This window comes from Oncorhynchus kisutch, linkage group LG14 (assembly GCF_002021735.2).
Source record: "Oncorhynchus kisutch isolate 150728-3 linkage group LG14, Okis_V2, whole genome shotgun sequence".
Lineage (NCBI taxonomy): Eukaryota > Metazoa > Chordata > Actinopteri > Salmoniformes > Salmonidae > Oncorhynchus > Oncorhynchus kisutch.
This window is the reverse complement of record NC_034187.2, coordinates 21,367,559-21,439,647: the sequence shown is the minus strand read 5'-3', so window position 1 is coordinate 21,439,647 and position 72,089 is coordinate 21,367,559. Positions and strand designations below refer to the sequence as shown.

General features: G+C 42.8%; 3 protein-coding genes and 1 pseudogene across 6 annotated transcripts in view; 2 read left to right on the top strand and 2 right to left on the bottom strand.

The window, feature by feature from the left end:
• LOC109904184 (sprouty-related, EVH1 domain-containing protein 1-like) overlaps positions 1-543 on the top strand; it is a 95,808-nt gene extending 95,265 nt beyond the window's left edge. For both annotated transcript variants that reach the window (XM_020501381.2, XM_031788018.1), the window contains exon 7: positions 1-543. This exon is cut by the window's left edge and continues 4,096 nt beyond it. The gene's annotated coding sequence lies outside the window, so the exon portion shown is untranslated.
• Positions 544-6,473: 5,930 nt separating this feature from the next.
• On the top strand, positions 6,474-13,551 carry LOC109904186 (protein FAM98B). The gene is made up of 8 exons (XM_020501382.2): positions 6,474-6,699; positions 8,697-8,845; positions 8,969-9,097; positions 9,872-10,038; positions 11,640-11,720; positions 11,835-11,951; positions 12,096-12,263; positions 12,948-13,551. The coding sequence occupies exons 1-8, from the start codon at positions 6,662-6,664 to the stop codon at positions 13,155-13,157; spliced, it is 1,059 nt and encodes a 352-aa protein (XP_020356971.1). The 5' UTR covers positions 6,474-6,661; the 3' UTR covers positions 13,158-13,551.
• A 5,864-nt stretch (positions 13,552-19,415) lies between these two features.
• Positions 19,416-40,294, bottom strand: LOC109904567 (tyrosine-protein phosphatase non-receptor type 21-like; annotated as a pseudogene).
• A 2,504-nt stretch (positions 40,295-42,798) lies between these two features.
• spata7 (spermatogenesis associated 7) lies at positions 42,799-50,459 on the bottom strand. Of its 3 annotated transcripts, none has more exons than XM_020501383.2 (12): positions 50,242-50,459; positions 47,241-47,312; positions 47,019-47,108; positions 46,864-46,911; positions 46,631-46,767; positions 46,002-46,456; positions 45,712-45,760; positions 44,949-45,076; positions 44,797-44,847; positions 44,537-44,614; positions 44,056-44,113; positions 42,799-43,897 (listed from the first exon to the last, which is right to left on the bottom strand). In XM_020501383.2, the coding sequence occupies exons 1-12, from the start codon at positions 50,279-50,281 to the stop codon at positions 43,310-43,312; spliced, it is 1,794 nt and encodes a 597-aa protein (XP_020356972.1). In that variant the 5' UTR covers positions 50,282-50,459; the 3' UTR covers positions 42,799-43,309. The 3 variants fall into 3 exon arrangements, with proteins under 3 accessions (XP_020356972.1, XP_031643877.1, XP_020356973.1); XM_031788017.1 differs by having other exon boundaries at positions 47,241-49,584; positions 50,242-50,442; XM_020501384.2 differs by lacking the exon at positions 50,242-50,459 and having other exon boundaries at positions 47,035-47,108; positions 47,241-48,259.
• Between the last annotated feature and the right edge of the window lie 21,630 nt (positions 50,460-72,089).

The following is a 72,089-nucleotide window of genomic DNA, read 5'->3' as shown; positions in this document are numbered from 1 at the left end:
AAGGGTTTCTTTTCACAGCAGTTGAGTGGTTACTTTTCAATTCTCCAATGCTTTGGTGCACTGATGATGTATGTAGTTTTTTTTTCTTACAGTGCTTGATGATGTAACATTTCTGTGATTAGTTCTAAATTGTGGAAAACATTTGTGTTTTGTAAATTGCAGTATAAATGGTACTCTTAATTCTTCTGTGAACACTGCCTGTTTCCTTTCTCATGCCTCTTTTCTATCAGTTTCTTAGTGCCATTGGCTTCACATCCTGACAACCTTGAAAAAGTGCCTCACGTCCATCATAGTTTCCATCTAAAACTTAACAGCTCTTGTTCTGGTTATATTGGTTTATATGTCTAGGTATTTCTATCATGGTTTGAAAATTCTAAGTATATGATGTAAAATGTATAGTTCAATAACTCATGTCATAGTTGTATTTTCTTTATACAGATGTAACTTGTTACTTTTCATAAATATATCATGTAAATATGCATACACTTGTAATTTGTCATATCAAATAACATTATCATAATAAAATGGTGAGTTTTAATCTTGTGGGATTGTTTTGAAGACTTCATCGTTCTCTTTCCTCCTCAGGTTTCCTTATGATCCGAGGGGAGTCCATAGTGTTATATTAATATGGTGGAGACTTTACATATGCACTGTGCAACCAAATTGTACATAAGTAACTTCAATGAAAAATTCTGGTTTTCATTTTAACAGTTTGTTGCAAAAGTGAGATATTTTGGTCCTTTAGTAAGTACATCTAGCTCTTTTTGCCCCTAGCAGTTCAACTCGTGATAGTGCTCCTGTCATATCAAGGGAGGGTTTGGTATGAAATACACTCCCTTCAAGATGTGCTGGGTGGTACCACCCCAAGGCTCACTATAAAAGCAGGTGACCTCGTGCCTGGTAATGGTCTTGGTAAGTGGAGTGTGCCATTATAATTTGCATGATGCTTCCTTGACCAGACTACTGACATTACACAAAATTCAAAAGGCACACTTTCTGTTTATTACACATCTGGGTCATTCCATGAAACTAGGATTTGAGTCCAATATTTTAAGTATTGTGTCACCGTCTAATTTAAAGAGCTTTTTTTATATATAAATTGATAGGTCCCTGTAATGAAGTGTAAGAAACATAACATGAATTTCATCTTTATCAGAAGATGCCTTGTTTTCAACTGACACTAAGCATTTTGTCATGTCCCCCGTGGCCTTCACTGAATTTGTACTTAGGATATATATAACCTATACATTTTGCCATTGATATAAACATATATTTGTGTTCTTTTGCTGAGAATGTATTTTTTTCCAAATAAATGCATGATTTTGATTTAAAATCACAATATTTAGTTGCGTACCTCAGTCTACCCTCAACCCTGTTGAACCAACCAACCTCCCCCATAAAAATAGGGAACTTATACTATACTTGTGACAATATCGACTGGAAGTGCCATCATACAAGTCTTCTGAACAATATGGTGAAAAGAATGGCAAGATTTCACATTATTGTATATCTATATTTAATTGATTTGTATTGTTAGATTGGGGTCATCGACCTCAACTCTGTTACATTAAATAAAGATGGGAAACTATTACTTATCAAAACTCTCTTCTTACTGCAAACATACAATTGAAGTCAGAAGTTTACATACACTTAGGTTGGAGTCACTAAAACTTGTTTTTCAACCACTCCACACATTTCTTGTTAACAAACTATAGTTTTGGCAAGTCGGTTAGGACATCTACTTTGTGCATCAACAATTGTTTACAGACAGATTATTTCACTTATTCTAATTCACTGTATCACAATTCCAGTGGGTCAGAAGTTTACATACACTAAGTTGACTGTTCCTTTAAACAGCTTGGACAATTCCAGAAAATGACGTCATGGCTTCTGATAGGAAAATTTACATCATTTGAGTCAATTGGAGGTGTACCTGTGGATGTATTTCAAGGCCAACCTTCAAACTCAGTGCCTCTTTGCTTGACATCATGGGAAAATCAAAAGAAATCAGCCAAGACCCCAGGAAAGTAATTGTAGACCTCCACACGTCTGGTTCATCCTTGGGAGCAATTTACAAACGCCTGAAGGTACCACGTTCTTCTGTACAAACAATAGTACACAAGTATAAACACCATGGGACCACGCAGCCATCATACCGCTCAGGAAGGAGACGCGTTCTATATATATACATACAGTGGGGAGAACAAGTATTTGATACACTGACGATTTTTCAGGTTTTCCTACTTACAAAGCATGTAGAAGTCTGTAATTTTTATCATAGGTACACTTCAACTGTGAGAGACGGAATCTAAAACAAAAATCCAGAAAATCACATTATGATTTTTAAGTAATTCATTTGCATTTTATTGCATGACATATGTATTTGATCACCTACCAACCAGTAAGAATTCTGGCTCTCACAGACCTGTTAGTTTTTCTTTAAGAAGCCTCCTGTTCTCCACTCATTACCTGTATTAACTGCACCTGTTTGAACTCGTTACCTGTCCACACACTCAAACAGACTCCAACCTCTCCACAATGGCCAAGACCAGAGAGCTGTGTAAGGACATCAGGGATAAAATTGTAGACCTGCACAAGGCTGGGATGGGCTACAGGACAATAGGCAAGCAGCTTGGTGAGAAGGCAACAACTGTTGGCCCAATTATTAGAAAATGGAAGAAGTTCAAGATGACTGTCATTCACCCTCAATCTGGGGCTCCATGCAAGATCTCACCTCGTGGGGCATCAATGATCATGAGGAAGGTGAGGGATCAGCCCAGAACTAAACATGGCAGGACCTGGTCAATGACCTGAAGAGCGCTGGGACCACAGTCTCAAAGAAAACCATTAGTAACACTACCCCGTCATGGATTAAAATCCTGCAGCGCACACAAGGTGTGCCAAGCCAGCGCATGTCCAGGCCCGTCTGAAGTTTGCCAGTGACCATCTGGATGATCCAGAGGAGGAATGGGAGAAGGTCATGTGGTCTGATGAGACAAAAATAGAGCTTTTTGGTCTAAACTACACTCGTCGTGTTTGGAGGAAGAAGAAGGATGAGTACAACCCCAAGAACACCATCCCAACCGTGAAGCAAGGAGGTGGAAACATCATTCTTTGGGGATGCTTTTCTGCAAAGGGGACAGGACGACTGCACCATATTGAGGGGAGGATCGATGGGGCCATGTATCGCGAGATCTTGGCCAACAACCTCCTTCCCCCAGTAAGAGCATTGAAGATGGGTCGTGGCTGGGTCTTCCAGCATGACAACAACCCGAAACACAAGGCCAGGGCAACTAAGGAGTGGCTCCGTAAGAAGCATCTCAAGGTCCTGGAGTGGCCTAGCCAGTCTCCAGACCTGAACCCAATAGAAAATCTTTGGAGGGAGCTGAAAGTCCGTATTGCCCAGCGACTGCCCCGAAACCTGAAGGATCTGGAGAAGGTATGTATGGAGGAGTGTGCCAAAATCCCTGCTGCAGTGTGTGAAAACCTGGTCAAGAACTGTAGGAAACGTATGATCTCTGGAATTGCAAACAAAGGTTTCTGTACCAAATATTATGTTCTGCTTTTCTGATGTATCAAATACTTATGTCATGCAATAAAATGCAAATTAATTACTTAATCGTACAATGTGATTTTCTGGATTTTTGTCTCTCACAGTTGAAGTGTACCTATGATTAAAAATGACAGACTTCTACATGCTTTGTAAGTAGGAAAACCAGCAAAATCAGCAGTGTATCAAATACTTGTTCTTCCACTGTGTATATACACTGCTCAAAATAATAAAGGGAACACTTAAACAACACACTGTAACTCCAAGTCAATCAAACTTCTGTGAAATCCAACTGTCCACTTAGGAAGCAACACTGATTGACAAATTTAAAATGCTGTTGTGCAAATGGGATAGACAACAGGTGTAAATTATAGGCAATTAGCAAGACACCCCCAATAAAGGAGTGGATCTGCAGGTGGGGACCACAGACCACTTCTCAATTCCTATGCTTCCTGGCTGATATTTTGGTCACTTTTGAATGCTGGCGGGGCTTTCACTCTAGTGGTAGCATGAGACGGAGTCTACAACCCACACAAGTGACTCCGGTAGTGCAGCTCAGCCAGGATGGCACATCAATGCGAGCTGTCGCAAGAAGGTTTGCTGTGTCTGTCAGCGTAGTGTCCAGAGCATGGAGGTGCTACCAGGAGACAGGCCAGTACATCAGGAGACGTGGAGGAGGCCGTAGGAGGGCAACAACCCAGCAGCAGGGCCGCTACCTCCGCCTTTGTGCAAGGAGGAGCACTGCCAGAGCCCTGCAAAATTACCTCCAGCAGGCCACAAATGTGCATGTGTCTGCTCAAATGGTCAGAAACAGACTCCGTGAGGGTGGTATGAGGGCCTGACGTCCACAGGTTGGGGTTGTGCTTACAGCCCAACACCATGCAGGACGTTTGGCATTTGCCAGAGAACACCAAGATTGGCAAATTCACCACTGGAGCCCTGTGCTCTTCACAGATGAAAGCAGGTTCACACTGAGCACGTGACAGAGTCTGGAGACGCCGTGGAGAACGTTCTGCTGCCTGCAACATCCTCCAGCATGACCGGTTTGGCGGTGGGTCAGTCATGGTGTGGGGTGGCATTTCTTTGGGGGGCCGCACAGCCCTCCATGTACTCGCCAGAGGTAGCCTGACTGCAATTAGGTACTGAGATGAGATCCTCAGACCCCTTGTGAGACCATAGGCTGGTGCGGTTGTCCCTTGGTTCCTCCTAATGCAAGACAATGCTAGACCTCATGTGGCTTGAGTGTGTCAGCAGTTCCTGCAAGAGAAAGGCATTGATGCTATGGACTGGCCCGCCCGTTCCCCAGACCTGAATCCAATTGAGCACATCTGGGACATCATGTCTCGCTCCATGCACCACAGACTGTCCAGGAGTTGGCGGATGCTTTAGTCCAGGTCTGGGAGGAGATCCCTCAGGAGACCATCCGCCACCTCATCAGGAGCATGCCCAGGCGTTGTAGGGAGGTCATACAGGCACGTGGAGGACACACACACTACTGAGCCTCATTTTGACTTGTTTTAAGGACATTACATCAAAGTTGGATCAGCCTGTAGTGTGGTTTTCCACTTTAATTTTGAGTGTGACTCCAAATCCAGACCTCCATGGGTTGATAAATTTGATTTCCATTGATAATTTTTGTGATTTTTTTGTCAGCACATTCAACTATGTAAAGAAAAAAGTATTTAATAAGAATATTTCATTAATTCAGATCTAGGATGTGTTATTTTAGTGTTCCCTTTATTTTTTGGAGCAGTGTATATATACACACATACACACACACACAGTACCAGTCAAAAGTTGACACACCTACTCATTCAAGGGTTTTTCTTTATTTTTACTATTTTCTAGATTGTAGAATAATAGTGAAGACAAACTATGAAATAACACATGGAATCATGTAGTAACTAAAAAATATATTTTAGATTCTTTAAAGTATCCACCCTTAGCCTTGACAGCTTTGCACACTCTTGGCATTCTTTTCTGATATGAACACCATTTGTCTTCAACCCTGTAATGGACGCTATGGAAGTAGTCTGAATATGATTATAAAAGACATTTGTAATAAAATCCACATGTTTGTATTAATCATATGCCACTCAAATTAATTCAATAATTACAAGTATAAAATCTCACTTTTGCTATACCAAAGCCTGAAAGGGACACTGTCAGTGGCCTCTTAATTTATCAAAAGTATTGTTTCACTTCAGAATTTGAACTAAAATCAATATTCTCATGATTGCTCTAAACATTTCAGACTGTTTATTTCATAACCTTTACAAAATGTATGACAAAATTGTCATGGAACAGGGTTGAGAGTGAGATCAATGATTGTGTGCTAACTGTCTGAGCCATATTTTCTCATGATGCTTTGGTGAGAAAGTATTGGCATCAGGTACAACTACTTTAACCCTCTCACAAAATGAATACTTCCGAACAATTGCCCCCACCCACAACTTCTCACCTGAATGTATTTTTTATTTATTTGAAGGGGTTGGAGCTTCCCTTTAACCAGGGATATTTTTCAGGTATTAGGCTATCCCTAGCTCGTGGTAACTTGTACTCATGTTATTTTTCATTGAGCAAATATCAAAACTGGTAAGCGGGATGGTTTTATTATAGTACCAATTCCTTCCCTTCGAGTGAAATGCATTGGATAAGGTTTTCCCATGTGAAAGTCACATATACTATAATAGTATTTTGTTGAATTACCTGACAGATAGTTATGGTTATATGGTAAATTGATAGCATTATCTATAGATCATGGGCCATGGCATAACACAAATTAAACATTTTCATTCACATAAATGAATGGTAAATTATATTTCAGAATGGGATGACACCTTTTCAAAGTGCGCTTTTTGATTATATTATTATACTTTTTTAGTCCACGGAAGATGTGACGAAAACACTAGGCGGAATGTAACTAACCAAGATGCATGTTCCATTACGGATTTAATTTTCGCTACACCTAACTCGCGGCATGTTTTTCAAAACGGCGTAGCTAGGTTAGTTCGTAGATAATTATATGTTTTTATCACATTGTCACACTCAAGCTTCTATCGGTTACATCTTTAAAGTAAAAGGAATCTTCTGATATTGTTGTCTACCACAATGGAAAGTGATATTTTAGACGCGCTGGAACAAGTTGGGTAAGCAAGTATGGGTGTTAACAATATAACAGTGTTGTGGAGTAGTGAACTACATGTATTTCAACTAGTAATTTAACTACATTTGAGGTAGGCTGGTGGTAGTTTAACTAGATTCAAATCTAGGTATCTAGCTAACTTTAGTGTTTTAATACATTTGCCATATAGAGTATCGGTGTAGCTAGCTAACTACTGGAACTACACTTTTTGTGCAAAAATAAATTCAGGGTTAAAGTAGGAAATCATTTCCTTTCTCTTTCGGCATCAGACCGGACCAATTCTCCCTTGAAACCGTTTTTGTGTTTTAAATGGGCTAAATAGAGTCCCACGGTGGAGGTATAGTAATATCCATAAAACCTAGCGGTCAAACAGGTAGGTCATGGTTCCAATTGTCTTTGCACAATACATTTTTCCCATAAGGGAACAACTTTAAGGGATGTGTAGGCTTATCCTGGCGTGACGTTTTGATACCATGTGAATCTCTCGGGCAAGGTGACTTTAATCAATATATTCGGCTTTATTAACTCTCAGATTCGAAAATGCTCATTAGCATCACGTAATCTCTAGCAGACTCCTTTGCTAACAGGAATTGTGTCAATTTAAAACCTGCACACGATAGTTCACAGAATTGTCCATTTAAAGAAATGTTGCCAATTTATTCATTACTACATTTAGCTAACATTAGATTGTTAATCCAGAGATTCTTACCTTTGCCTCGATTTGGCAGTCTTGTCCAGATCATCATGGCATTTGTGGTCCTATATGATAGCGACATTAGCAGCTAATTAGTATTTCATTTTGGGGGAGGTGTTAACTTTTATCAATATACCTGTATTATCTTGTCCTAGAGAGATTTATATGGTTATCAGAACGTCAGGCCAGGGTAAGCCTACACAAAACACAGCCCTTATTTTAAGTGTTTCTAAAATCCCCTATGGGAAAAATGAATGGTGAAAAAACTATTGGAACCATTTTTCTGTTTGAACTCTAGGTTTTATGGGTTTATGACTCATACTGTGCTCTCTTACACTTTCTGATAACATATGACCCCAAAGTGTTTTTGATTTACATATGATCATTTTTCACTAAGTAGTTTGGATGTCGTCAACTACTTTTTCATAGTAGCTTTAGTTAAGTAAACGATTTACTAGAGCTTTAGTGTAGCTTAACTTCGTCCAGTGTGAAGTAATTGATAGCTTGGTAAACCTATATTTTCATAGTAGCTTCCCCAACACTGCAATATACACTGAACAAAACTATAAACGCAACATGTAAAGTGTTGGTGTCATGAGCTGAAATATAAGATCCCAGAAATGTCCCATATGCACAAAAAGCTTATTTCTTTTTAAATATTCTGCACAAATGTGTTTACTTCCCTGTTAATGAGCATTTCTCATTTGCCAAGATAATTCATCCACTTGACAGGTGTGGCATATCAAGAATCTGATTTAACAGCATGATCATTATACAGTTCACCTTGTGCTGGGGACAGAGAATTGAATGTTAATTTCAATACCATAAGCTGCCTCCAACATTGTTTTAGAGAATTTGGCAGTAGGCCCAACCGGCCTCATAACCGCGGACCACGTGTATGGCGTTGTGTGTACGAGCTGATGTCAACCCAGTGTCCGATTTTGATTGCACAAAAATACTGTGAGGGGATCCTGAGGCCTGTTTTTCTTTGAGGTATCTGTGACCAACAGATGCATGTCTGTACTCCCAGTCACGTGAACCATAGATTAGGACCTAATAAAAAGTATTTCAATTGACCGATTTCCTCATGAACTGTAACTCTGGAAAATCAATGAAATTGTTGCAAGTTGAGGTTTATATGTTTGTTCAGTATGCTTAACTAGTGTAGTCATTCTAGACAGTGGGAGAAAAATATAAGGGTCCTTTGCTTATTCCCTCGCAAAAGCATCCATACAACATCCAAGTGCTATTATAGCTATGATTCAATGCTAGCGTACAGCTAGATCATATTGTTTGTTGGTGCGCAGGTATGAAGGACCTCTGCAGACTGAGGAGGGGCTTGTCAGAGCATGTGAAGGTGGACTTTTATCAACGGAGTATGTCAACCTATGCATGTGGTTAGCATCCCGTCTGAAACCGTTATGTGATCTGGAAGAGAGCATTTCTTCAGGTTCAGGTTAGCCAAAAGACATCACCTCTACTGTCCCATTTAATCTAAATTTGTTTTATTAAATTTATTAAATTGTATTACATTTATTACTATTGCCATTGCTAAGTTAATTCTGAAACGTGTGTTTAGGTGACACTGATGGCCTTCAGTTTGAGATGAGTGGCATGCTGAAGGAGTTGCAGTGCCCTTATCAAGGCCTTGTTTCCGGGATTATACAGGAAGGGCTGCAGAATAAGAAAGACTATCTAAAGCTAGTATGTAAGTATTGAATTGGCCATCTGTCCAGAATACTGGGCTGAGTACCATCATGTTATTATTATATTTTTTTCACCTTTATTAAGGTTAAGAACAAATTCTTAGGCCGTCATTGTAACAGTAACTGTCTTGTTCAGGGGCAGAACGACAGATTTTTACCTTGTCAGCTCAGGGATTCGATCTAGCAACCTTTCGGTTACTGGCCCCACGCTCTAACCACTAGGCTACCTGCCGCCCATGATACCCTTTCTGGTATGTTGCGTCTCTGCCATGGTTCAGACTTACACCTTTCCTAATATAAATCAAATTTTATTGGTCGCATATTTAGCAGATGTTGTTGCGGGTGTAGCGAAATGCTTGTTCTTAACTCCAACACTGCAGTAATATCTAACAATGCAGACAAATCTAAAAGTAAAACAATGGAATTAAATGTATAAATATTAGGATGAACAATGTCAGTGGCATTGACTAGAGTACAGTATGTAAACATGATTAAAGTGACCAGTGATTCCATGTCTGTACATACAGTAGGGCAGCAGCCTCTAAAGTGCAGGGTTGAGTAACCGGGTGGTAGCAGGCTAGTGGAGTGACGAAGTTCAGGGCAGAGATAGAAGCTGTTTTTTTCAGTCTCTCGGTCCCAGCTTTGATCCACCTGTACTGACCTCACCTTCTGCATAATAGCAGGGTGAACAGGCTGTGACTCGGGTGGTTTTGGTCTTGAGTTTTCATTTTGCATGTTTGTTTTTTTAACCTGTGGCTCCTATCTTTATTCTGCAGTGTTTTTATGCTCTGAGCTACAAGCTGCACAGATAGTAAAGAGACGACCTGCTAAGGACAAAGAACACAAAGACCGAAACGATCTCCAGGCAATCTGTGAAACACTGAAGCTCCCAGAGCTAAGAGAGCAGGGAGTAGCAGAGCTGTTCTCTGGGATAGGGGAAAAGGTGTGTTCACTTCCTCTCAGAGCTCAGAAGGTTTGGTATAAAACAGCTGCAAAAACAGCCTTCGTTAACTCAATAGAATATCCCGAATGCATAGCCATCGATTTAATCACTGTCTGTGTATTCAACAGATGCATTGTATCTTGTAGTGCCTTCAGAATGTATTCACACCCCTTGACTTTTTCCAAACGTTTTTACAGCCTGAATTTAAAATGGATTAAATTGAGATTTTGTCTGTCACTGGCCTACACACAATACCCCAATGTCAAAGTGGAATTATGTACTTTGACATCTTTACAAATGAAAAGCTGAAATGTCTTAAGTCAATAAGTAGTAGGAAACGTGCTTAAAAAGTTGCATGGACTCAATATTTGTGCAATAAGTGTTTAACATGACTACCTCATCTCTGTACCCCACACATACAATTATGTGTGGGGTACAGGTCCCTCAATCGAGCAGTGAATTTCAAACACAGATTCTATTACAAAGACCAGGGAAGTTTTCCAGGGCCTTGCAAAGAAGGGCACCTATAAGCTGATGGGTAAATAAAAAGCAGACACTGAATATCCCTTTGAGCATTGTGAAGTTATTCATTACACTTTGGATAGTGTATTAATACACCCAGTCACTACAATGATACAGGCGTCCTTCCTAACTCAGTTGCCAGAGAGGAAGGAAACCGTACTGGGATTTCACCATGGTGACTTTAAAATAGTTAGAATTGAATGTCTGTGATAGGAGAGAACTGAGGATGGATCAAAAACATTGTAGCTACACCACAATACTAACCTAGTTGACAGGGTGAATAAGGACGCTTGTACAAAATAAAAATACTCAAACATGCATTCTGTTTGCATCAAGCCACTAAAGTAGTATTGAAGAAAATGTGGCAAAGCAATGACATTTTAGTCCAAAATACTGTTATATTTGGGTAAAATATAGCACATTACTGAGTACCACTCCATATTTTCAAGCACAGTGGTGTCTGCATCATGTTATGGGTATGCTTATAATAGTTTTTCAGGATAAAGAATAAAGGGAATGGAACTAAGCAAAATCCTAAAGGAAAAACATTGTTCAGTCTGCTATCCACCAGACACTTGGAGATTAATTAACTTTTCAGCAGGACAATAATATAAAACACAAGGCAAAATCTACAATGGAGTTGCTTACCAAGAAGACTGAGTGTTCCTGAGTGTCCAAGTTACAGTTTATATGGCACGACCTGAAAATGCTTGTCTAGCAGTTATCAACAACCAATTTGACAGCTCGAAGAATTTTGAAAATAATAATTGGCAAATGTTGCACAATCCAAGTGTGGAAAGCTCTTAGAGACTTACCCAGAAAGACTCAAAGCTGTAATGGCTGCCAATGGTGCTTGTACGAAGTATTGACTTGGGTGTGAATACTTATGAAATTGTTTCTGTATTTGAATAAATGTGCAACGTTTTCTAAAAACATGTTTTCACTTTGTCATTATGGGGTATTGTGTGTAGATGGATGAGACATCTATTTAATCCATTTTAAATTCAGGCTGTAACAACAAAATGTGGAATAAGTCAAGGAGTATGAATACTTTCTGAAAGCACTGTATGTATTTCCAGATAAACGCAGTGCTTCAAGAGCTTCCAAAGGATCACATTGGAAAGCCTGTTCTGAAGAACTCTCTCGACAGTGAACAGTGGGTAAGCAGACTGCATTCAGAATGTCACCCATTTTTGTGGAGGCAAAGGGTATAATTCCTGCAAAGGCATGAGGGGATGCCAAGTGTGCATTGAATATGGGCCTTGTCTCCACAGGAGCGGCTGGAGCAGATCAACACTGTCCTGTCCTCAGAGTATGAGTGCCGACGGAGGATGCTGATGAAACGTCTCGACGTCACTGTGCAGTCTTTCGGCTGGTCAGAGAGAGCCAAGGCAGGTGGAGTGCTCTGGTGTATCTTGATAGTCTCAATGTTAGTGACCCCCTTAAATCGGCAGGCTACTCCCTTTCTGCTCTTTCTATGCAGAACGTCATTGTCCGTGTCCTATGCTCAACAAACTGTCTTGTCTGTCTGTTAGGAGAGAGTTGATAGCATGGCCAGGGCCTACCAGCCTAAGAGACACACCCTGGCCCAGAGTTCATCTGTAGGCATGGCTCACCTGTTGGCAGCCAGGGAGGACATATGCAACGTGGTGAAGACCAGCAGTGGCTCCAGCAGAGAGAATACTGCCTGTGCTGTCAATAAGGTACTGTAGCCTTCCAGACTGTGGAATGTGACCCAAGGTACATTGTGTCCAAATGTCTAATGAGTGTACATAAGTCTTGAGCATTTAGGCCAAGTACCCAGCAGTGGAATTGCACTAATGTTGAGTTTCCATCTTAGATTTACCCAAAAGGCTCAGACTTTTCTGTTTCCATTTATGTGGGCTGGCACCTGTGTCTCACTGGACCATGGCTCTGACTTGGGGCCAAAGCCAAGCTACTGGTATTTTTCAGCTGTCATTTACATAACAATAGCTACATGTGAACCTTAACACCTCACAAAGCAACTCTTGTTTTTTTTACCTTTAACTAGGCAAGTTAGTGAAGAACAAATTCTTATTTACAATGACGGCATACCCCGGCCGACGCTGCGACAATTGTGTTACAGCCTGGAATCGAACCAGGGTCTGTAGTGACTCCTCTAGCACTGAGATGCAGTGCCTTAGACCGCTGTGCCACTCGGGAGCCCATGGTGCAGAGGTTGTTGAGTATGCTTGCCCCAAGTATTTAGTGTCACACTCCTGATGGAAACACAATTATACTAGAGCTAGCATTAACATAAAACACAGGCGACACACTGGGGTGGGGTACTTCTTAGGTGGAAGTGCAGCATAAATGACTAAAATGTTCTCCATCCATTGACCTACCATTGTATTTCTCTTCTATAGATCCTGATGGGTAGGGTGCCAGATAGAGGTGGCCGGCCCTCTGAGATAGACGCCCCTCTCCCTGAGATGCCAGCCTGGCAGAAGAGACAAGACGGTGGAGGGGGTTGGGGCGGTCGGGGAGGTGGTGGTTGGGGAGGGGGTAAGAGTGGCTGGCGAGGTGGTGGAGCTGGTTGGGGTCATGGAGGAAAGAGAGGACGTTATCAATACTAACTTACCAGGTTTTTTTTTTAACTGAAAAGCCAGACAGTGTTCAATAGATGAACTGAAACCTACTCATGGTTATATGCGTCGCTAAGTGCAACACTAAGGCATTGCTTATTTGGAATGATAGGTACAGAATGTTACTGTATGAACTCCAATTTTTGTCACTGATTTGTGTTCATTTTCAGAGTTCTTATGAACTGTGTTGCTGTGGAGAGTTGTAGAAGCAATACTGACAGTAAGTCAAACTCACTGACCATTTTTACATAGTTTTACGTATTTTCTGATTGTATGTTGGTAGTTTTATCAAATTAACTTTTCGGAAATTGGAATTATGGTAATGAACCTTTTTGATTTGAAGACTTAATCCGATTGACTTGAATAATAAAATGCTTTCTTCAGATTTAAATGTCTAGGTTCCCTGTGTGTGTGTGTACTTGTCTTTGTCTTGTGTAATTCCTTATGCATAGATATTTAATTAGTTTTACATGAGTTGAGTTCATTCACCCTCATGGATTGGCCTCTTGTATCAGAAGTTTGGCGTGATTTATGTCATAATGACCGTGACCTTAAAAACCAGTGGCTTGAACGTTGGCGGTATAGTGCTTCAAGTACAACTGCAAGTGCTCTCGCCATCCACAGCGAGACACTGGATGGGGCAAACATTCAGTGAAAGACGGTAGCAGCATCGATCGGGCAGAGATACTTAATTCACCTGAGCCGCATGTGGATAGCCTATGCATAGTCAACAGAAAATGCTAACATCCGGTTTTCAGGGATACAGTATTTTCAACCCAACTTCCATTTCCCCTGAAAAACAGAAGTGGGAACTCTGCTGAGTCATCTTTCTATGTCTGCTACTTTATGTGGATGACGGGCGTCCTGATAGCAGACCTCACCTATAGTAAGAATCTTTACTTGGTGGAAAACACAGAGCTCCAGAAAATCCAAGTGACCGAGGAAATGCCAAGGCTGTGTAAAGAGAACACAGTCCTGAATAACGAGTGAAAAGCCTGGAATGGGGAACACGATAAGGGACAGGATCTGGGAGATGTGTAAAGCCCTGAATGAGTGCATCAGCAAAGGCACACAGCTGGAGAGTGGAGACTCGACGCCTGGAGCTTGAATGGCAGAGTGACCACAGCCAGGAATCAGATTGAAATTGAAGGGTGATCTGTCCATTTTAAAGACCAAATCACTTTTTTTTCACAAGGGTGAGTTGGATCGAGGAGATGCAAAACTCAGTGGGAAAATGTAATTCTCACATCCTGGTGTTGTAGGAGACGCTAAAGAAGTTGGATGACGGAATTACCGAAGCCAAAGACGCTGGCAAAACCCAGCTCCATTGCACACGGGAAAAGGGCTCCATCTCTCACTGAGGAAACTGCGCAGTGTAAAGAACTTGAGCAGTGTGCCAAGCGATGCACCATTGAAGAGGAGACCGAAAGGAGGTGGCGGCTCCACTCGATCCGACCCAAGGCAGGGTTGCTCGCCTTGAGCGTGATGGTGCCACTGTGTAATGGCCTCCTGTGTGCCCAGCTGCCAAGATGGCCCTGGGGTGCCTTGCGAGGCCTTTGGATCAGTGGTGGAAAAAGTACCCAATTGTCATACTTGAGTCATACTTAAAGATACTTTCATAGAAAATGACCAAGTAAAATACTTGAGTAAAAGTATTTGATTTAAATGTAATTGTTAAAATATACTTAAGTATCAAATCATTTCACATTCCTTATTAAGCTAACCAGATGGCACCATTTAATTTTTTTATTTTTTAGATTTTATTTCTCCTTCTTTAACCAGGTAGGCTAGTTGAGAACAAGTTCTCATTTACAACTGCGACCTGGCCAAGATAAAGCAAAGCAGTGCGACAAAAACAACACAGAGTTACACATAAATAAACGTGCAGTCAATAACACAATAGAAAAATCTATGTACAGTGTGTGCAAATGTAGAAGAGTAGGGAGGTAAAGCAATAAATAGGCCATAGAGGCTAAATAATTACAATTTAGCATTAACACTGGAGTGATAGATATGCAGATGATGTGCAAGTAGAGATGTTTGGGTGCAAGAGGGTAAATAATATGCGGATGAGGTAGTTGGGTGTGCTATTTACAGATTGGCTTTGTACAGGTACAGTGATCGGAAAGCTGCTCTGACAGCGGATGCTTAGAGTTAGAGAGGGACATAAGACTCCAGCTTCAGTGATTTTTGCAATTCGTTCCAGTCATTGGCAGCAGAGAACTGGAAGGAAAGGCGGCCAAAGGAAGCTTTGGCTTTGGGAATGACCAGTGAAATATACCTGCTGGAGCGTGTGCTACGGATGAGTGTTGCTATGGTGACCAGTGAGCTGAGAGAAGGTGGGGCTTTCCCTACAAAGACTTATAGATGACCTGGAGCCAGTGGGTGTGGTGACAAATGTAGTGAGGGCCAGCCAACGAGAGCATACAGGTCGCAGTGGTGGGTAGTATATGGGGCTTTGGTGACAAAACAGATGGCACTGTGATAGAAAATTGGATGCAGTCTGAGTAGAGTGTTTGAGGCTATCTTGTAAATGACATCGCCAAAGTCAAGAATCGGTAGGATAGTCAGTTTTACGAGGGAGGCTTTGTTGCAAAATAGGAAACCGATTCTAGATGTTATTCTGGATTGAAGATGCTTAATGTGAGTCGAAGGAGAGTTTACAGTCTAACCAGACACCTAGGTATTTGTAGTTGTCCACATATTCTAAGTCAGAACCATCCAGAGTAGTGATGGTAGTCAGGCGGGAGGGTGTGGGCAGCAATCGGTAGAAGAGCATGCACTTAGTTTTACTAGTATTTAAAAGCAGTTGGAGGCCACGGAAGGAGAGTTGTATGGCGTTGAAGCTCGTTTTGAGGTTTGTTAGCACAGTGTCCAAAGAAGGGCCAGAAGTATACAGAATGGTGTCGTCTGCATAGAGGTGGAATCAGAGACTCACCAGCAGCAAGAGCGACATTGATGTATACAGAAAAGAGTGGTTTGTGAACCAGGCGAGGCAATCATTTGAGAAACCAAGGCTGTCGAGTCTGCCGATGAGGATGTGGTGTTTGACAGAGTCGAAAGCCTTGGCCAGGTCAATGAATACGGCTGCACAGTAATGTTTCTTATCGATGGCGGTTAAGATATAATTTAGGACCTTGAGCGTGGCTGAGGTGCACCCATGACCAGCTCTGAAACCAGATTGCATAGTGGAGAAGGTATGGTGGGATTCGAAATGGTCGGTAATCTGTTTGTTGACTTGGCTTTCGAAGACCTTAGAAAGGCAGGGTAGGATAGATATAGGTCTGTAGAAGTTTGGGTCGAGTGTCCCCCCCTTTCAAGAGGGGGATGAGCGCAGCTGCTTTCCAATCTTTGGGAATCTCAGACGACACGAGAGGTTGAACAGGCTAGTGATAGGGGTGGCAACAATTTCGGCAGATAATTTTAGAAAGAAAGGGTCCAAATTGTCTAGCCCGGCTGATTTGTAGGGATCCAGATTTTGCAGCTCTTTCAGAACATCAGCTGGCTGGATTTGGGAGAAGGAGAAATGGGAAAGGCTTGGGCGAGTTGCTGTGGGGAGTAGAGGTCGATCGATTAATCGGAATGGCCGATTTCAAGTTTTCATAATCGGAAATCTGTATTTTTTAAAAATATTTTGATATACCTTTATTTAACTAGGCCAGTCAGTTAAGAACGCATTCTTATTTTCAATGACGGCCTAGGAACGGTGGGTTAACTGCCTCGTTCAGGGGCAAGAACGACATTTTCACCTTGTCAGCTCGGGGGATCTAATCTTGCAACCTTACAGTTAAGTAGTCCAATGCAATAAAGACTTACCTCTCTCTCGTTGCACTCCACAAGGAGCCTGCCTGTTACGCGAATGCATTAAATGTATCTTATAAAAAACAATCAATCATAATCACTAGTTAACTACACATGGTTGATATTACTAGACATTATCTAGCGTGTCCTGCGTTGCATATAATCTGACTGAGCATACAAGTATCTGACTGAGCAGTGGTAGGCAGAAGCGCGTAAACATGAATTCAAACAGCACTTTCGTGCGTTTTGCCAGCATCTCTTCGTTGTGCGTCAAGCATTGAGCTGTTTATGACTTCAAGCCTATCAACTCCCGAGATGAGGCTGGTGTAACCAGCTAGCTAGTTAGCGAATGCTAATAGTGTTTCAAACTTCACTCGCTGAGCCTGTGGTTGTTTCCCTTGCTCTGCATGGGTAACGCTGCTTCGATGATGGCTGTTGTCGTTGTGTTGCTGGTTCGAGCCCAGGGAGGAGCGAGGAGAGGGACGGAAGCTATACTGTTACACTGGCAATACTAAAGTGCCTAAGAACATCCAATAGTCAAAAGGTTAATGAAATACAAATGGTATAGAGGGAAATAGTCCTATAATTCCAATAATAACTACAACCTAAAACTTCTTACCTGGGAATTTTGAAGACTCATGTTAAAAGGAACCACCAGCTTTCATATGTTCTCATATTCTGCGCAAGGAACTGAAACGTTAGCTTTCTAACATTGCACTTTTACTTTCTTCTCCAACACTTTGTTTTTGCATTATTTAAACATGTTTCATTATTTACTTGAGGCTAAATTGATTTTATTGATGTATTATATTAAGTAAAATAAGTGTTCCTTCAGTATTGTTGTAATTGTCATTATTACAAAAAAATTGGCCGGTTAATCGGTATCGGCTTTATAATCGGTCGACCTCTAGTGAGGGGTGCAGTGCTATTGACCGGGGTAGGGGTAGCCAGGTGGAAAGCATGGCCAGCCGTAGAAAAATGCTTATTCAAATTCTCAATTATAGTGGATTTATCGCTGGTGACAGTGTTTCCTATCTTCAGTGCAGTGGGCAGCTGGGAGGTGTTCTTATTCTCCATTGACTTTACAGTGATGGTGTGCGATCAATTCATATATGGTGTCCAGGGCACAGCTGGGGGGTGTATAACAAGCGGCAACGGTGAGAGACTTGTTTCTGGAAAGGTGGATTTTTAAAAGTAGAAGCTCGAATTGTTTGGGCACAGACCTGGATAACCAGGGGCACACTCCAACACTCCATTTACAAACAAAGCATATGTGTTTAGTGAGTCTGCCAGATCAGAGGCAGTCGGGATAACCAGGGATGTTCTCTTGATAAGTGCCTGAATGGACCATGTTCCTGTTCTGCTAAGAATTCGAAATGAAAGTACTTTTGGGTAGCAAGGAAAATGAGTAAAGTAAATATTCTTTAGGAATGAAGTAAAAGTAGTCAAAAATATAATTATTAAAGTACAGATACTTAAGTAAAAATACATTCAAGTGCTAAAGTACTTTACGCCACAGTTTAGGATTCAGGAAGATAATTTTTTCAAAGCCTATTTTACTATTGCTTACTCTATACCTCTTCCTTTCTGAATATCTCCATCCCATCTTCTCCATCCCCTCTTGTGTATGTTTTTTTAAATTTTTTTACGAAACTCCTGATTTATTTACTTAGGCTATTCATAGCACTTGAAATAACAGAAGCTACATTATCATGTATTGTATATGGCATAAAAGTGATATGGTGTTAGATGGCTGTACCGTCACTTACATTATCTCTGTTTCCCAAGGGGTGCACTTTTAGTTTTTTGCCCGAGCACTACACAGCTGATTTAAATAATGAACTCACATTTTTGATTATTTAAATCAGCTGTGTGGTGCTAGGGAAAAAAACGTGCACCACTTGGGGTCCATAGATTAACTAGGTCCTAAATGGTGCTGAGGTGACACTGATGATGAGTAAATGCAGTTTCCTATATGTACAATGGGTGGCAGGATATATATGGTCTGAGTTCCAGAGATCACAAAAATAAACTATAGCTGCTAGTAGCAATGAACAATAAAACACAGGATGACAGGACACAAATCAGTTGGATAACAAAGCAAGCACTCCTTTCCTACATGACAATCAGTGAAAGCATTACCATGTTAATCTCTCAATACCACAAGGATGATGCAAGTGAGGTTTAGTCTAGGTAATCATTCTTAAAACCATTACTTAATGTATTGAGTTTATCCATCTATATAGATCAGCTGAATGCGCAAGCAGCAGGAATTCTGTTCTCATTTTCCCAAATAAAATATCCGGTGTAAATTTGCACACATTTCTAAAAACCTGTTTTTGCTTTGTCATTATGGGGTAATGTGTGTAGAATGATTAGGGGACACACAGAATTTAATCCATTTTAGAATAAGGCTGTACGGTAACAAAATGTGGAAAAAGTCAAGGGTTCTGAATACACTGTATATATATTTTGCATTCATTTGCATGAGACAAACTCTACTTGATCAAGTTATTGCTCTAGTATCCACTGATGCCAATGACATCTATAGTGCCGCCATCTAAGGCTGCAGAGACTTTATATTCACACAGCTTCTAAGGACATACACATATGGTTTACATAACAAATTTCATGGCACCATGTCTGCAGTGAATCTGATGTATGGTTTATGAGAAGATGATTTTCTCCAGATGGGCCTATATCAGAGATCGGCAACTGGCGGTCATTCCTGCTCTACTAGATGGTCCTCATAAGGAAATCAATGACAGTCCATACACTTTCTGAAACTCTGAAAGCAATTAATTTCAACTGCACCTTCAAAACAATCCCCATAGTACTATTCAGGTACTATGGCTAGAATGGCATGTACTTAGGGCACAGTATGTGTGAGCCACCTCAAGTGTAGTACTATATGGAATAAATATTATTTTCCGTTTCATCCATTTCAATGTTAAAGGGACTGTTCCTCTTCAAGAATATCAATCAAATAAGGCCTAATGTTCAGTGTAACATCTTGGATAAGCATTTGTAGGTGGACTAGGGGAGTTCAAGGCCGACTGCGGTACTGCAGGCTTTGTTAGCCGAAAACAGTATCCCCCATAATAGTGAATGGAAAGATGTCTTTGTGATCTTCGTGTAAATAAAGCACTTTTTTGAAGTCTATCATGATACCAACAATTGCTTCTAATACGCTCGATGTATGATCTTAAACCGATTATTTTTAAATTGCATACAATAAGTTAAGGATAATTTTGTTGCTAATGGCAGCTTGCAGTACCCCGGTCGGCCTTCAACTTGAGTTACTCAATGAGGGAGACAGCACTGAGCTAGTCTGAACTTCACTTCCTGGAGTAGCTCAAACTGCATGTTATGTCTCCATAGATGGGTTGGCTAACGATGTCATGAAAACTATGCACACACATCCATGGGGCAGAAGTCAGCCTGTTTTTGTGATCTAAGCCAACCTCATCCGTTTTGCCCAATGGTTGCGCACATGCAGTTAAGAATGCAGAGCGGTGCTTTATTATAGACAGACGTCTCACCATCTTAGTTCCTGTTGTATCAATGTTCACCTTGTCAGCTCGGGGGATCTAATCTTGCAACCTTACAGTTAAGTAGTTATATGCAATAAAGACATACCTCTCTCTCGTTGCACTCCACAAGGAGCCTGCCTGTTACGCGAATGCATTAAATTTATCTTATAAAAAACAATCAATCATAATCACTAGTTAACTACACATGGTTGATATTACTAGACATTATCTAGCGTGTCCTGCGTTATTCCTTGCCACCCATTCTGAAATTAACTGCAGGTCTTTTAAGTGTTGCTGTCATTTAATTCATTGTGGTAACTGACGTTTATAGTCATCCCGTACATGGCCACACTGGCTGTCCTCAAAGCCAGTGGCATGTCATTAGTAAAGATTGAAAAAAGTAAAAGGGCCTAGACAGCTACCCTGGGAAATTCCTGATTTTGTTGGATAGGCTTCCATTAAATAACCCTGTGTGTTTTGTTGGGACAGGTAACTCTATCCACAATATAGCAAGGGGTGTAAAGCCAAAACACGTTTTTCCAGCAACAGACTATGATCTATGTCAAAAGCCACACTGAAATCTATCAAAACAGCCCCAACAATTTCTCTCAGCCAATTAGTCATTTGTATAAGTGCTGTGCTTGTTCCCTATAAGAGTGCTGAAAGTCTTGTCAATTTGATTACTGTAAAATAGCATTGTACCTGGTCAAACACATTTTTTTTCAACCATTTACTAATGGTTGGTAACAGGCTGATTGGTCAGCTATTTGAGCCAGTAAAGGGGGCTTTACTATTCTTAGGTAGGGAAATAACTTTTGCTTCCCTCCAGGCCTGAGGGCACACTTTCTAGTAGGCTTAAATTGAAGATGCGGCAATATCGTCCACCAGGGTCTGCCAACTTGGATGGAAAATTACTGAGGATAATCCTCAGTAATTTTCCATCCAAGTTGGCAGACCCTGGTGGCTTTTCACCTCTTCCACTGTTACTTTACGGAATTCAAAAATCCAATGCTTGCGTTTCATAATTTGGTGTGTGTATGTTAAAATAATACAAGTATTGTTTTCCCCCCGATATGTAAACAAAGTTATTCTAATGATTTATCATATTTAGATAATCAAGCTTAAAAACTCAACATGTGTGTGGCTATTGAATGACTACAGCTCTTTGGTTACAAAGACCCACGTTTCCCCAAAGTGGTTTTTTTGGTACCATGTGGGCAACATCATAAAATGAACTCCTCTTGTGAATCAAAATAATGGTCTGTGTCAGGCCTATTACTAGGTCAAATAGAAGAGCAAAGGAGAAATCCTAAACCACCACAGGGGGAACATGGCAACACTTCTACACTCCTCAGATGCAAGTGCACTGCACCGAAGACAGATTTCATTTTAAAAATGAAATCTTTGTCATCTTCCATGGTCAAGCAGACAACCGCAGTCCAATGTAATCAAGAGTGATTAAGTTCCTTCTAAATTCTAAATCCAAACATTAGTCAAGTCCTTCATTGTAAAAAACATCATCCAGTGTGCACATCGAAAAAATCGACCAAAAAATTGATCTGTAATTATACTGATATGCAAAAATCTGATTTAGATTCAAATTGCAACTTCAACATGGCTTCACTATATACAGCTAGGTACTGTACTGAAAAAGTGCTGCATTTCATGTCAGTAATCGTTGAGTGTAAAAACTCCACAGTGAAATCTCAATAATACTGTTTGAGAGGGACACACACAAAGTCCTGTGATCCTTTCCTCAGGTTGCAGTCTCGCCTCCATTAACACTTTGAAAAAGGGCCATCTGCTAGCACCAACCTTTTTGGAGCCAGAGGCCACAGTTGCTCCAACGCACTGAAGTTTGGCATGAGCATTGAGGAAACTTGGAGAATATTGGTACCTCGTGCCCCAAAACAAATGTTTGAGTGGGGCTGAGGTTTGCACTTAGATAAGCCTGGAGTTGCGGAGGAACTGGATTAGAACTTTGTAAATGAAGCTGTATTGAGAGATGGTCTGCACCATCATCATACGCTGCTGCCGGAGCATGTTGAGAACGGTCGGGATGTCCAGCATCTGGAGGAAAGAGGTGGAAACAGGCCACAGACAGGGGTTTACAAAAGGAGTATGTTATTGGATTGGTTAATGGGCCTATTGATCTAAACTGTGGTGAGATGTGATCAATGCCTACCTACATTCCTGATGGAATCGACTAGGGTTCAATCCTGGCGACCTTATTCATTTTTAGGCATTCTACATAGCCCAGTAATGTAATATACATGTAGACGTTAGTTAGGGGTTTACCTCGTTGTGTTCCAGACAGGCGATCATGACCTCAGAGAGGATGACCACCCCGGAGCGGCCCACTCCAGCACTACAGTGGACCAGCACAGGCAGGTTGGTGTTCTTTGGGTCGCTGGTGCTGTTGGTGTGTCTCCTCACTGACTGGATCTCCTCCAGGTACGCTGGGGAAAACATTGAAATAAGAGAATGATTGATTCTATTAACCGGACTAAATAAAAATAGGCTTTTACAACAATCTCAATTTATCACTGAACACTCATTTAACTTTGACTGGAACTGCCTTCTTGACCTGCTCTCCCTTGGAATAGAGATTTCTTAAAGGGACTTCCTGGTTTGAATACACGTTACTCCAACTGATCCACTCACAGAGGAAGCCCTTGAAGTCCTCAGGGCAGCCGTGGTCGGGCCAGTCTGTGTACTGCAGGTGCCACACAGTGTGCTCCTGGCCCGTCAGCACGTGTTTTATCGTCAAGCCTGTGGTGGCGTAGCAGCCTGAGTCCATCCTGAAGCGTGTGGTGATCTTAAAGTGTCCGTACGTCACTGTGTTGTGGTGGGAGCCGAGCCGTGGCCAGTAGCGGAAACTCTTTTCCCTGCCACCCTCCTGCAATGGGGTTAGAGGCCAAAGGTTTGCCAGGGTCAAAGGGTAATGTTATTGCTTACAGGGCAGTATCCTAGATCTGAGGTCATGCAATAACAGTAACACACCATGGACATACAGACATAATAAAGTCCAGTGTAACACACACACCTCTTCAGCTGTAACCATGGCAATGATGGCCACGCCCTGCTCCCACACCATTTGCCAGAAGTCCTGACAGGTGTTGGAGAGAGGGCCTTGGGAGGCGATGTACCTCCACTCGTCTCCGCCCACCATGATCTAGGAAACGCCAGAGGAGAGATATGGTTATAAGTGACCTCAACCACTGTAAAAGCATTTACAGTGCCTTCAGAATGTATTCAAACCCCTTGACTGATTCCACGTGTTACAGCCTGAATTTAAAATGGATAAAATATGTAATCTCACCCATCTACAAACAATTCCCCAAAATGACAAAGTAATAACATGTTTGTAAACATTTTAGCAAATGTATTGAAAATGAAATGCAGAAACATCTCATTCATTGCATGCCACTCACAATCCGATATTAGCACGATACTTAGGTGCGGATACGTATTACACTGCTCACAATTCTATATGTATTGCAATTCAACACTGATTTTATTGGGATTTGATGTTCCAAACATATTGCTCACTATATATTTCTGCTGAAGAGTGAACCTGAAATTTATGTTGATCAGTCATATAAATAACAGTGCTGAAAACATCCTGACTCACTATTTAAAATGCTTATCAAAGAGACAATGACTGCATAAAGTCCTAAGCCATCAGCATTCATCTGGAATGAAGAACAAGCGGAGAGGAGGCATTTCTGGGAAGTTAACCCTCACCTGGGAAACACTGCTATAGAGCAAAGACATTCATAAATGTATGGTGTATGTACAGGTAACTTCCGAAATAATGGAAACACAAGTAAATAAGGGATACAAAGTATATTGAAAGCAGGTGCTTCCATACTAGAGGTCCACCGATTAATTAGGGCCGATTTCAAGTTTTCATAACAATCGGAAATCTGTATTTTTGGACACCGTAAAAAAAAAAAAAATGACACCTTTATTTCATCTTTATTTAACTAGGCAAGTCAGTTAAGAACACATTCTTATTTTCAATGACGGCCTAGGAATGGTGGGTTAACTGCCTTGTTCAGGGACAGAACGACAGATTTTCACCTTGTCAGCTCGGGGGATCCAATCTTGCGACCTTTCAGTTAACTAGTCCAACGCTCTAACCACCTGCCTTTCATTGCACTCCACGAGGAGCCTGCCTGTTACGCGAATGCAGTAAGCCAAGGTAAGTTGCTAGCTAGCATTAAACTTATCTTATAAAAAACAATCAATCAATCATAATCACTAGTTAACTACACATGGTTGATGATATTACTAGTTTATCTAGCATGTCCTGCGTTGCATATAATCGATGCGGTGCATATCATTGCTCCAATGTGTACCTAACCATAAACATCAATGCCTTTCTTAAAATCAGTACACAGAAGTATATATTTTTTAACCTGCATATTTAGCTAAAAGAAATCCAGGTTAGCAGGCCATATTAACCTGGTGAAATTGTGTCACTTCTCTTGCGTTCATTGCACGCAGAGTCAGTGTATAGTTCTGTATCATCACTCATTCATATATCTTTATGTACACATTCTTTATCCCTTTACACTTGTGCGTATAAGGTAGTAGTTTTGGAATTGTTAGGTTAGATGACTTGTTGGTTATTACTGCATTGTTGGAAATAGAAGCACAAGCATTTCGCTACACTCGCATTAACATCTGCTAACCATGTGTATGTGACAAATACATTTGATTTGATATATGCAACAGTTTGGGCCGCCTAATTTGCCAGAATGTTATGTAATTATGACATAACATTGGTGGTTGTGCAATGTAATAGCAATATTTAGACTTATGAATGCCACCCGTTAGATAAAATACGGAACGGTTCCGTATTTCACTGAAAGAATAAACGTCTTGTTTTCGAGATTATAGTTTCCGGATTCGACCATATTAATGACCTAAGGCTCATCTTTCTGTGTGTTATTATGTTATAACTAAGTCTATGATTTGATAGAGCAGTCTGACTGAGCGATGGTAGGTAGCAGCAGGCTCGTAAGCATTCATTCAAACAGCACTTTCTTGCATAGTTATTCCCCTTGCTCTGCAAGGGCCGCGGCTTTTGTGGAGCGATGGGTAACGCTGCTTCGATGGTGGCTGTTGTCAATGTTTTCCTGGTTCGAGCCCAGGTAGGAGCGAGGAGAGGGATGGAAGCTATACTGTTACACTGGCAATACTAAAGTGCCTATAAGAACATCCAATAGTCAAAGGTTAATGAAATACAAATGGTATGGAGAGAAATAGTCCTATAATTCCTATAATAACTACAACCTAAAACTTCTTACCTGGGAATATTGAAGACTCATGTTAAAAGGAACCACCAGCTTTTATATGTTCTCATGTTCTGAGCAAGGAACTGAAACGTTAGCTTTCTTACATGGCACATATTGCACTTTTACTTTCTTCTCCAACACTTTGTTTTTGTATTATTTTAACCAAATTGAACATGTTTCATTATTTATTTGAGGCTAAATTGATTGTATTGATGTATTAAGTTAAAATAAGTGTTCATAATTGTCATTATTACAAATACATTATTTTTTTTTTTAATCGTCCGATTAATTGGTACCGGCTTTTTTTGGTCCTCCAATAATCTGTATCAGCGTTGAAAAATCATAATCGGTCGACCTCTATTCCATACAGGTGTGGTTCCTGAGTTAATTATACCATTAACATCCCATCATGCTTATGCTCATGCTTATGCATTATTTTTACTACCATGGTGTTTCTAGCTATCACCGTCGGTTCACTGGGTTGATTCGCACTATGGAGCCGAGCAAAGTCATACTACTCTGGACTAGTTACGCATTCACCATAAAATGCTGGAACCATGCAGGAAAAGACGGGGAGGCAGGGAGAAAATATCCAAGCCAGCATGGTTGGGTTCGGGTCGGCATGGTACTGTGAAAAGGGTATTAGTGTGTCCATTACCCTGATGTGCGAGGCGTTGATGTAGCCAGTGTTGTTCTCCTTGCTGGGCACCAGCTCCACACGCGTGTCATCGTAGGGCAGCACATCCTGGAAGCGGTTCCTCTCGCCACTCTCGGGAAGCTGGGCGATGCTGCAGTCGCCTGCCGGACGCCGCTTGGCCACCTGCTCGTACTCCTGGAACACCATGCCCTGCTCCATACGCTGCTGCAGCTCCTTACACTGAGAGAGAGACACACAGACAAGGGTTAATGACAGAGACCTGGAATTGTTCCGGTAGGTATAAAATGATTGAAATGCTACAGTGTTGTGAGTAACTCTGCAAGAAATAAAGTACATTTTCCTGACAGCTGTTAAGGTCCCCTACATTGCTGTTATTACAGTGCTATCACTCTGATTAGTACGCCTGCGAAGAAGTGTCACTGGAGATGGACCTGGCCTGGAGTGTGATGGCGACTATGTTTAGTGGTAATACGGTCAAGTAAACGTTGTTAAACTGGAACCTAGTTGTTGTGTCATTTTGAGTTAACAATAGCTGGAAACAGAGCAGCAGTATCTGAATTCTGATTGAACAAACAAATGGTGCACCAACTAACACATTCAGGAGTTTCAACTAAAACCGATATAAAAAAGTATGGCAATATTATCCTGGTAAAACTGTTCTATTTCATCACTACCATTCAACACCTTTTTGTTCTGTTTTAAATAACATACTGTTTTGAGCTCCATTAAATAAGTATTATGTTCTGCAATAGACGTAAGACAATAACATTTGGATAAAACATTACTCTGTCTGCCTGCTATTCTGTTTGGCAATCAAATCCAAAACTCTGCAAATGTAAAGCAGTATCAATGTCTAGATTCTACAGAAAACATTACAGTATCCACCTGTAGAGCAAACCTTCTCTATAATACTGTTCATGTAAAATACCACAGGGCCTCTGAGCATAGGTGGTTACAAAACCAGTCTCTCTAGCTGCAAACCAAAACACACAAGAAATGTTGAAGAGGTTCCTCCTAAAACGAAGCATAAAATAAACCCCATTTAGTAAACAGTGTTAAAGGGACAACACCAGTCTAGAACAATGCCAGTGCCTACCCTCTCGTCGTTGGAGGTCTCAGGCTTCTCCTTGCCCCCTTCGTGCAGTGGCAGCCTGGACAGGGTCAGGCCGTTGAGGGCTGCCACCTTCAGAGGACCCATCTTCTTCAGCTCAACCCGCTTCTTCATGCCCTGGTGTTACAGAGGACAGAGAGAGAGTGAGTGAAGTTGACAGTGTCAGAGAGGGAGATGAGGGGGAAGGACAGAAACGACATAGCCTGGTTATGTCTTTCCGTGGAATGCTACCGGACCAGCTATTGCGGTCGCCAGCCACATTCCTGTCACATGTTAAGTCACCTGACCAACAGAGAGTGTTTGATATTGGTTGAAATGGCCTTTGGGACATTCCACTACGTGTTGTGTGACATTGTGGTGTAAATGAGAAGATCATTCAAATGTCAGACATCTTAGCTATGAGGAAAAAAATATCTTAACTGACAAAGAAATTAAGAAGTCTCCATGACATGACGATTGGGTAACAGCTGTTCCTTGAACTACGAAATACACACTGACACCTCTAGTCAAATATTGTAATTAAATGTACTTTTAAAAAACTACACTACACAGCGAGTGAGGCAGCGGAAACTGAAGCTACTATGGCGGAAGAGAGGGGGCAAGTCTCACGGTAGGAGGCAGGCCATCGATGGGGTTCTTCCCAGCAGGAACGTCTGACACGGGCCTCTTCTTGATGAAGTCCTTCTTGGCCTTCTGTTTGTTCTGCCCACTGATGTCACCGTCAGACACAGAGGGAACCATCCTGACAGGTTGCCCATGCGCCAACAGGTACATCTGCTCCGCCTCCTGGATCAGTGCGTGCATCTGATAGGCCGGGAGGCCAGACAAGACAGGGTCAAGGGGAGAGCCAATGGGATATGCGGGCGGGGGCTCCAAGGGAATCTGGCCCAGATTGGTTAGAAGCTGCTGCGGGTCAAACCCAGACAATAGTGCATCGTGGGATTGGGGGGTGTGGTGTCCTCTCTCATCCTCAAACTCCTCCTCCTCACTGCTGTGCACCAACATGGTGGCGTCCGACAGGGACTTCTTGTGGCCGTAGTGCACGTGCTCCTTCCCCTCTCCCCCGTCCTCTGACTTGGTCCGCTCCAGGAATACTTTGAGCTGGGAGCTTGAGGAGGGTCCATGCTGGGCCAGAAGGGGGGTGTCATTGACCCTCATGCCCTCCAGGCTGTAAGCCAGGCTGGCGATCTCAGTGAAGTTGCGTTTGTGTGCGTTTTGTTGGTGGGGGTGGTGTTGTGGGGGTCCAGCCATGAACAGGGGTTCAGATACCTCCTGCAGGGAGTGGGCTACAGGCAGGCTGTCCTGGAAGGTCTGGACAGAGTGGTGCACGCGCCGCATGGTGATCAAGTCCGGGTTGCTGCTGCTTACGTACAGGTGGTGAGACAGGGCTGGCGTGCTGTTAGCGGGCCGCGGGTGGGCACCGTATGAGTAGGGGGGTGGAGGGCGGTACACCTGGGTCCTCATGATGTTGGCCGCAGGGTACTCCTGCGCCTGCTGCAGCCGGACATTGATCAGCTCGGGCACACTGACCACCCCCGCCACCGGCCTCCTCTTCGTGGGTTAGGAGTATGGGGAGGGGCTGTGGAAGTTGGAATTGAGGTGGAAAGGGTAGTGGTGGTGCGTTCCTCCTCCACCATGCTCTCCTCTGATCTCAGGCTGGCTGTAGACCAGGGGGTCGGGCCTGCTGTAGGCGTACGAGTTCCCAATGTTCAGGTTCCTCATGGAGAGGCTCTGGCGGTGCTCGTGGGCGTGCACCATCCCCCCTCCCTGGTTCTTCTGCCTCATGACTGTATTGTAGTCCGGGGTGGCGCGGTAGGAGGGGGGGGGATGAGAGCGCTGTGGCGGTGCGAGGGCACGTAGTCAGGTCGGGTGATGTCACTTCCTGTGATGGAGGGGTTGGAGGACATGGGCGAGGGCTGCATGTAGTGCTGGGGGTTGGTGAGGGAGCTGGTGCTGTGGGCGCTGTACACGCGGCCGTTACGCAGCTGCCCGTTCATAACGCCACTGTTGCCGTACTCGAGTGGTGAGCGGTCCAGGCTGGTCTGGGAGTGGTAGTAGCAGCCGTGCTGACTGTTCATGTACAGGTTGTCTGAGAGATAGGAGAGAGATAAGACAAAAGGTAATGTTAGAACTACAGTATTAGGACTAGAGGTCGACCGATTATGATTTATGATTATGAACGCCGATACCAATTATTGGAGGACCAAAAAAGCCGATAAAAAAGCTGATAATAATGACAATTACAACAATACTGAATGAACACTTATTTGAACTTAATATAATACATCAATAAAATCAATTTAGCCTCAAGTAAATAATGAAACATGTTCAATTTGGTTTAAATAATGCAAAAACAAAGTGTTGGAGAAGAAAGTAAACGTTTCAGTTCCTTGTTCAGAACATGAGAACATATGAAAGCTGGTGGTTCCTTTTAACATGAGTCTTCAATATTCCCAGGTAAGAAGTTTTAGGTTGTAGTTATTATAGGAATTATATAACTATTTCCCTCTATACCATTTGTATTTCATTAACCTTTGACTATTGGATGTTCTTAGGCACTTTAGTATTGCCAGTGTAACAGTATAGCTTCCGTCCCTCTAGTTAGCGCGTGCTAACTAGCTAGCCATTTCACTTCGGTTACACCAGCCTCATCTCGGGAGTTGATAGGCTTGAAGTCATAAACAGCTCAATGCTTGACACACAACGAAGAGCTGCTGTCAAAACACACGAAAGTGCTGTTTGAATGAATGTTTACGCGCCTGCTTCTGCCTACCACCGCTCAGTCAGATACTTGTATGCTCATTCAGATTATATGCAATGCAGGACACGCAAGATAATATCTAGTAATATCATCAACCATGTGTAGTTAACTAGTGATTATGATTGATTGTTTTTTATAAGATAAGTTTAATGCTAGCTAGCAACTTACCTTGGCTTACTGCATTTGCGTAACAGGCAGTCTCTCTCTGACAAGGTGAAAATCTGTCGTTCTGCCCCTGAACAAGGCAGTTAACCCACCTTTCCTAGGCCGCCATTGAAAATAATCATGTGTTCTTAACTGACTTGCCTAGTTAAATAAAAGGTATAAAAAATATTTCGTGAAATTTAAATAGAATAAAACATTCGGCAAATCGGCGCCCAAAAATACCGATTTCCGATTGTTATGAAAACTTGAAGTTGGCCCTAATTAATCGGCCATTCCGATTAATCGGTCGACCTGTAATTAGGACGGACATACCCATTCAAATAATCCAGCAATCAAAGCACTGTTGCATGACTAAGCTCAAATAAAGATTGTGTGAAACACCAGTGATCTTGGTGAGGTCAGACTCTATAAGTACCTTGTGAGGATGTGTAAGGCTCAGTGAAGTGGCCATTGTAGGGCATCTGTGGCGGGGGCATCATATAGGCCGGGGGCTTAGGCTGCACAGAGAGGGATCAAACAACAGCATTCAGTTACTTCAGACATGATCTTAATGCAGCCCAACAGATTGGAATTACACACAAATCTAATAGTGTGCTGAAGAGCTGGCCAGTGACGTTTGTCATGTGCTGCGTTTCACAGGCCATAGATCAGAGGGCGAGCGTGTGTTTTAGAGAGAAAGCATGTGTGTGTTTGTGTTTCACTGCCGGGATACCAGAGACATCCTGGTGGAGGATCGCCGGTGCACTGGGTTCACAGCAGTAGGCTGGGTTTGGCTGAGAACAGGAACACAAAAACAACAATGAAACAAACAGGTAGAAAAAACAAGTTGAAAGGGATTCGGCTGAATAGCTCAGATCAACTCGTCTCTGTTAAATGAAATCTCCCTTCATCGCAATGAAAGACAGGAGCAGTATCCAGGAGAGAACTCCTTTTCTTACGTTTTTCTTGCACATACATCATCTTTCCTCGCCCAAACACAAAATGTTTCAAAAGTGGTGAGGAGAGGATTGGTGATTATTGGTGCACGTCATTTAAATGTAGCTAGGGTGTTTTGGAGGCTCTGGATTGTTTTTAGGGGAGGGTGTTGGCTCTCTGAGGAGACCTGTACTGTAGGCGGGTGGCTGCGGACAGCGTTGTTACAAGGCAGAAAGGGAAAGAGAGGAATGGAGAGAGTGAGAATGGACTCCTGGGAGCCCTCAGAAGGCGAATGGGGGTCAGACTCCTTTCTGGAGAGAAGAGGGGACAGGAATGAGGAGAGCACACACACGCAAAGAGAGTTCCACATACACAGGAACTGGGCTAGACTCATTAAGAGAGAGACACACTTACAGGCTGCTCTTGTTAATCTTGTAAAACTTGTGCCTGGCCAGACACATCCGGCACACGTATTTGGAGGATCCATGTCTTCCTGTAGAGGGGAAAGAAAGCATTTACAATTTCAGACATTCAGTACACTGGACAGGTGGTGGTCCACTACTTATTCACCAACCCAAATACAACTTCTATGAATATTTCGAAGATAAATACACAACGCAGAGACAGAGTACACAAGGTCATGTGGACGAGAAGTCAATAGAATTAACGATCAATGGAAATAGTGTTTTTTCTGTAATAGGGAATTATTTATCAATGGGTCAGAGACATGGGAGGAATTTGTCTATATATTGAGTCTGAAATAGGATACTTGTTATTTGACCATTGGCCCAGTTGTACTGCAAGGACTTGTAAATTGGTCAACCACAGGCTAGGGCTGGGTTATAAACTACCTCCTGTCCCTTTGTTCTGGAGAGATAATCACAGGAGAGAATCACTAGAGAGCATCACTGAGGACAGGGGAGAATGACCATCTACCTCCCAGCATAACATCTATGATCTGTCCTTCTCAAATGAATTGATTTTCCTCCCCCTGATTTGCTTTGGAGTCTGTGTTAATAAAGAATAACATCAAACTGCTAACAAACTGCATGGGGCTTTAGCCAGCGGTTGTTGACCCTATAGGCATGGGACTTAGTTACCACCATACAAGCACACATACATGCGTGTTTACCTTGAAGAGTCAATACACATTCCCACAGCATGCACTGTGTGATTAAAGGACCATGTGTTTAATGGGAAGAGGATCATTGCAGTGTGTGGTGGTGGTGGTTTGAGACTCACGGTCTGGAACTGCACGCTCTCCTCTTTGTTGGCCAGCTCCAGGGCAAAGAAGGACTTATTGTGAGTCATGTTGTTAATTTCATTCTACCTACACAGCCAATTAAAATAGAGAGGGGCAAGAGCATGAGGCAGTGGTATGGCAGTGGTCACATTTAGAACTGGACTGTGGGAGGGTAGTGACATAAATAGAAACCATATCTGATTCAATAGTAAGAGAAGTGTCTACATTCAACACTGCTAGTAGCATTTAGACTAAGATATTCTACACAAAATGAGACTTCCTCTTGGTAAAATTCAAGATTTCAGTTATTATATAGATTAGTCTTTCCCAACTCAATTACCCCAACAGCAAACATGATTCAAATTGTGAACTAATAATCAACCCCCAATGAGTTGAATCAGGTGAGTTTCAGGGCCTACAACAAAAACATGTGTTGTTGGGGGTACAGGAATTGGGAAACACTGATAGAATGTCAAGAGGTTTTCCTGATCATGTGACCCGAGGCCTAGTTTCTCCTTGCCAGGTCACATGGTCAGGAACCCCCCTGGCCCTATTTATTGAACATCACATCTGAAAATAGCAAGAGACCTCCACGCCATCTAAGAATAGTAGCTAGCTAGCTGTGGACTGAACCAGACTCAATATGCAGAGTCATTGCTACAGGCTTCAGACACACAAATACCAGACATGATTCATTCAGACAGCTCATATTTAGAGGCAGATCATACTGCAGGACTGGGGTATTAGCAACAAACATTTTTATTATGCTTAAAAATAAACTATTCTTTCCAGCCTTACTTGAATACAAGGGGTGGCCTTCCGTTTTTGCGCTTGACAAAGATGCCGTCCAGGCAGGCCCCAAGGAGGATATCAGTGCCTTGGCTGTCCCGTGGGAATGGAAATAGAAAAGAAGAATCAATTGAAGACCTATAGCTAATGAAAAATGGGGACCTCACAGAGCCCTGTTTGTTCTGTGTGTGCTGGGTGGTCTACATTCATCCTTTTATGAATATATTCCAGAATATCAGCACCAGAATCTGCTGATTTTTTTACTGAAAAAGAATTTGTTCCTTGATCCAGTTCAAATAGAGGTATTGACAGAAAATCATTAGAACTGGGGATCAATGACGATGATGAGACAGGTCTCTGAACTCCTCCCTATAGGCTATGGCAGTGAGACCTCTCCCTCAACGTCAGCAAGACAAAAGGAGCTGATCGTGGACTACAGGAAACGGAGGCCCCCATTCACATCGAGCAGGTCGAGATCTTCAAGTTCCTTGGTGTCCACATCACTAAGGACCTATCATGGTCCACATCACTGGGGCCGAGCTTCCTGCCATCCAGGACTTCTATACGAGGCGCTGTCAGAGGAACGCCCTAAAAATTATCAAAGACTACAGCCACCCAAGTCATAGACTGTTCTCTCTGCTACTGCATGGCAAGCGGTACCGGCGCGCCTGGGACGCAAAGGCTCCTGAAAAACTTCTATCCCTACGCCATAACTGCTGAACAGTTAATCAAGTAGCTACCCAGACCATTTGCATTGACCCCACTTTTTATTTTTGCACTGACTCTATGCACATTACCCACACACACTACACTGACACTCCAACACATAAATATTGATGCCACACACACACTTTCACATACACTGCTGCTACTCTGTTGATTGTCTCCGTCTATAGGCTGGGGTCCCGAGTGACGCAACGGTATAAGGCATCACGACAGACACCCTGGTTCGAATCCAGGCTGGATCACAACCGGCCGTGATTGGGAGTAAATTGTAAATAAGAATTTGTTCTTAACTGACTTGCCTAGTAAAAAAAATAAAAGTAATAACGTAATATTATCTATCCTGATTGCCCAGTCACTTTTACCCCTATCTACATATACAGTACCAGTCAAAAGTTTGGACACACCTACTCATTCAAGGGTTTTCTTAATTTTTTTACTATTTTCTACATTGTAGAATAATAGTGAAGACATTAAAACTATGAAATAACACATATGGAATCATGTAGTAACCAAATAAGTGTTATAAAATATATTTTATATTTGAGATTCTTCAATGTACCCACCCTTTGCCTTAATGGCAGCTTTGTTCACTCTTGGCATTCTCTCAACCAGCTTCATGAGGAATGCTTTTCAACAGTGTTGAAGGAGTTCCCACATATGCTGAGCACTTGTTGTCTGCTTTCCTTCACTCTGTGGTCCAACTCAATCCAAACCATCTCAATTGGGTTAAGGTCAGGTACTTGTGGAAGCCAGGTGATCTGATGCAGCACTCAATCACACTCCTTCTGGGCCAAATAGCCCTTACACAGTCTGGACGCGTGTTTTGGGTAATTGTACCTTTGAAAAACAAATGATAGTCCCACTAAGCGCAAACCAGATGGAATGGCGTATCGCTGAAGAATGCTGTGGTAGCCATGTTGGTTGTGTGCCTTGAATTCTAAATAAATCACTGACAGTGTCAACAGCAAAGCACCCCCACACCTCCATGTTTCCGTTCACCTACTCTGCGTCTCACAAAGACATGATGATTGGAACCAAAAATCTCAGTTTTGGATTCATCAGACCAAAGGACAGATTTCCACCTGTCTAATGCCCATCACTCATGTTTCTTGGCCCAAGCAAGTCTCTTCTTATTGGTGTCCTTTAGTAGTGGTTTATTTGCAGCAATTCGACCATGAAGGCCTGATTCACGCAGTCTCATCTGAACAGTTGATGTTGAGATGTGTCTGTTACTCGCATTTATTTGGGCTGAAATCTGAGGTGCCGTTAACTCTAATGAACTTGTCCTTGCAGCAGAGGCAACTCTGGGTCTTCCTTTCCTGTGGGGGTCCTCATGAGAGCCAGTTTCATCATAGTGCCTAATGGTTTTTGCGACTGCACTTGAAGAAACTTTCAAAGTTATAGAAATGTTCTGGATTGACTGACTTAAAGTAATGATGGACTGTTGTTTCTCTTTGCTTATTTGAGCTGTTCTTGCCATAATATGGACGTGGTCTTTTAGCAAATAGGGCTATCTTCTGTATACCACCCCTACCTTGTCACAACACAACTTTTTGTCTCAAACGCATTAAGGAAAGAAATTCCACAAATTTACTTTTAAAACATAGCACACCTGTTAATTGAAATGCATTCCAGGTGACTACCTCATGAAGCTGGTTGAGAGAATGCCAAGAGTGTGCAACGCTGTCATCAGGGCAAAGGGTGGCTACTTTGAAGAACCTGAAATATAAAATACATTTTGATTGAACACTTTTGGTTACATGATTCCATGTGTTATTTCATAGTTTTGATGTCCTCACTATTATTCTGCAATGTAGAAAATAGTAAAAATAAAGAAAAACCCTGGAATGAGTAGGTGTTCAAACTTTTGACTGGTACTTTACATAATACCTCAATTACCTCGTACCCCTGCACATTGACTTGGTAATGGTACTCCTTGCCTTGTTATCGTATTTTATTGTGTTCCAATTTCCTTTTTTATTTAGCCAATTTTCTATTATTTTTAACTCTGCATTGTTGGGAAAGGGCTCGTAAGTAAGCATTTCATGGTAAAGTCTACACCTGCTGTATTCGGCGCATATGACAAATTGTAGTTGATATAGCAATGGAGTAGTGCAGTGAGGCTTTGGGGGAGCAGTTACTGTAGTTTGGTGTAGTTGTTCACCTTAGCTGGGGTACTCTCCTGGCCATAGCCCTCCATCTTCTCCACCTCCTGCATGTACAACACCTCAGCCTCTCGGGCAGGCAACCCCCTGAGAGAAACACACGTATGGCAATAGAAGTTAACATAAACCATATACATTTCCAACGCAGGCAGACACGGAGATACCAGCATCCATTAACCAGCACAAACAGAGAGTACAAAGACACACCGTGGTCACATTCTGAAACAGAATTGATGGCATATTCACACCTTTCATCTCAGCAAACAGAACCGGTGTCAGTCTAGTTCAACAACCAGCATGATCAGCTGCTGCTATGTTCTCTCCCCCATCACCTCCATCTTCAGTTCATCTGTCTCACTGCACCTCGTTTGACACACAATGCAGTGAAACCATTTCATACAGACCAACATCAAGGCAAGTGTCAACTCCTCACCTCTCACCTTCAGAACCCACTGACACCTACCTCCCCTGTAGCCAGGGCCAAGGTATGAATCTAAACAGCTCTTTCCAGCTATCCATCTATCCAGACAGCCCATATGGGGGATGAGCAGAAGGCTGGAAACCTGCAGGTTGGGATGGAGGGATGAAGGGATAGGGGGGGATGAAAACCAGCTGGCCTTGGACTGGAGGAGTGTGCAGGCTTATTGCCAGGCCAGCCCCAGCTCGGGCCTTTTCATCTATCTACCTGACTGTAAATAACAGCCGAGGAACCCTGGCGGGCCTGCTAATTGGGGACAGATAAGATAGATGCACCATGGACTGCCCAATGCATGTATGGAACCTGGAATCAATTAAAGGCACTGTGTATGTCAGCCTCAGGAGATATGAAGGGGGGGTTCTGTGGAGAATGAAGGGCATGTCTTCTTTTCCACGGATGGATGAACATCTGAAGGTTTCTCACCTGTAGTTCTGGTAAAGCAGAGCCACCCTCTGAGTGTCCTCTTCCAGTACTCTCTCATCCTGGATCCATCCCTGTAAAGAGATGGGGAAACACAGATGACATTGTGCATTCATGAACATGACGTAAAACATTAACTTTGAGCTGCAAGTCAAAAATAAATAAAACTTCTTACGATAGGAAACAGCACAAACTTCTGAAGAAACTCCTGCGAATCATAACGATTGAAGTCTCCAAAGTCAGCTGAAACACACAAAATAATCAAATACAATCACATTTTTTGTAGACTGGATGAATACATGTAAATAACAGTACAGTAATGCTTTTCCTAGAAGTGAAAACCAGACTTAAAAAACAGATAGCTTTTCTTTAAATAGGTCAAAGTCCGTAATGTGTTTATTTCTGCAATTAGTGCAAGGCAGACTGAAAGCATGCATGGATTTTCAGAATGGCGTGATGCTTTTTCAGCGGTTTCAGTATACAATGACAAAGCGGGCTAATTTGAGAAAAGCAGGAAACCCGTTTGGGATTGCTTTAGCATCTGAAACCGGAGTGGTCCAATGTTACCAGCAATCTCAGTCTGCCCACCAGCTTTGTTCACAACTATGTTGAGTATGCCCGGCATTAGTCATGCTAGCTAAACAGCTACGGCCCTGCTGGCCAGGCCCCCCACCAGCCCTAATCTCAGCAGCTAGGTAAAAATTATTCATATTCCAAGCAAAAACGAAAAGCAAACTGAGCAGAGCATTTTTAAGTCCGAAAATTATTTGGAGGTTTCTCAAAACGTTCAGTATTACTGGGATGATATTTTGTTCTAGCTTGCTATGCCAGTTGGGCAGCAGAAGTTTGAACCTGGGTTGCACTAGTACGTGATCTCAGTTGCTGTGCTATGTTAACACCCAGGCCAGTAACTTGCACTGCCTGATTTAACTTTGCCAGTAGTGTTTGAGATTCTTAAGGCTGGGAAAATGTGCGAGCCCGGAAATGTCAAGCTGGAGACCAGATTATTGGATGGTATGGGCTTGGTAAGGTTCCTTTAAAAAAAATCTATTTCACCTTTATTTAACCAGGTAGGCCAGTTGAGAACAAGTTCTCATTTACAACTGCGACCTGGCCAAGATAAAGCAAAGCAGTGCGACAAAATCAAACAACAGAGTTACATAAACAAACGTACAGTCAATAACACAATAGAACAAATCTATATACAGTGTGTCCTACATTAACAGACTTGTGAAAAGCTCAATAAAGCCAAAATAAAGTGCTTGACCAGGCTTTTATAGAAACAAGGGGAGGATAATAGAAAATTGTATTTCATAAGTACATCGAAACAACAATTATGTTCTCTTGAATACCAACTGAAAATATTCAGGTTTAAAATTCCCATTTTCCCTAGGTACGCATTGAAATCCAATGAGACACTCGACGAGTCCCGAGTCGAGATTCAGTAATGATCCTTGAGACCATACTCTTAATGACATCACTCCTGCTGCTCTGGTGGACCGTCAACAGCCTCAGGATCAATAAAACATGAGGTGTGGAATTTACAACAGGCCATGACAGCAGTGTGTGTGTGTGGTGCCAAAACACCTGCTGTGGCTGCTTATGGCAGGACCTAACCTGTCACCACAGTTTGAACAGGTGGTGATCCTCAGTCTTCTATCAGTAGATTATAGAGTACTGAGTTTCACATTCAGAGCCGGTGTTACGTATTCACATGTATACCTTGCACTGCCAAGCCAGACAAACGGATGCAGACGGATGGCTTGTTTTTTGGAGCAAGGGATTCTGCCTTCCAGAACATCCTTCTTTAACTGGAGGTAATACTGATATCTGTAGGGAGGTAGAGGCAGTTGGTTCATCTCAAAGTGTGAACAGATGACAAACATGACTTGGTTTGACCCCTCCATTCAAACGGCCAGTTAGAGATGTGATGTCATACTGTGGTGGGTGACCACACAGAAAAACCTATAGTACTGGATTGTGTTGCTCAGTACGCATTACTAAGATGATACTGAGGAGTAACTGGGGTGGAAGGGTAGCCTAGTGGTTAGAGCATTGCACTAGTAACCGAAAGGTTGCAAGTTCATATCCCCGAGCTGACAAGGTACAAATCTGTCGTTCTGCCCCTGAACAGGCAGTTAACCCACTGTTCCTAGGCAGTCATTGAAAATAAGAATTTGTTCTTAACTGACTTGCCTAGATAAATAAAGGTAAAATAAAAACAAAGTTCAATATAGGAATTCTCTGCTAAGGTACGGAGTATGACAAATCCTCTGGCATGTAGGACACATGCATTCCTTTCCCTTCTCCCCTTACTCACTACATTTGACTGATCCAATAGGAATGGATAAATCAATATGGTGGGAACTATGTGGCTTAGAGTTAACCAGGGAGACAATGTTTTGGCCTGAGACGGTGTCTAGTTTTAGCCGGAGAAGCAGCTTGAGCGAGTATCTAGTGTCCCTCTGTGTTAAGCATATATCTGAAAATAAAAGAGAGCCGCACACTCCAGGAGCTCAGTTGCAAAAATGTAATTACCAACGTTCATCAGGGTATAATCACAAACACTGCAGGATGACTCGTTTATATAGTGTCAAAAGACAGGTGTCTGTAATCATGGCCAAGAGTGGCCTAATATCATTGGTTAATTCTCAAATATTAATATGGCATACAAAGAACAGCATACAAACAACAAATGGATAGCCTATGATCATAGATTCATTTTAGACTACACAAGCTTACAAACAATTACAATGGCAAAGTCACAATAATCACAAGAATGGCTCTTAACTCCAAACATTCCTGGCCGGTGCTCTCCACAGAAAGCATAAACTCAACAAATTCACTATTGAGTAGCTGAATGCGAGTGACCAGACAGCTCTTGCTTGAGACTGTATACCTTCGAGATCTTTTGAGTTTTAAGCCAAATGGCAAGGGCATGTTTCAAACTTTGATGCAGAAATATCTCTAAACTTGGCCCTTCAAAAATTGAGTGGATATGAGGCCATCCATATGTTGGATACATGTATCCATGCGAAAAGAGAGAGACAAATTGTTATTAATGTTATTAAAGAATAAATTATTCATAACTAACACACCTTTTCCAGCTAATTCCAGATGACATTTTCCAGACAAACACAGCCTAACTTATGATAAATGTGAAATCCCAATATAAGCTAAATAGTATTACATGTTATGCTGAATCACCAACTTTGGATCTGGAAAGGTACAGGGTGTGCAGGCTTTTAGTGATCAACATTGATAAATTGATTCAGTTGTGTAGTGTGCTTGGCTGGAAGAAAAGCCTGCAATCCCTGACCACCAGTGCCAATTGGAAGACGTAACCAAATCAAATGTTATTAGTCACATGCGCCGAATACAACAGGTGTACCTTACAGTGAAAAGCTTACTTATGAGCCCCTAACCAACAACGTTGTTAAAAAAAAAATACAGATAAGAATAAGAGATAAAAGTAACAAGTATTTAAAGAGCAGCAGTGAAAGAACAATAGCGAGACTATATACAGGGGGGTACCGATACAGTGTCAATGTGCGGGGGCACCGGTTATTTGAGGTAGTATGTACATGTAGGTAGTGTTATTAAAGTGACTATGCATAGATGACAACAGAAAGTAGCAGTGGAGTAAAGACGGGGGGTATCAATGCAAATAGTCTGGGTAGCCGTTTGACTAGATGTTCAGGAGTCTTATGGCTTTGGGGGTAGAAGCTGAATTCGAAGCCTCTTGGACCTAGACTTGGTGCTCCGGTACCACTTGCCTTGCGGTAGCAGAGAGCACAGTCTATGACTAGGGTGGTTGGAGTCTTTGACAATTTTTAGTGCCTTCCTCTGACACCGCCTAGTATAGAGGTCCTGGATGGCAGAAAGCTTGGCCCCAGTGATGTACTGGGCCGTTCGCACTACCCTCTGTAGTTCCTTGCAGTCGGAGGCCGAGCAGTTGCCATACCAGGCAGTGATGCAACCAGTTGCTCTCGATGGTGCAGCTGTAGAACCTTTTGAGGATCTGAGGACCCATGCCAAATATTTTCAGTCTCCAGAGGGGGAATAGGTTTTGTCGTGCCCTCTTCAAGTGTGCTTGGACCATGTTGGTGATGTGGATGCCAAGGAACTTGAAGCTCTCAACCTGCTCTCAACAGTCTTCCGGAACAGCTGGTGCTTTTATGCATGTTTCAGTGTTATTTGCCTTGAAGCGAGCATAGAAGTAGTTTAGTTCGTCTGGTATGCTCCCATCACTGGGCAGCTCTCGGCTGTGCTCCCCCTTGTAGTCTGTAATGGTTTGCAAGCCCTGCCACATCCGACGTGCGTCAGAGCCGGTGTAGTACGATTCGATCTTAGTTCTGTATTGATGCTTTGCCTCTGATGGTTCATCTGAGGTCATAGTGGGACTTCTTATAAGTTTCTGGGTTAGAGTCCCGCTCCTTGAAAGCAGCAGCTCTAACCTTTAGCTCAGTGCGGCAGCTGCCTGTAATCCATGGGTTTCTGGTTGGGGTATGTATGTACGGTCCCTTCACATTAAACATATGCCCTTTAAAGAACACAGTTTATTTGTAATCTGGGTTACCCAGAAGTAAAATTCTCGCAAAATTGAAGCTGTCCTCGAGATAATAGTTTATTGGTAGTGTTAATCCATTTAGCTCGCTAGCTAGACAGGGAGCATCTGACTTATTGGTACAAGTCAGTCAGTGATTTCAGAATGTGCTGCGATAACTCTGTACCTTTTTGATGGCAATGGTTCTCCATCCAAAAGTTATCAGTAGGACACTTTCATTACACTGGAATAACAGATCTACATTGATTTTTGACAATGCAGTGAGCTCCAGATTTAGCTTGTTACAAAGAGATCAACGACTTTTGCTAATACCCAACATTCTATTACGTTTAATACAGGTTAGATGGTAGAGACGGATAGTCTCTATCTTATATCAGCATCTTATTTGACGTTAGCTAGGTAGATGACGTTAACTATAGCTAAATTATCACCGTGGCTAGCTCATTGACCCTATCAACGTTAGCCAACAAGCTAACTTCAGTTGAAGCAACACGTTACCAATACTGTTATAAATCAGAGAAGCTTCCAAAACAACCGAAACGTGTGGCTACGTAACGTTATCTAGTTAGCTGGCTAGCTACAAACTAGTAAGTACACTAGCTAATTAGCAAGCAGACTAGCATTGCTAACGTGAACGTCGTCGGCGTCAAAAACGGGCTCTTCTCTCCAGGCGTCACCTAACAAAATCCCTGTAAATAACTAGCTAGCTGATATTATCACCGTTACCTTATTGATGTCCGCCAAAACCAAATGAGTCCATTTGTAAATTGTGCATATCCAAAGCGGCTATCAGTGATAATAGGTGATACATATGTACAATATAAAATAAAGTGTAGTTTGTTTCAAGTTTAACCTGCATCATGCCAAAATCAGACTAAGCCAGCTAACGTGCTTCACTTCCTGCCGAAAGAGCATCAAGTGTATGAATCTCTAGCTACATCTGCTGATCTACGTTGATTTAAATGCACAAACAAAACTACGAACAATAAAATAATTCAGGTCCACTAGCATTGGTTTAATCGGCTGTATTCCTTATAGAAGTTTGAGTAGTTCCTCAACAATATCGTAATACACGGCAGATTGAGGCCATGACATCATACAGCCGGAATGCCAAGTACAGAAATGGGACAGCTGCCTCCCTGCTTGATTTACCTTATTCAGCACCATCACTGCAAATCTATAGTTCTGCTCATATTGCACTCATTTGTGAACTGTCAGTTTAATTACTTCATGCCAGGTTGCTGTAAAATATGAATATACGGTCTAGTTCCTTCTCATCATTGTGTAACAATAATCCAAATATATATTGGTCAATACTTTGTACTGGAAATACACATGGCAATGGTGCCCAGAACAGGAATAGGCAAAAAGTATGAAATATACCTATCAGCTCCCATTTATAAAACACATTTAAGATGCAAAAACCTATATCAAATTGTTGTTATCGAAAATAGTCTCCTTTTACTACAAAGCTCACAAAACTCATCCCTAAAATACTAATAAAATCAGAACTCATCATCGCTGAAAGAGGCTACTGTGTTTATATTCTCAGTGACTACTGGCCCTGCGGAATTAGGTGCATTGGAAACATGCAATGACTCAGACAGATTTCTCTCGAGATCTTCCAGGTCTTTGGATAGTCCACCATAATTGTCTTCTAGGTTTTGATTGTGGTCCTCCTCAAGGGTCAGAGGGGTATTTTCACCAAGTGAAGGAGGAAAGTCATTTTCCCTGTCATGATTGTGCTCATCCAGGCCCTCTGCACCTCCATCAGCATCAGGTGAACCAACAGGCAGACTGTCAGAGTCAGTCCTCTTAGGAGGGCTACCATATAACGGTGTGGACACTGACAATGGAACAACATTCTCCAGCCCACCACTGTCCTGGTTAAACAATGCATAGGGAAAAAGGTCATTGTCCTCTTTGGTTTCTGATAGTGCTCCTCTGTCCAGAGACTCCAGACCCTGTAGATGACTATGAAGAAGGTCAAGCTCTGTCTCCTCACCATTCTTAGGCTCTGCACTAAAGGTAGGTGTGTTGGCTGGACTTTGCAAGTCATTGCGCAGAGTCTCCAGAAGGTGGCACATTTTGTCCTTAAAAAAAGAACAAAAACAGTTCACTATGACCCTGACAGATCTCTAAGTACAGAACATATCAGCTTTTTTGGTTCTCGCTTTGCCATTTTGAATGTAGCATTAGTGTAAAAAACGTGCTGCCAGTGCAGATGCCCATGTCAAGTTTAGACACCCACCTCATCCAATAGATGTTTATTCTTGTCAACGTGACGATCAAACACCCGCTCTAAGACCCTTTAGAAGGAGAATGAATTGGTATGAATACCTACTTGTGGTAACACATTCATATTCAGTGACACACAAGCTGCGTTTACACAGGCAGCCCAATTCTGATATTTGTCCCCCACTTATTGGTCTTTTGACCAATCGCATGAGATCTTTTAACGTCAGCGCTTTTTCAGAACTGACCTGATTGGTCAACAGACCAATTAGTGAAAAAAACATCAGAATTGGCTGCCTGTGTAAAAAGCAGCCAGAGAGCAGTGCAGCAACATTAAGATGCCCCCTATTACTGGTTTCATCAGGTGGGATTATTATGAATATCATTGAGGCCATCACTTGTGATTTATAGCCTAGCATAAATACCAGACACGGTGCTACACTGTAGCTACAAGGTCTCATGTCCTGAGAAAAACAGTTCATATAAAAGTGACATACCTGTCAGAGTACAGGCCCCTGGACAAGATTTCATTTGTTACATCAGCAATAAATTCAAGGTACATAAATTCTTCCTCCCTGTAGAGAAAAGAATGGTAAGTCAGAATGGTAACTTTACAGGGAAACTACATAAGTGAGACTGCTTGGAACTGCTATGGTTCAGCAGTAATCATGAATTTATTATATCAGCCTATCATCTTTTCCTATATTTTATAGAAAAGTAGTGATTAAAGGTGACAAGGTTAAAACATGGTTCTTACTCTGCAGACACCCTCTTCATGATAGGAGATGTCATTCCTTCTGGTGAAACCCTGGAAGAAGCCAATCCAAGACAAAATACATTTTTTAAAATTGTACAAGAAGCACAGGTACAATACCTCAGCACATAGTCTGAAACCAGTATAAACATTACCTGAATGAGGGATGGAAGTGATCGCTGCTTACGCTCTTGTTTCCTTTGCTTCGTTGTCCAAATGCTGACAGATTCAGTGTATGGGACTCATCGTCTGCATCCGACCACTCATGCTCTGTACCATGTCCCTATAATAACAGAGTGATCAATTCATTCAGTTTTAATCAGGCTCCATGTGTTTAATTAAGCTGTATAATATTTACAAGTATAATCTGCTCTAGAGTTGATCATTGTTTATGAGTTTGTTTCCTTATTTAGACCAGAGTTGGTGACTCTGCATCTGAAATATTATAGTCACTCCAATAACATTGACCTTGCAGTACAGCTAGTGTAATGCACCTCTCTCAATTTGAAAGAGTATTTTATTGGATGCCGTTCCTTGCTACTCCAAGCCAAACCAGGCTGTCAATATGATGGATGCTGGCTTAGTCATCTCCACCTGTATTATGGCAAGACCTTGGCACTGCATCCATATCAATCATATTTGTCCCAATTCTCAGCCAATCCTACTTCTTGTCTATCATCTCCTTAGCATTTCCCGAACACCACTTAGACCTAATTGTAATGGATGCTGATTTTGCATTGTCTTTCATTTGTGGTAGGTGCTCTTGAAAGACGTATCTTTTTACTTCCTCTATTCACACTACTGTCTCTCAATATAACAGCAAATATAATCAACTAATTCTACCACACTTTTTCCCTGACTATATCCTATAATACTGCAATATGTTCTTCCAGGGATGAAGGGTTTAATCGAACTTGCCAGGGGTTGATCATCCCATTCAGCCGATGAGCATTCCTTGGTTCTTGTGCTGCAGGAAAAGAAACAGGATTCAGGATACTGTCTGGACTAGCTGCTGTGTGCGAATGATGAGCATGCTCATCTTATTAGATCCTGTTCAAAGGTGAAACAATTATATGAAAGGATGTTAATTAGCCAATGTTTCCATGGTATCACCCTCTCATCCTGTCTACATCTCTCTCTTTCTCTCACCTCATTCACACAAACAGAAAAATAAGACACCTGTGCTGTCAAACAGGGAAACACGTTACCTTCCATGATAGGTCTCCTGCCGTGTCAGCCTGGGGATGGTCCTCTCCTGGTCCTGGGCTGGTTTACAGCGAGGAGGTGTGTAGTAGCGATACTGAGACAGATAGGACCTGCTGTCTGACTTCAGAGTCCTGGGAGTGAAGGGCTTGTCCTGGGTGAAGCGGTGGGCGTGTTTCTGAATCAGGTCCCCACTGTAGGTCTTCTGGACAGGGTCCTGAAAGGCCTTGTAGCCACTCTGGGTACCTGTGGTGGAGCGGGCTGGCTGCTGCCTCTGGGAGTTTGGGCTCCTATAGCTGTACTCTGATGCACAGTGGAAGAAGTGCGGGGGGCTCCCGGCCCCCCCGACCATTTGGGACGGGTAAACTATTTGCTTGGCGTGAAAGGAGGTGTTGATTCTTGGAGTAGAAATCATTGAGCTTCCCAGGTAGAAATAGGCACTTTCTTGACCTGCTCCACTCTGAAAGGCAAGAGAGACCCATCATTAAAATCAATACAATAATCTTTACCATCTATTTCCATGTAATATTACACACTTATAATGACGGTGTGAGTGCCAGTTTACACTTCAAGAATGATTTAAAATGAGGTGATAACTAAACTACATGCAGAAATCACTGCAGTGCCTTCTTACTTGTGTATTTTGTGATGGGCAGGAGGCTTTGGTGTTGGCTCTGCTGCTCCTCTGTGAGTGTGAACCAGCTGACTGAGGCCGTCTATCAGACCTGGACGCATCTTTCCTCAACTGCTCCCGCCGTAACTGGTCATTGTCTGTGAATGTACACACAACAATGATCAACTAAATCAGATCATATAGCCTATGTGCAATTTATTTAGATTTTGTGATTTCAGATGTAAAAAACGTACATTTTACACTGCTTAGCATACTTTTGGGTACTGATGAATCAATGGCAGCTGAAAGACATTGGAAGAGAGTATTTATGTCAATAACCAAAGTCAGCATATGATTGAAATTCTGGAGGACACACAAGTTATTTTACTTCACCGGTTGTATCCCTTACCTTTAGCTGAATATACCTTTTTATAATGGGACACCATATGGTCTTGAATAATGCACTGAGTTAGTCTGCTCGACGACTGAGGGCAGAACGCTGTAAACCCAAGACAAACATGAGCGGAATGTGGAGATTGAAGCAAGTAAACACATATCACCCCTGTGTGGTGTGGAGCTGTATGTTGAGGTATACATTACACTGTACACATTGTTATAGCCTAATACTTACGGCTGATTTTTAAACTCATCTGTCCTCTGGGCGGTCCAGTCAGACTGTGGCCTGGGCCAGGCGATGCATTACCTAAAAGTGAATTAGTTTGTTAGCTAGTCAATGTTACCTTAACATTGGTTAAAGGAGTGCTTAGCAGTCAGTGAGAGGAGTAATGCAATATTCAACCTCTTCCTATCCTAGTCTGGTGTCCCCACCTGCTTCAAGAGGTCCACCATTGTTCCCGTACCAAGCAAGCTAAGGTAAATTAACTAAATGACTATCGCCCAGTAGCATTCACATCTGTCATCATGAAGTCCTTTGAGAGGCTAGTCAAGGACCATATCACCTCCACCTTACACGAAACCCTAGACACACTACAATTTGCATACTGCCCCAACAGATCCACAGACAACGCAATTGCTGTGGCACTGCACACCTCCCTATCCCACCTGGACAAGTGGAATACCTATGTGACAATGCTGTAGCACCTTAGAGGCTGCTGCCCTATATATATAGACTTGAAATAACTGGCCACTTTAATAATGGAACACTGGTCACTTTAATAATGTTTAGATATTTTGCATTACTCATCTCATAAGTATTTACTGTATTCTAGTCTACACCGCTCCGACATTGCTCTTCCAAATATGTATATATTTTTAATTCCATTCCTTTACTTTGGATTTGTGTGTGTTGTTGGATTCTAACACTGCTTTCTTTAGAATGTATCTACTTGGGTTGTTAATGGGACTTGTTCTGAAATTTCTTGATTTCTTTAATTATTTGTGTATTCGCTAGACATTTTACTGCACTGTAGGAGCTAGTAAGGTAAGCATATCAGGCAGTAGGAAGCTCTCTCATCCATGTATATGTAGATGATAGTCTTCTACTCAGCAGGCCCCTCCACGGGTTTTGTGTTAAACGCTCTACGACAAAGCTTTCTTAGTGTCCAACAAGCTTTCTCTACCCGTAACCTTGTTCTGAACACCTTTGAAACAAAGGTCATGTGGTATGGTAAGAAGAATGCCCCTCTCCCCACCGGTGTGATTACTACCTCTGAGGGTTTAGAGGTTGAGGTAGTCACCTCATACAAGTATTTGGGAGTATGGCTAGACGGTACACTGTCCTTCTCTCAGCACATATCAAAGCTGCAGTCTTAGGCTAAATCTAGACTTGGTTTCCTCTATCGTAATCGCTCTTCTTTCACCCCAGCTGCCAAACTAACCCTGATTCAGTTGACCATCCTACCCATGCTAGATTAGGGAGATGTAATTTAAAGATCAGCAGGTAAGGGTGCTCTCAAGCGGCTAGATGTTCTTTACCATTCGGCCATCAGATTTGCCACCAATGCTCCTTATAGGACACATCACCGCACTGTATAATCCTCTGTAACCTGGTAATCTCTGTATACACATCGCAAGACCCACTGGTTGATAAAACCCTCATAGGCCTCACTCCCCCCTATCTGAGATACCTACTGCAGCCCTCATCCTCTACATACAACACCCGTTCTGTCTGCCATTCTGTTAAAGGTCCCCAAAGTGCACACATCCCTGGGTCGCTCCTCTTTTCAGTTTGCTGCAGCTGCAAAAAACACTCAAACTGGACAGTTTTATCTCCATCTCTTCATTCAAAGACTCAATCATGGACACTCTTACTGACAGTTGTGGCTGCTTCGTGTGATGTATTGTTGTCTCTACCTTCTTGCCCTTTGTGCTGTTGTCTGTGCCCAATGTTTCTACCATGTTTTGTCCTTCTGCCATGTTGTGTATCTACCCTGTTGTTGTCATGTGGTGTTGTTACCATGCTGTGTTGTCGTCTTAGGTCTCTCTTTTAGTAGTGTTGTGGTGTCTCTTGTCATGATCTGTATTTTGTCTTATATTTTTTAATCCCACCCCCCGTCCCCGCAGGAGGCCTTTTGGTAGGCCTTCATTGTAAATAAGAACTTGTTCTTAACTCACTTGCCTAGGTAAATAAAGGTTCAATTAAAATGTTTAAATTAATGATTTTCACTGCACCTGCTATAGAGCCCCACAGTGGAGGTGTGATAATACCCATAAAACCTAGCGGTCAAACAGGGAAAATTGTTGAAAATTTTCCCATACAGGATTTTAGAAACCCCCCTGGCGTGACGCCTTCATAACCATGTAAATCTCTCTCGGACAAGGTGATTTTTATAAAATAAATAAGATCTAGCTAGTTTAGGGTAAGAGGGTGGAGGAGCCTCAATTAAGTGAATGATGGTATTCAGTGATTTGGAACTGTGAGGTTATTGGTCCGTTTGAAATAATAGTTTGTATGCTCGGATTGGTTGCAGCAGGTACACCTCCTCCACCTCCGGTTTCCTATGGTGGTGCATTTCCTGCCAGAGGACAGAAAGGGAAACAAGGCAGAGCTGCTGGTTGATAAATTAATATAGCATGTAACCACTAAATTATTGTAGCAGACCTGTTGTACTGAGAGTTTTGAGACTAAACATGTAAACAACTTTTTGTGGCAGTCCAAGCCTGCCAGCATACAGCTAAGCTTGTACATTTTAACTAGCTAGTTTATTTGTAATAAAACTAAGCTATATTTTTGGGGTATCTCTGTTTGGCGTGTATGTAGCCTACCCAGTTCAGGTCTATAGATAAAAAATAAAATAAGTAATCGTGTAACCTAAGCACACTATGGCACTGTAGTTTAAATATTTAGCTAACAGTTAACGTTACTGATCATGCCCTATCTAACCTGGTTAGCTAGCTAGCGCATCCAATTTCATTTGCCTTGTTAAGTTAGCTATCGAGCTAACTAGCCAGCTTTACATAATAAATCCCCATGCAGCTAAAAGTAGCCAACACAATTTGATAGTTACAGTTTTGCCATACACTTGTGACATGACTAACGTTACTTGCCTTGTCTAACCGTAAACGTGTGACTTGTTGAAGTAAACATGAGCACATTTCAGAGAACCTTTGCTAACATGTGGTGAGCTAACGGTTAGTAAACTAACGTTAGCTAGCAAACCGTATCTACCAACCTCTTTTTGGATCCATATACTCGGTGTATCCCATGCTCATACCAAGTTCTTCAGATAGATCAATTGTGTATAGGGTGATTTACCAAGTGCTAGGTTATGGATTTACATATTTTAAACCCTCACATTTCTGGAGTCGAGCTAACAAATCCCTGAACTGCCGCTGACTCCGCAAGATTAGGTTAGGAAGCTTCTTTGTCTCCATGCCGGTTGCTATGACTGCGTCATTACGCTATACATAGAACATGCGTAAAGTTTTTCACTTGTAAAAACTCTAAAGCATGCGCACTATACATTTCTCTGGAACACATTTTTTTTATGTTTAGCTGTCTTGATGTGTAGTTGTCTCTTGAAAACAGGCATGATTGATGTTTGGAATGTGCAACATTGACCTGTTTTTAATTGTGGCTTGTTTGATCAGTAGCAGCCTATGGAGGGATGGGACCTGTCCATGGTTCTGAAACACACATACGTGCGCGCTCTCTATCGCTATCTCTCTATCATAAACACTAGGCTACCACATCGGGCCACAACAAACATCTTGTTGGAAATGTGCACACACATAAGGCACATTTCAATATTTAATGTAAACCTATTTTTCACCCTGAAAGTAATATCATGACTAATTCATGCTCAGCCTTGAGGAGGCCCATTTCATTCATAATTAAACAGATAGTAAATGGAATTCTCAGTGGTGGTCCCTCACTTGCAAGTGAATAATTTAATTTACAGAACCAAACTAATTATAGTACAATACCAATCTGAGACTTTGTGTTGGACAGAGCTTCTCTATAACAGAACTAACAATACTTAGTGATTTGTGAATTTATATAGCATTATATTTAAGTGACCATGTTAATCTTATAGTCTTTTCTTCACTTTTGTGAAGTCATGGTGGTGTAAAACGCTGTCTCAGGTGCCGCTCCCGAATCTCCCATAAGTGTTCAATTGGGTTGAGACATGGTGACTGAGACAGACATGGCATATGGTTAACATCGTTTTCATGTTCGTCAAACCCTTCAGTGACCACTCGTGCCCTGTGGATGGGGGCATTGTTGTCCTATGAGAGCATTGCTATGGTAGCCAGAATAATGGCCTGCCCAGAATTTGTATACATGACGCTGTATACTTTGTATCCCTCGTTTACTCAAGTGTTTCCTTTATTATGTCAGTTACCTTTATCTCTCTTGGGGGGGAAAGCCAATTCAGACTCATTATTGAGGGAGCGGCAGGTAGCCTAGTGATTTGATTTGATTTAGAGCGTTGGGCCAGTAATTGAAAGGTTGCTAGATCGAATCCCTGAGCTACCAAGGTAAAAATCTGTCGTTCTGCCCCTGAACAAGGCAGTTAACCCACTGTTCCTAGGCCGTCATTGTAAATAAGAATTTGTTCTTAACTGACTTTCCTAGTAAAATAAATGAATTGCTAGTGGGCATGGCATTTGGACGGAGCATTGTGGATGGGTAGTCAGGCTAGTGTTTAAATGTACAACCCATAATTTGCATTAATGTCAATAACCATTAAACAGCTGTGAGTATACTGTGTACCTTTAAGTCTTGGGAAGTTTAAGGTTATTGGAAGAGGCCTAGTATAGATACTTGTGTAAAACATACATATTAAAGACATGTCCGGAACTTTAACAACTACGCTTTGTGCTGGATGTGTCAATGCTTAGTTCATAATCTATGAATAGAATTACTGTCTTACCTCAATTAGCCACAAAGTTTGATATCAACTGTTTTTCTGGAAGCTGTGCATTTTCCCTACATATTCCCCCACATGGGCCAGCCCACTAGCAATTTGAGTTCAACCAATGAGCTTCAGCCCCTCTCCATTTGAGTGACAGCTTGCAAAAGGTAAATCATGCACACACATCAGAGCTAGAGAGAGAGTAATTACGTGGGGCATATATCTGCACATATGCGATGTAGTACGCAATTTCCGGGGACCACTTTTGTCTTATGAGCACTACTTTCAGGGTTACTGGCTAAAATTATGCAAAAGTACTAGAGTCTCTTTAAATTTTAGTACATGAACCATAGGGTCAAGTGTCATGTGAGCCAAACTTTTGTAATCATGACAACTTTGTGTACAACAATCTATCCCCACCGGGGGGGGGGGCGGCGGATGGGGTCTTCATGGGGCATGATCTATATACACTGCTCAAAAAAATAAAGGGAACACTAAAATAACACATCCTAGATCTGAATGAAATATTCTTATTAAATACTTTTTTCTTTACATAGTTGAATGTGCTGACAACAAAATCACACAAAAATTATCAATGGAAATCAAATTTATCAACCCATGGAGGTCTGGATTTGGAGTCACACTCAAAATTAAAGTGGGAAACCACACTACAGGCTGATCCAACTTTGATGTAATGTCCTTAAAACAAGTCAAAATGAGGCTCAGTAGTGTGTGTGTCCTGGACAGTCTGTGGTGCAACGTGGCGTTGGTGGATGGAGCGAGACATGATGTCCCAGATGTGCTCAATTGGATTCATGTCTGGGGAACGGGCGGGCCACTCCATAGCATCAATGCCTTCCTCTTGCAGGAACTGCTGACACACTCCAGCCACATGAGGTCTAGCATTGTCATGCATTAGGAGGAACCCAGGGCCAACCGCACCAGCATATGGTCTCACAAGGGGTCTGAGGATCTCATCTCGGTACCTAATGGCAGTCAGGCTACCTCTGGCGAGCACATGGAGGGCTGTGCGGCCCCCCAAAGAAATGCCACCCCACACCATGACTGACCCACCGCCAAACCGGTCATGCTGGAGGTTGTTGCAGGCAGCAGAACATTCTCCACGGCGTCTCCAGACTCTGTCACGTCTGTCACATGTGCTCAGTGTGAACCTGCTTTCATCTGTGAAGAGCACAGGGCGCCAGTGGCGAATTTGCCAATCTTGGTGTTCTCTGGCAAATGCCAAATGTCATGCACGGTGTTGGGCTGTAAGCACAACCCCCACCTGAGGACGTCGGGCCCTCATACCACCCTCATGGAGTCTGTTTCTGACCATTTGAGCAGACACATGCACATTTGTGGCCTGCTGGAGGTCATTTTGCAGGATCTGGCAGTGCTCCTCCTGCTCCTCCTTGCACAAAGGCGGAGGTAGCGGTCCTGCTGCTGGGTTGTTGCCCTCCTACGGCCTCCTCCACGTCTCCTGATGTACTGGCCTGTCTCCTGGTAGCGCCTCCATGCTCTGGACACTACGCTGACAGACACAGCAAACCTTCTTGCCACAGCTCGCATTGATGTGCCATCTTGGATGAGCTGCACTACCTGAGCCACTTGTGTGGGTTGTAGACTCCGTCTCATGCTACCACTAGAGTGAAAGCCCCGCCAGCATTCAAAAGTCACGAAAACATCAGCCAGGAAGCATAGGGACTAAGAAGTGGTCTGTGGTCACCACCTGCAGAACCACTCCTTTATTGGGGGTGTCTTGCTAATTGCCTATAATTTCCACCTGTTGTCTATTCCATTTACACAACAGCATGTGAAATGTATTGTCAATCAGTGGACAGTTTGATTTCACAGAAGTGTGATTGACTTGGAGTTACATTGTGTTGTTTTAGTGTTCCCTTTATTTTGGAGCAGTGCATATTTGTTTTTCTTTTCTTTTACACACAATCCTCCTGCAGTGAAGCCGCTCAATATTTACATTACATTTTCCTCATTTAGCAGATGCTCCCATCTATAGCTACCCACAGGAGCAATCAGGGTTAAGTGCCCCACCCAAGGGCACCTCAACAGATCCTTCGCCCAGTCGACTCGGGGACCCGAACCAGCGACCTCTCGACTGCAGGCCTAACACTCCCAACCGCCAGGCCACCCACCGCACCCAACCATCCAATACCCCCCCCACAGTCCGCCCCCGAAAACCTTCCCCTCCATTTCCCATTTCCCATTTCCCATTTCCCATCACCAAACCACCCCCATCTCCAATGCCTCCGAGCCACAATCCCCATCCAACCCAAACATACAACTACCCACCCGACGTACCAACGACCAATAAAAAGAGAAAAAAAATACAAAAACAAAGGAAAACAACAATATAAAACAAAAGACATCTTGGAAAATGAAAGTTAAAATAACAAGGCAGACTGTGTGTTTGTGTGCATGTGTGGCACTATTTACGTGTGTGTGTGGGTGTGTGTTTCAATGCGCGTGGCATTTTTTTGTTTAATTTATTTTTACAAACATAATTTTACCACTCACTCAGCAACTACACTCCCATACATCTCCAGTTCCACATTCCAACCCTCGGTTTCCCTCTTCCCATCCCACCTATCTCTGCTGGCCACCCTCTTATTACCAAATATCTTTCAAATATGCTGTGATGTTTAACATACAACTTTAATCTATCTAAACGAATAGAATCCACCGATTGCGAGTTGAAGATAAATACTTTTGCTAGTACTATATTAGCAATTGACTGACCAGGTCTCTCAATCTCCCAACAATGCTATTTCTAGGGTCAATTTTAGATTAATTTCATGCTTTTTCATCCATTCCTGAACCTGAGACCAGAAGCAGGCTACCTGAGGATAATACCATTAAAAAAATGGTCTTGCCTGGTTAAATAAAGGTTTTTAAAAAATCCAGTAGTACTTTACCAAAACCCTTTTCAAAATCCACTGTGAATAGCAGGCCTGGTTTCTTAGAAGTTTCATGTTCTATTATTGCTAGTAGTTGTTGTTTATTGTCTCCAATGTATCATCCATGTAAAAACCTGAGTGCTATGCAATTCGCCACTATTTTTGCATCACAACATTAAAGTCTAAGAGGCCTCCAGTTTTTTAGACGGACAGGATCTTTGTATTTAGCATCTGGTTCTTGTTTTAGTAATAGTGACGTCAGACCTTCCTGCTCCCTGACAGACTACAATTGTTATAGGAGTAGTTAAAACAAGCTAATAATGGAGCGTGAATACATAAAAACCAGGCTTGATATACCTCTACCGATTTTTCCAGACAGAAAGGATTTAATAGCCTCGAAGTTATTCCTCTGTAATTTGACCTTCACACTGATCTTTTTGTGCATTTGTTAATTTTCCTTCTTTTCGTTATTAGGAAAGAAATCTTCATCGGTGGGTAAGGAGGAGACTGGAAAGGAGGAGGAGGAGACATGTACTTAACATATTTGGGGGGCCTGGACCAAGTTTATCTACCTGTACTGTTAGTTCCTGTCACAGGAGGTTGGTGGCACCTTAATTGTGGAGGATGGGCTGGTGGTAATGGCTGGAGTGGAATCGTATCAAACACATGGTTTCCATTTGTTCTGTTCCAGCCATTACTATGAGCTGTCCTACACTCAACAGCATCCACTAGTTCCTGTATTTCCCTTGTTAGTGTTGTCTCTTTAGACCAAAACGGCTTTTTCTTTACTGATTGATATTGAGTTGAATGACCTGTGAAGTTACATTTAAAGGTATCCCAAACAATAAGTGGATTTGCTGAACATGTATTGTGATGGAAAAAAAATCTGTTATAGATTATTCGGTCTTATTTAAGAACAACTTGTCCTCCAGTAGACTTTGATTAAATTTCCAATATCCCATCCAAGTGGAAAGGCCCATTAGATTATGGTCCGATCGCATTCAGTCTCATATCAATACTTTTTAAACCTTTGGTGCCAGAAAGTAGTTAAGACAACTAGCTTGATTAAGTCTCCTCTGAGTATATCTCACTAGATCTGGGTCTCCATATATCGACCAGTTCTAATGTATCCATGATCAATTTTGTGATCTCAAGGGCACAAGGTTGATAGTTTGTAGTGTGATTTCCTTTCTGGTCCATTGAGGTACTTAACATTGTGTTATTGTCTCCCACCATTAAGATTTGGTATACATATTTTCAAAGAGGTGTGGGTCATCCTGATTTGGACAATTTACACATGTATACAGCTACATTATTTTGTTATTTTGTATTATGTTTTTACAGTGGTGGCCTAGATTAGTAGCGCACCGCTGCTAAGTGCATAAATCAAATCAAATCAAATCAAAATGTATTTGTCACATACACCTTTAGCAGATGTTATTGCGGGTGTAGCGAAATGCTTGTGTTTCTAGCTCAAACAATACAGTAATATCTAACAATTCACAATAATACACACAATACACACAACCTAAAAGTAAAACAATTGAATTAAGGAATATAAACATGTTAGGATGAGCAATGTCGGAGTGGCATAGCCTAAAATATAGTAGAATAGAATACAGTATATATGAGATGACTAAATAAAAAAAATGCAAACATTATTAAAGTGACTAGTGTTCCATTATTAAAATGGCCAGTGATTCCAAGTCTATGTATATAGGTGAAACAGTGGAAGACGTAATGGTTTTAGTAGTCTATTATTGAATTATGACTTTTACTCATGTGCCATGTCCTTGCAGTAAACGCCGATACCCAATCAGGAGTGGAGTGGAGCACTTGATTTAACCCAAACGAAAGGAGGAGGATAGGCGGTATCCCTCCCTGGCACAAAAGAGTAAGTAACGCATTTACAAACATTTGTTGATGATCATTTATATGCCTATAATTAGCGTACAGTAGGCTATTAGTGGTAATATAATTAGAACTTTTAGAAAAATGTGCATTGATGGAGAGCTAGACTACTAGACAATACACGTTGTTCCTCATTTATTGGGGGTGACGTCCCTATTCGTGACTGTGAAATTCGTGTTTCTAAAAGCGCGCAACTCACTGTCCACTTCTGTTCCCGAGTGGACTGGCGTGTGGATTGGCGTGTGAAATGAGTTGTAGCCCATTGGGTGTTCCTGAAAGGTGCGACAGACAGTAGGCCTACAGAAACCTTATTACGAACAATTTGTCCAGGCGTGTACCACGCGCCCATGGCTCCAGACAATGCCATTTTCGCGTTACTTTTAAGATTTTTTTTTTAGGACATTCTAAGCAACTATAACACAGAACTGTGTTGGCAGATTTTCTCACGCGCTATTGAGCAGATTTATGGTCTTATTGTGTATTGAGAAGAACAAAAGCTATGAAATTTCCACTGGAAAACCCTAGAAAACAAGTAAAATTGGACCCGGATCAACAAGGTTAGTAGCCTAAATATACCTTTTCCTCAGAAAGTGGAGTTTGACTCTGAATAGTTTGTCTATGCTGACTGAAGAAATGCTTAGGCTGGATACAGTTGTCTTTACCATCCACTATGTAAGATAAAATGTGAAAACATTTTTTTTATTATTACGATTGTTAATATATATAATGCATCTTTCATTGATGTTATCTAAGAAAGAACAGCTAAAATAGCTTTTATTATTATGCAATGTGATTTTTATGTTGCCAGGTAGTTGGGAGTAGATATCTAGACTCAAAAGGAAATGTCTCCTCACTGTCAACTGCGTTTATTTGTGTAAATATTTGTATGAACATAATAGAATTCAACAACTGAGACATAAACTAAACAAGTTCTACAGACATGTGACTAAATGGAATAATGTGTCCCTGAACAAAGGGGGGGGTCAAAATCAAAAGTAACAGTCAGTTACACTGCATTAAGTACTATAGTGTATCTCCTCCTCATTTACTGCACCAGATTTACCAGTTCTTGCTGTGAGATGTTACCCCACTCTTCCACCAAGGCACCTGCAAGTTCCCTGACATTTCTGGGAGGAATGGCCCTAGCCGTCACCCTCCGATCCGACAGGTCCCAGACGTGCTCAATGGTATTGAGATCCAGGCTCTTCACTGGCCATGGCAGAACACTGTAGTAGTAGTATGGCTGGTGGCATTGTCATGCTGGAGGGTCATGTCAGGATGAGCCTGCAGGATGTGTACCACATAAGGGAGGAGGATGTCTTCCCTGTAATGCACAGCGTTGAGATTGCCTGCAATGACAACAGCTCAGTCCGATGATGCTGTGACACACCGTCCCAGACCATTACAGACCCTCCACCTCCAAATTGATCCCGCTCCAGAGTACAGGCCTCTGTGTAACGCTCATTCCTTCGACGATAAACACGAATCCGCGACTCGTCAGTGAAAAGCACTTTTTGCCAGTCCTGTCTGGTCCAACGACAGTGGGTTCGTGCCCATAGGCTAAATTGTTGCCGGTGGTGTCTGGTGAGGACCTGCCTTACAACAGGCCTACAAGCCCTCAGTCCAGCCTCTCTCAGCCTATTGTGGACAGTCTGAGCACTGATGGAGAGATTGTGCGTTCCTGGTGTAACTCGGGTGTGATGTTCGGATGTACGGATCCTGTGCAGGTGTTGTTACACGTGGTCTGCCACTGCGAGGACAATCAGTTGTCCGTCCTGTCTCCCTGTAGTGCTGTCTTAGGCTTCTCACAGTACGGACATTGCAATTTATTGCCCTGGCCACATCTGCAGTCCTCATGCCTCCTTGCAGCATGCCTAAGGCACGTTCACGCAGATGAGCAGGGACCCTGGGCATCTGTCTTTTGGTGTTTTTCAGAGTCCGTAGAAAGGCCTCTTTAGTGTCCTAAGCTTTCATAACTGTGACCTTAATTGCCTACCGTCTGTAAGCTGTTAGTGTCTTAACGACCGATCCACAGGTGCATGTTCATGAATTGTTTATTGTTCATTGAACAAGCATGGGAAACAGTGTTTAAACCCTTTACAATAAGATCTGTGAAGTTATTTGGATTTTTACGAATTATCTTTGAAAGACAGGGTCCTGAAAAAGGAATGTTTCTTTTTTTTGCTGAGTTTATCTTCACCTTGCCTGTTGGGCTCAGATGTACAGTAGGCTACAACGCATTCTTCGTTGGGAATAGATAGAGGGGGGATAGGACAGCTGCTGGGAAGTGGCTTAGCATCAGATGTTGCTGCCTGTTATAAGTGGACAAGAAGGTATGAAATTATCATACCATAGTCACCAATTATCATCATCATCATGGACGGTGGATACAAGTAAAAACACAACTTCATCTTCATCATCCAGTAACTTTTCTTGGAATTAGATCCCCCAGTGCATCACCTCACACTTGTCTTTATCCTGTCAGCGTTCAGTATTCCTCTTGTAAAGTCTGGATGAGAGACAGAGGTGGAAGACCAAGGGCAGTAGGAATGTATTGGATAAAAGCATTAGCCTACTCTCCCATATAATCAAATCATGTGGAACAATGGAAATCAATAGGAGGCAGGTTTGGATCTTGTAACACAATTCATGATTAATGTTATATACAGTATTTTGTGAAAGCTGAACTTGGAGCACAATAGTAATTTCAAAACCACGGTAGTGTTACGTTCGTCGTTAGAATGAGACCAAGGTACAGCGTGGTAAGCGTACATCTTTCTTTATTGATAAAGAAAAAAGATAAACGAACATAACATTCTGCATGCTACACAGTAACAGTACAAAAGCAAGATTCAACAACTGAAGGTGGGAAAAAGGGCTGCCTCCCCAATCAGAGACAACGATAGACAGCTGCCTCTGATTGGGAACCATACCCGGCCAAAAAATAAATATACAAACTAGAATGCCCACCCAAATCACAGCCCCCCCCCCCCCCTTAAAGGTGCTGACTCCGGCCGCAAAACCTGACTCTATAGGGGAGGGTCCGGGTGGGCATCTATCCTCGGTGGCGGCTCCGGTTCGGGACGTAGTCCCCGCTCCGTACGCTGATCCCTCCTCTTCCGTGGAACCGGACCGTGGATCTTTGCCGGAGGAACCGGACCGTGGATCATCACCTGAGGCTCTGGACTGCAGACAGTCGCCGGAGACTCTGGACTGCGGATCGTCGCCAGAGACACTGGACTGCGGACCGTCGCCGGAGACTCTGGACTGCGGACTGTCGCCGGAGACTCTGGACTGCGGACCGTCGCCGGAGACTCTGGACCGCGGACCGTCGCCGGAGACTCTGGACCGCGGACCGTCGCCGGAGACTCTGGACTGCGGAACGCCGCCGGAGGCTCTGGACTGCGGACCGTCGCCGGAGAATCCGGACTGCGGACCGTCGCCTTGAGACTCTGGACTGCGGACTGTCGCCGGAGACTCTGGACTGCGGACCGTCGCCGGAGGCTCTGGACTGACGACCGTCGCCTGAGACTCTGGACTGCAGACAGTCGCTGGAGACACTGGACTGCGGACCGTCGCCGGAGACTCTGGACTGCGGACCGTCGCCGGAGACACTGGACTGCGGACCGTCGCCGGAGACTCTGGAAAAAAAGATAAACGAATGTAACGTTCTGCATGCTACACGGTAACAGTACAAAAAAAGATCCCACAACTGAAGGTGGGAAAAAGGGCTGCCTAAGTATGAACCCCAATCAGAGACAACGATAGACAGCTGCCTCTGATTGGGAACCATACCCGGCCAACAAAGAAATATACAAACTAGAATGCCCAGGTCGGTTTGAGATATAGATTACCCTTACAACCATGAGTTATGCTAATAATGATGGAACCATTTGTTATTCAGAATGTGATTGGAATTTAATGGCTATTTTTAGACAGAAGCAGACTTAGTGGTAGATAGCTCAATCCCTTTCTTAAAGCACTCGTCCAAGTATGATATACTGTTGTACTGTGGTGCCCATTTATTCCATTCCACTCAATTTATTAGAAGTGATGAAAACCAAATAATGAATGTCAGATTAGTCAAGACACTTGACCCAGTTGGATGGTAAATGGGTGGGTTGTAAAGTTGGATGTTCTATAAAGTCCATCAGCAGGCTCTTCTCTGCAGCTTGCAGGTCTGAAAATATTAGATAAAATGTCTGCTTAAAGCTAATCCCACCCATCCTAAGAGAAATTTCATTGTGAATTCCTTTATTGTGAAGTTACTGTTTTTGGGGCCTATTCATGGACTAAAAAGCAAGCTCAATTGGGAATATTAATCAAAAAATAGTTTTAGACTAGGCTTAATGTGTCCAGGAAACTACCCCTTAATGTCCTAAAAATATCTTGAGAATGTTCTCCTAAGCACCTGTAATGTGGCTATATTGATGTTGGTGAATTCCTGGCCTTATGTACCCATCCTGATGACAAAAGTTTGTTTTGATTCATTTAAACTGTGATCAGTGTCAAAGAATGGACTAACAGGATTTAGATCCCTGGAAGTGATTGAGACTTCCTTGATGTCCTTGACTCATCATAACCGGTTGTGTTGGTGTTAGTGTTAGTATTGTTCATACAGAAGGGTGCTAGACAGTTGTTTCAGGAACATAGTATGTGGTAGTGTAGTAACTGTATAATATAGCGAAATACACAGAAAGCCTACAGTGTATATTGAAAAATACAATTCTTTACAAATCATGCATTTTCTCTCAGGTATGCTGACATTACTGTATTAAATTCACAAATGACATATAGTATGCAAGGTGTGAGATTTATACTGCAACCAAGTCGCACAGTCCCCCACCTTGGGTGACCTCCCCCGTCTCCCTGCTGGCGTACATTTATGACACACCCCATTTGGAAAGCAAGGACCCAGAGTGGCATTTATCCCCCTCTCTTACTGGCCACGCTCGTCTGTTAGACAGATTGAATCCTTCTTTTTTTCTATTGAAGAGGGTGGTTTTGCACCTCTCGCCAATGCTCTCCGAGTCTCTGTGTATCAACAACACATTGTCCTCCCCGTGATATCAAAGCACCCACCGCATAAAGTTGTTTAGATACAGCTGTGGAAATTAGAATTGAGGCTTGAATACAAAACAATTCTCACTGTGGTAGCACTGTGGTAGCTACTTTTATGTCTGTTATAGATTATGGGGATATTATCTACATGCATGCTACTGCATCCCCACTTTAATCGCTGGATGCTACTTATCATTGCGCACTTTATTACGGGTGATAGCTACAGAACTCACCACTGTGTTTTATATCAAAATGTGGGTTGGACCTTGCTGTCCATGAGACGAGAACAAAATGCTCTTGTGTTTGCCTATAAAGCACTTCTGAATAATCTACCTCCTTATTTATCATCACTCATCAATATTAGAATATGAATTCCTAAAATCAGGTCTCAAGCATGGATTACACTTGAGGCCCATGCGATTTCCACAGAGTTGGGTATGGCTGCCTTTTCCTGTTACGCTCCTTGCCTATGGAATAGCCTGCAGTGTCACGCCCTGACCTTAGATATCTGTTTTCTATATATTTTGGTTAGATCAGGGTGTGACTAGGGTGGGTACTCTAGTGTTGTATGTCGAGGGTTTTGTATGTCTAGAGTTTTGTATTTCTATGTTGGCCTGATATGGTTCCCAATCAGAGACAGCTGTTTATCTTTGTCTCTGATTGGGGATCATATTTAGGCAGCCCTGTTTCCCACATTCTGTTGTAGGATCTTGTCTATGTGTAGTTGCCTTTCAGCACTCGTTTGTATAGCTTCACGTTTTGTTTTATTTTGTTAGTTTGTTTAGTGTTCATTCTTTTAATAAATAAGAATGTACGCATACCACACTGCGCCTTGGTCTGATCTTTATAACGGACGTGACATGCAGACTAAACATAAACTTGAGACTCTTGTCCCCCTTACCCATTTTAAATATTTATTGGGGGATTTTTATTTTTGTATTGCTTGTAACTGTTTTGGGTAATGCAAGTTCTTGTGCTGTTAGGGGAATCACCTGGGTGTAAATGTATCAATATGCTGCTGTATTTGTGTGTTATCTGTGATCTTTTTGTTTGTCTTGTGTAGTTTCCTAATCATTGTACCTAAACTGTATGTGTAAACATGTATATGCAGAGCCCAGCTTTAAAAGAGACCTTGGTCTCAGTCTGTGTTCCTTGTTGAAATAATGGTAGAATAATAATTATCACATACAGTGCCTTCAGAAAGTATTCATACCCCTTGACTCATTCCATATTTTGTTGTGTTCCAAAATGGATTAAAAAATATATATTTAAAAATAATCGGTGAAAACAACATGTTTTATGAAATACAGATATCTAATTTACATTAAGTATTCACACCCCTGAGTCAATACTTTGTAGAAGCACCTTTGCCGGCAAACACAGCTTTGAGTTGTCTTGGGTATGTCTGCATCAGCTTTGCACATCTGAATTTGGGGATTTCATCCCATTCTTCCTGGCAGATTTTCTCAAGCTCTGTTAAGGTAGATGAGGAGTCAATGGTAATCAAGTCTGGGCTTTGGCTGGCCAGTCAAGGACTTTCACATTCTTGTTCTAAAGCCACTGCAGCGTTGCTTTGGCTGTATGCTTGGGGTCATTGTCCTGTTAGAACGTAAATCTTTTCCCCATTCTAAGGTCGTTTGCACTCTGAAGTAGGTTCTCATCAAGGATTTGGCTTAGAGCTGACCCCATTTAGTTGACTGGTTGATTGTTTTGTCAATAGGCTGTTGGTTGACCAGCTGTTGGTTGTTTTTTGTAGTCGAGCAGTGGCAAATATATTTTAAAAATCACTTCACATGAGAACCCTGTCCGATTTGCGCCCTCAGTAGACTAATCCATTCAGGAGACCGTGGCATTGGTCTAAGAAGTAGGGGAGTGTGGCTAAGATGCACAAGGCACATCTCTCTCCAGAATGCCATTTAATTGTTTCATAACTTCCTTGTGTGAATTGTTTGCCCTTTGATTGTTAGTGTCTATCAATTCGCCATTACATATATCACCAGTAGTAGCCTAGATTTACCGTTAATACCCATGATTTCTAATCGGCAATGTTTGTTTGGTTACAGTAATTAATGCATTCAATATATTATTATTATTATTATTACAACAACAGTCGTTTACTGTTGTCATTGTCGGAGTGGACACGCTATTTGCAGAGCTCACAACCTATGCTACACTTGTGAGAAACACGTTTATTTAAATCAAAGGAGTCTGAGGTTCATTTCAAAAACTTGAGTCTGTGCTCAACTCTGTGGAGGTGTTTAAGTGCTTGGCAATGCTACTCCAGGCTATATGGAATGGGGCATCTGTCCAGGGCTGCAGGCTGGAGTAGCACACAAATGGCTTGTATCATTAGTCTGCTGGGATAGATGGATACAGTTATCCCATCTGCGTCTGTTAGTTTATAGAACTTTGATACTGAAGTTGGACCATGAACCATACTGTAGCTGTTTTTGAGTATTATTCAGGGATGGAAAGGTTAATGACCACATTTAAGCTCCTAAAAGCTACATTCTCAGACGTTAATTATGAAAATAGATTGCTAACTTATACTTTATACGCTCTCTACTTCGGTTTAGTGGGGGTCCAGACCAACTTGGCCCCTCCCAAGAAGGTCCAATCAGGGATGATCCAGTCTAGCCTTGTCCAGGCCAGTGTGGCGGCCATGCAGAACCCCATGGGCTGTAATTCCAAGGGGGCCAACGGCCACTGACCCTTACCCCGGCTCTCCGTCTCCTCCCGCTCCGCCAGCGTGGTGGCCAGCATGGACACAACCGGCGACCTCTCGGCCCTCCACTCTGTGATGAAGTGGAAGACGGTGGTGGCGGTTTTTGTGGTGGTTGTAGCCTTCTTGGTGGGGGGCGGCCTGGCCTTCCGCGCCCTGGAGCAGCCCTTCGAGAGCAAGCAGAAGGACAGCATCACCCTAGAAAAAACTTTGTTCCTGCAGAGGCACCCATGTGTCACGCCTCCTGAGCTGGAAGCACTGATCAAGGTGAGTGTTGCTGGTAGTGTGTGTGAATGGGTGTGGGTCAATGGCGAGTGGCACGAGGAATGGTGATGGTTATCACCATTCAGGCGTCATGCCCATAGGGGCACAGGGGCACGTGCCTCCTCAGATTTATCCTGTTTGTTTTTCTCTGTATCACACCTAGCAATTTTATAAAGTTGGCGTTTAGCTAGACCAGATAGGTTTCCACTCTCCCAACCTCAAGACTAGATACCAAGATGCCATTTCAGGTTATCAATCAAGTTAGAGTAGCTAGCTTGTCTAATTATCTTAGCTGGCATGCCTGCTGGCATGGTTGGTAGACTTTAAAAAGCAAACAATAACTAAATGTACTGAATAAGACTCACAATCTTTGACCCAGTTTTGAGCATAGATGCAGAGAAGCATATTTAGTTTCTGTTTATATGAACACTAACCTCTTCAAATTCGATTCAATTTTGAGTACCCATGTCATAGTAAATGGACTTAGGTATTGGCACATCTCAAAAGTTCTAGATGTGCAGCAGTAGTGCAGATGTACATAGATCTGAGGAGTATCTGATGAGTTATATAGATGCCCAGCTAGTGAAATGTAAAATAGGGTTGTTTGTATAGATGTTACACTATTAATGCTGCTTTAGTAGCTTGTCTGAGTCCCTTCAGTGGTGCCCATGAGTCAGGATGAGTTATGAGCTAGGAACTTCCTTCCTATGAGCCTACCATGGACACACACACACACCCCACTGACTACACACTGGCCGGCTGTGTGTTCTAATTTATAAGTATATGTCATGTGCCCTTCTTAAAGTAAACACAATAAGAACCCCAGGGCCTGTCAGTAGCCATGGTATTAACCATGATAGCTACAGTATAATGAACAATGACACATGTATATAAACATCCACTTCAGGCATCATGTTAGTTAAGTGGCATAATTGACCAGCAGTCTTATGTTACATAGCTGTCAGCTGAGAAACAGGACTTGGGGGAATAACTTAATAGCTGATTGTCTGGGTAAGAAATGTAGCCTTACGTAAAAAGTTGTAACAGCTGCAACCTCTAGAAATGTCCTTGGGCCTGATATTGTGAATAATTAAGGCTATGTATTCGTTTGTTGCTCTTTAACGACGCCCACACATGGCTAAATCAGGAAAATAAGCTGGTGGACACTGGTCATGGCAGAGTTCATGTTTCTTTTATGTAACAATCTGTAGAAACAGAGCTTTGTTTGTGTGGGAAAAAGCAAAAAAATTGTAAACAATGACGAGTATTATTGGAAGTATGCTCTATGAGAAATTGTTTATATTTTACATACCAGTAAGCACACATCTCTAGCACAACCCTCCCAGAATATACCTTAGACTGACCAATGATGCAAATCAGTCTCTAAGATTAACCTGGATCTGAGGACCTGCAGTTGATTTAAAGCTAGAATGATGTTTACTGCCTCTAGTAAACAGTGACCTACACAGAAACTGATTAAATGTGTCAGTTGGGCCTCTTTCTGCAAGGACCTAGGCTCATGAACCTTTCAGTTCCTGAGCCAGAACTTGTGAAATTGTGAAAATAACAAGCAGAAAATACCAATCACAGACTGTCTCAAAAGGGCCATCTACACCAAGGACAATAACTATAAGGATAAATATAAAAAATGTATTTTCTAATTCTAGTGAACAGGAGCGATTACACTACAACGATAACTACAAAAAGAGTGGAAAATGATAACGAGAGCTATGGTTTGGATCACTTTCAGTGATCTACCTACCTACCTACCTACCAGAGTGTAATTGGGATTTTAGAAATCAAAAGCGGACCAAGTCACATCAAGCTCTGAAATGACAGCTAATTTTCCCTTTTAATTTGGTTGAACTGTTTTCCACTGACATATACACTGCTCAAAAAAATAAAGGGAACACTTAAACAACACAATGTAACTCCAAGTCAATTACACTTCTGTGAAATCAAACTGTCCACTTTGGAAGCAACACTGATTGACAATACATTTCACATGCTGTTGTGCAAATGGAATAGACAACAGATGGAAATTATAGGCAATTAGCAAGACACCCCCAATAAAGGAGTGGTTCTGCAGGTGGTGACCACAGACCACTTCTCAGTTCCTATGCTTCCTGGCTGATGTTTTGGTCACTTTTGAATGCTGGTGGTGCTTTCACTCTAGTGGTAGCATGAGACGGAGTCTACAACCCACACAAGTGGCTCAGGTAGTGCAGCTCATCCAGGATGGGACATCAATGCGAGCTGTGGCAAGAAGGTTTGCTGTGTCTGTCAGCGTAGTGTCCAGATCATGGAGGCGCTACCAGGAGACAGGCCAGTACATCAGGAGACGTGGAGGAGGCCGTAGGAGGGCAACAACCCAGCAGCAGGACCGCTATCTCCGCCTTTGTGCAAGAAGGAGCAGGAGGAGCACTGCCAGAGCCCTGCAAAATGACCTCCAGCAGGCCACAAATGTGCATGTGTCTGCTCAAACGGTCAGAAACAGACTCCATGAGGGTGGTATGAGGGCCCGACGTCCACAGGTGGGGGTTGTGCTTACAGCCCAACACCGTGCAGGAAGTTTGGCATTTACCAGAGAACACCAAGATTGGCAAATTCGCCACTGGCACCCTGTGCTCTTCACAGATTAAAGCAGGTTCACACTGAGTACATGTGACAGACGTGACAGAGTCTGGAGACGTCGTGGAGAACGTTCTGCTGCCTGCAACATCCTCCAGCATGACCGGTTTGGCGGTGTGTCAGTCATGGTGTGGGGTGGCATTTCTTTGGGGGGCCGCACAGCCCTCCATGTGCTCGCCAGAGGTAGCCTGACTGCCATCAGGTACCGAGATGAGATCCTCAGAACCCTTGTGAGACCATATGCTGGTGCGGTTGGCCCTGGGCTCCTCCTAATGCAAGACAATGCTAGAACTCATGTGGCTGGAGTGTGTCAGCACAGCCCGTTCCCCAGACCTGAATCCAATTGAGCACATCTGGGACATCATGTCTCGCTCCATCCACCAACGCCACGTTGCACTCCAGACTGTCCAGGAGTTGGCAGATACTTTAGTCCAGGTCTGTGAGGAGATCCCTCAGGAGACCATCCGCCACTTCATCAGGAGCATGCCCAGGCATTGTAGGGAGGTCATACAGGCAGGTGGAGGCCACACACACTACTGAGCCAAAGTTGGATCAGCCTGTAGTGTGGTTTCCCACTTTAATTTTGAGTGTGACTCCAAATCCAGACCTCCATGGGTTGATAAATTTGATTTCCATCGATAATTTTTGTGTGATTTTGTTGTAAGCACATTCAACTATGTCAAGAAAAAAGTATTTAATAAGAATATTTCATTCATTCAGATCTAGGATGTGTTATTTTAGTGTTCCCTTTATTTTTTTGAGCAGTGTATATCCATTAAGGATGCTGCTGCATGATTTCACCTGGTCAGAAAAATGGCTAGCTGACATCGGATGGCGTTAGCTCTCTATGGCAAGAAAATCAAATTCATGTTTTGAAACATTGTGAGGGATCAACCAGATGAAGTGGTCCGACTGCGCCCTCTCTTGGAGGTGGGCCACAGTACAGCCACTACTGATGAGCTCACATGAGGGCAATTGACTAATTGTTGTTGGTGCTCTCTTAAGGACCTGAAAAGAGGCAGAATGATTATGAGCCGGAGGCCACGGCGAATTCCACAGCACTATGATTCCCTGTTGTAGGTTATGCTCAAGCTGTTGGTTTGGTGTTTAGTACCAACCTGTATTTTTTTGTGTGTGTTTAGATAGCCCTTACACAGGCCTTTGTTTGTACTGTCCCAGGGAGAGTTAAAAGAAAAACACCCAATACAGTTTCCTTCTTTTTGTTGAAGTCACGTCTCTGCTTCTCATTTCGTGCTATCCCGCTACCTCTCACACGCCATAGCAGAGACGAAAGCGAAGTGCAGAAGATGAGCAAGGCCATTCTAGCCCAGCTGGCAGCATGCGGCGTACAACAGGTGCAAACACTGGCCGCAATCCAACAGGACCCGGCCCGGGAGAGGCCTGTCACCAGGAGAGCCACGCCGAGCGTGAACAGCCTGATCCCACGAATGAGCATGGAGGGCGACATCGAGGCCTACTTCATGGCCTTTGAACGGATGGCCAGGCGAGAAGGTTGGCCCCTGCTATCAGGGCCTGCACAGGCAGCGTATTATTACCTGGGTGAAGAAGCTGAGCTGGACTATGGCAAGTTGAAGGCAGAGGTGTTGGCTCAGTATAACCTGAACGCCCGCGAGAGAGCCCAGAGTTTCCACGGATGGATCTACAGGGATGGCGAATCACCCAGAGAACAAGCGTTCCAGTTAGTCCACCTAGTGAAAGGCTGGCTGGGGTCCGCCCGGTCCGTAGCGGAACTGAAATATTTGCGTTCCTGGACTCCGGCAGCATGGTCTCCCTCAGCCAAAGGGATATACAGGACGACTGGACAGTGAAGTGAAGACATCGTGCATACACTACAACGTCCAATGGTACCCCCGGGCCCGAGTAAAGATGACCACACCCGTGGGAAAAGTCACTAAGGCGATGGGCCTGTCACCGAAATTGTCAGTTCCCGTCCTCCTCGGCTGAGACTGCCCACTCTTCGACCGGTTGTGGTCCAATGTGAAGAAGCAGGAGTGTGGCCGACGAGAAGAGGAGCTCACAGCGCCTTATGGGCCTGGCATATAACCCGGTGGCCCGCCATAAAGTCAGCCGAAAGAAAGGAAACCACACTGGGCAACTAGACGGTCTACTAAGGGAACGGGAGAAGCAGGATGAGGAGTTTACATGACGGCTGCGGCTTGTCTTCGAAGAGACGTCCAGTGATGAGACGTGCCACGGAGTTGAGAGCCAAGTGAAGAGGGAGCCAGCCTGTCGGGTGAGGATAGGAGTCAGGAGGAAAGAGAGCAGCTGTGACAGATCTTCGCTGAGTCCACACCAGAAGAGTCCTGGCCGGGGTTTGGCACGAAGTCCAAAGATGGCGACAAAGATCACCCCCCCCCCCCCCCCAAACCCCGTCCGAAGGCTACGGAAGCTTCCGTATGGGTCGGTGTGGCATGGCCCAACGGCAAGATCCGGAGGTGCTAAGGCTAATGGCCAAAGTGGCAGTTATTGATGGGAAGAGGCTACAGGATGAGTGTGAGTTACCTTTCCCATATTTTGCCATTTGGAACAGCCTATTATATTGGGTATGTAGGAGAAGGGAGGGCGAGTTCGAACTATTGATAGTACCGAGGTCATATCAAGACACTGTGCTGCACTTGGCCCACTCCCATGTCTTAGGCGGACATTTGGAACGGGAGGAAACGGCTGAGAGGGTACTAACCTGGTTCTACTGGCCGTGGGTGACCAGGGACATAGCCAAATATTGCAGGTCATGCAATAGGTGTCAACGTACGGCCCCCAAGGCCCATTTGTGCAATCCCCTAATACCTCTTCCAATTATAGAAACACCATTCAAACAGGAGGAGGATGTCTTCCCTGTAACACACAGCGTTGAGATTGCCTGCACTGACAACAAGCTCAGTCCGATGATGCTGTTAGACCCCCCCACAGACCATGACGGACCCTCCACCTCCAAATTGATCCCGCTCCAGAGTACAGTCCTCATGGCTCTTTGCAGCATGCCTAAGGCACATTCTTGCAGATGAGCAGGGACCCTGGGCATCTGTCTTTTGGTGTTTTTCAGAGTCAGTAGAAAGGCCTCTTTAGTGTCCTAAGTTTTCATAACTGTGACCTTAATTGCCTACCGTCTGTAAGCTGTTAGTGTCTTAACGACCGTTCCACAGGTGCATGTTCATTAATTGTTAATGGTTCATTGAACAAGCATGGGAAACCGTGTTTAAACCCTTTTCAATGAAGATCTGTGAAGTTATTTGGATTTTTACGAATTATCTTTGAAAGACAGGGTCCTTAAAAAGGGATGTTTCTTGCAAGTTTTTTGCCAGCTACGTGTGGCGCCATGTTTGTTGACATTATACAATGCATTCTGGGTGTCACGTCTGTCAGACCAAAGATGTTATAATGAAGGAAGGTGAAGGAATGGTTCACTCCTCTTTCGGGTAAACTTCTGGAAGTGAATGAAGGGAAGAGGATGATCGTAGACGAAACACCCCCTTCAACATGCATACTATAAACAGACCAAACTCATCTTGTCTCCTCTTATCTTTGGTTGATACAAAAAAAAAACATTCCGGAGTTCACAAACTACTCATCGGATTACCTTCGATTTCTAGAAAGTGTTTTACCCAATTATTTTGACCGATGGTGAGCTCACCCGAGATGTGATTAATTATAAATAGTAATTGCTGTTAGCTAATTCATATTGTTGTTTCTGTCATCCTAGAGTTATAAACATATGAGCGCTTGTGTAATCTTTCCTCAGTTAGCGCTAGTACAAATGTAGCCTACATTTTCCGGTTTGGCTGATTGTGTTATGCTGTAGCTACTTCTGTGAATGGCTGAACGTTGCATCCAAAAGTAAACTGGTCACATTCTGGACATAAATTTGAAAGGATCGTGTTTGTGCAAAATGTTTCTGTGGAAAAAAAAGTGTTGCCAGCTCAAATGCTGATTGTTGACTCATTTGAAAATTGACGTCTAAAAAAGAGTTCTAATCACACCGGTTTGATCGTATGCAACAGGGACCACTATATAATGATCACACCCATTTGTTGGTACATGCGGAAAGGTTAAGGCTGTATAGAATCCCCGAAGCTATAGGAGAGAGATGAGGCATGCCGCAGTGGGAGAAATGGTATGACTAGGAGTGGTGGAGCCATCCACAAGTGCGTGGTCTAGCCCGATCGTGCTGGTGCCAAAACCGGATGGGTCAACAATAGTGATGCACCAACATTTTTGGCCAATACCGAGATCCAATATTTTCCTTGGCAAAAAAAAACAATACCGATAACCGATATTTAAAATTTTTGCTGCATTTTGAGCATTCTAGTACTGTTTAAATAGTTAACACACATATGGATGCAGCGGTCTAAGGCACTGCATCTCAGTGCAACAGGCGTCACTACAGTTCCTGGTTCGAATCCAGGCTGTATCACATCCAGCTGTGATTGGGAGTCCCATATGGCGGCGTCCGGGCCGTCCTTGTAAATATGAATTTGTTCTTAACTGACCTGCCTAGTTAAATAAAGGTTGCACACACACACGCACACCACACTCACCAAAAAGTAATTTTGTTGGCATTTACGTATGTCCCCATTACCAGTAAAACAAAAAAACCTATTTCTTTCACTTGGTGTGCTGTTCATTTGTTCAGTCATTTC

Coding starts and splice junctions, on each gene's coding strand:
- LOC109904186 (XM_020501382.2), top strand. CDS start 6,662: ATGGAAAGTGATATTTTAGACGCGCTGGAACAAGTTGG. Junction 10,039..11,639: donor TCTCTGGGATAGGGGAAAAG/GTGTGTTCACTT, acceptor ATGTATTTCCAG/ATAAACGCAGTGCTTCAAGA. Junction 11,721..11,834: donor CTCTCGACAGTGAACAGTGG/GTAAGCAGACTG, acceptor TTGTCTCCACAG/GAGCGGCTGGAGCAGATCAA.
- spata7 (XM_020501383.2), bottom strand. CDS start 50,281: ATGAGCATGGGATACACCGAGTATATGGATCCAAAAAGAG. Junction 47,109..47,240: donor GATGAGTTTAAAAATCAGCC/GTAAGTATTAGG, acceptor TTGGGTTTACAG/CGTTCTGCCCTCAGTCGTCG. Junction 43,898..44,055: donor ATAAACATCTATTGGATGAG/GTGGGTGTCTAA, acceptor TCTTTTTTTAAG/GACAAAATGTGCCACCTTCT.